This window comes from Lactuca saligna, chromosome 8 (assembly GCF_052625555.1).
Source record: "Lactuca saligna cultivar CGN05327 chromosome 8, ASM5262555v1, whole genome shotgun sequence".
Classification (NCBI taxonomy): domain Eukaryota; kingdom Viridiplantae; phylum Streptophyta; class Magnoliopsida; order Asterales; family Asteraceae; genus Lactuca; species Lactuca saligna.
This window is the reverse complement of record NC_136424.1, coordinates 88,465,242-88,537,330: the sequence shown is the minus strand read 5'-3', so window position 1 is coordinate 88,537,330 and position 72,089 is coordinate 88,465,242. Positions and strand designations below refer to the sequence as shown.

General features: G+C 38.4%; 3 protein-coding genes across 3 annotated transcripts; all 3 read right to left on the bottom strand.

Moving 5' to 3' along the window:
* Positions 1-34,576: 34,576 nt before the first annotated feature.
* LOC145009865 (uncharacterized) lies at positions 34,577-35,191 on the bottom strand. Its single transcript, XM_078968494.1, has one exon. The coding sequence runs from the start codon at positions 35,189-35,191 to the stop codon at positions 34,577-34,579; it is 615 nt and encodes a 204-aa protein (XP_078824620.1).
* Positions 35,192-42,874: 7,683 nt separating this feature from the next.
* On the bottom strand, positions 42,875-43,504 carry LOC145009864 (uncharacterized). Its single transcript, XM_078968493.1, has one exon. It carries the CDS (start codon positions 43,502-43,504, stop codon positions 42,875-42,877), a length of 630 nt encoding a protein of 209 aa, XP_078824619.1.
* Positions 43,505-68,102: 24,598 nt separating this feature from the next.
* On the bottom strand, positions 68,103-68,966 carry LOC145009863 (uncharacterized). Its single transcript, XM_078968492.1, has one exon. The coding sequence runs from the start codon at positions 68,964-68,966 to the stop codon at positions 68,103-68,105; it is 864 nt and encodes a 287-aa protein (XP_078824618.1).
* Positions 68,967-72,089: the final 3,123 nt, after the last annotated feature.

Below are 72,089 nucleotides of genomic sequence, written 5' to 3'. Positions count from 1 at the left end.
CGGGTTGGGGAGTAAGTGACCGACTCGGCGAGTCGACCAAGGAGACTCGGCGAGTTTGGTCTGTGCGAGGAAAACCCTAATTCTGGGAGTTGTATCCTATATAAAAGGGAGTTATGTCCCTCCCTTAGCCTCCATATCATCCTAGAGAAACTGTAAACCCTAGATTCATGGGAGCCTCCATCATTTGAGAGAAATAGCTTTGGGGGAAGGAAATCTTGGAAGGGACTTGAAGATTAGGAAGGTGGCTTCATAGGAGAGGTGTAGATCCGAGATCTACTTCAGTTTGTGTTCTTCTTGGAGGTATTAAGCTGCCATTTTCCCTTCCTTGCATCTAGATCTATTTTATTATGAGTTTTGGGGGTTTTATGGTTGATTAAGACCCATTTCGAGTTGGAAGCTTAGATCTGAAGTTGCTACTTCAGATCTAAGTGTATCTTGGCCTAGAGACTCATAAAGCATCAGTTGTTGGGTTGATTGTTGAGCCCCTTTGTCTTAAACCCTAGTTTATAGTGTTTTGAACCTAGATCTCCTCAGCCACACGTAAAGTTTGCCACTTTACGTAAGGAATAGACCTTAGAAGAGTGGATCTACAGTTTGGAGTCCATGCATGACTCAAAAGTCCTCTGCATGTATGTAGAACCGAATGGACTCGACGAGTCCTTCGAGTGGACTCGGCGAGTAGCTTGAAGATGAGGAGGAACTCGACGAGTGGGATGAACAGCTCGTCGAGTCGGATGAAGATGGGCATGAACTCGGCGAGTTGGATGAACAACTCAGCGAATTGGTTGGAGATTGCCTTGTGCTCGGCGAGTCTGTTCTTGGACTCGACGAGTCAGGTCGCGTGGTCCCCAAACCCTTCGAGTTAAGACTCGAGTCAGCGAGTCGAGCCAGGACTCAGTGAGTTGGACAGGACAAGACTCGGGAATCAGTAGACTCGGCGAGTCAGTGGCTGACTCGGCGAGTCAAGTCGCGAACAGGAATAACTCTAAGTATATGAACTCGGTGAGTCAATATGGTGACTCGGTGAGTAGGGTTGGCCTGGAAGGTTGACTGTGACCAGGACTTTGGCATTGGCAAGAGTTGACTTAGTTGACCATTGGAGGTCAGTTAGACTAAGTGTTATATTGATATTGGTAGCTCGAGGAACTAGTGGAGCAGCAGTTCGAAGACAGAGGTCAGGTAGCGGTCAAAGGGATTAGTAGCAACAGTTCAGCAGTATCAGATGAGTTTCCTTCCAGTAGGAACGGGTCTAAGGCTACAATACCGGCCCGTTCAGTTATCAGTAGTTTCCGGACTTCGGTCCGATGAAGTAGTTAGTATGTTTGATGCCTTCGTGGCTCAAACAGGATTTATGTGCTATGTGTTATGTGTTATGTGTTCCGGGCTATGGCCCAATGCAGTATGCAGTATATGTATTTATGCTAGTTGATATGTTATGCTATGCTATGTTCAGTCAGTTAGTCCGGACTTCGATCCGATGCAGGGGACAAGGTCCCAGTCAGTTTCCGGACTTTGGTCCAATGCAGGGGGCAAGGCCCCAGTTAGTCCGAACTTCGGTCCGATGCAGGGGACAAGGTCCCAGTCAGTTCCGGACTTCGGTCCGATGCAGGGGGCAAGGCCCCAGTTAGTCTGGACTTCGGTCCGATGCAGGGGACAAGGTCCCAGTCAGTCCGGACCTTGGTCCGATGCAGTAGGGCAAGGCCCAATAGGTGCTTTATATGTTATTGTATGGTATGGGGTAGTTTGGGGGAGCTCACTAAGCTTCGTGCTTACAGTTTCAGTTTGTGGTTTTAGGTACTCAGTTTTCAAAAGAGGAGCTCGGGAAGATTGCAGTGCACACACCATAGTCACCTAGCCTGGGATGTTTTACTCTGATAATAAGTTTGTATTTCGAATTAATGCTACAGAATTATGTTATGATTTATGATACGGTTTTTATGAATATGGTTTTGGTAATGTTTTAAAAGAAAATTTTAGTCATGATTTTTGGGACGTTACAATATTTTAGGAAAAATTACGCATGAATAATCTTTTCAAAAGAATACTCTGAATTATATAAGCATAATTAAATTGGTCTTTTCTGGCCGTGAAAATTGGGATGTCAAAATCCTCGCTAAGAAAGACACAATACTCGGATGTAGAATGCCTGGTAGTGGGGCATCCCCCCTCTAGTCAGCATCAAGTTGTCAGAAAGGTTACTGAGGAGGAGTACAATTGTAACCTGCGATCTATAGAGCTACGAATGTATCGAAGAATACGTTTGAGGGATTGTAAATGAGTCTCTTTGGGTCATGCACATAGAGACATATATGTTGAACAACATATTATGTGAACGATTGCGTAAATGTGAGATATTGTAATGTCCCTGCAAGGCTGCGTTATAAGGATGGGTCGTCAACTGGGGGTCCGCCAACACTAAGTTAGATGAAGTGTCGACAAGGGTATGATTGGGATTACACCCAAACATATTGGCACGTTTGAGGAGTTCAGTTGTGTACTTATTTTGAGAGAGAAACGTGCCTTTTGAGAGTGCAGGTGATAGATATGCCCAGATAATAATTTAACGGGCCAAGATCCATCATCACAAACTCGAGATTGAGTTTACTGATGAGGTGTTGTAGTGGATTCGGTGTCGATCCTGTAAGGATAATATGCTTGACATATAATAGAATTTAAGTTGTTTCTATCCCTTTTTCAGGATGAATAAAGATGAGTCAGTCTTGCTATGATGAAACCTGAGAGTGACTGCATACGTGGCAAATCGTTGAAACCAGACCCTCGAAGCCTGTTTGAGGCCATAAATAGATTTATGAAGATGACATGTAACTCCTGCAACTTTAAGCTAGGGAATTAAGATATAATAGGTAATAATTATTATAATTTGTGCCCTCAAAATAGGGAGACATCTAGTCTTGCGCATCGCATACTACATATTATATGTCTCATAAGGAATTTTATTGATAAACAATAAAACGACATTTTTATTGAAGATTAGTTAGGATAAATAATCTTAAACAAAGTTATAGTAGATGTAACTGATGGGTTTTGAGCTCTACAACATTCCTGTGGTGTGCATGCAACCCTAATGTTTTGGATCTAGGTTTTTCTCAAGTTATACTTGCATTTCCAATCATCCAAAGCATGAAACCTATCTAGCATACAATTTTTGAGATTTATAACATAAAACAAAGTTAGATGAATACCTTTTCCATTGTAGCTTGTAGATCTTGACCTTCAAGAGCTTAGTGCCTCAATTGTTTCACCTTTAGTGAGTCATAAACACCAAGTAGCAATTGGAAGAATATGAGAGAGGTTGGGAGGCTCTAAAAATCAGGTAAGGTTCTTTTCTTGGAAGCATTGGCCGATTTTAGGGATCCAAGGGGTTCCTTATATAGCTGAGCTACTAGGGTTTCCGGTAAAACCGTAATCTTATTGCTTATGCCTTAAGTAGTACAGTAGATCCATCCAGAAGGCCCCCTTGGACGAAATCTATGTGGACTACACATAGAATTTCGTCCAGCCCTTCCTAGGGATCCATAAGCCCAACTTGCAACTATCATATAATTGCAATATCAGTCCCCAAAATTTAATCAGTCTCTTTTGATCACCGAATTAATACCAAACTAATTTCTGATCAATACTAATTAAATAATATGATTTCTCAATTAATATATTATTCTTATAATATATTAATAAATCACAATTAACCTCTTTCTTCATAATTCATCCTATCAAATTGCTATGGTGAAGGCAACCCAAAAGGACCATGCTACTATCAGGTCAAATACATACCAATTATAGTTTTAGGCTTAAACACCTAATCCAACAGTCTCTCACTTGGATAAGTCTAATAAATATAATTGCAAGTATGACTTCAAAATCCGATTATCAATCGTAGCTCTCAAAAGCTGTTTTCGAACTCTGACCTAGTCAATGAAGCGTCCTTTAGATAAGGGATCATATAATCCTCTGTACTGTAAGATATCGTGTGGACAATAACATTGAACATAATAATTTTCAATGTCCATCAGTTTATTCTAGAATTTTGATTCGTTTGACATATAACTTAATTGAACACATCAATTGAGTCCTGATCGGGCCCGACACATAAGTTAACACAAAATCATCGAGGGGCCCAAGATATCACTTTTACTATCCTAGGATAAAAGGAACATATAAACTTTGACTTATATGCTTTTACTATTTACTCATCAAATCGTACACAATAATACGTTTTATAACATCAAGTTACTGATGCGCTTACGCATTATTAATGGACAACCAACTCACAAACAACAACTCATATATCTCAGTTTGAAGATTATAAGTTATTATCGTCTCACAATCACTCGTGATAAATCCTATGAAGTGATTCAAATGAGCATGGGTTTAACCCAATACTCAAATCTTATTTAAAGAGCACTCATGAACGTTGCGGTAAACCTTTGCTATCTCTAAACACTTAGACAATCTACAAACCAATTCATGAAAGTCTAACCTCATAACTTACTCCCAAAGTTTGATTGATTGTGTATAATTTGCACATTCTAATTATTCTTGAAGTGAAACATGAAAAAGTGAAACAATAGTAAACTATTGACACAATATAGTAACTTTACTCATAAATAAAACTCCTTTTATTTAATCATCAAGTGTCAATTACATTTTATCAATTATAAGTTTCTAAACAAGTATCTAATCACTAAAACTAATATCATCCTTCAGACCAATGCTCCTCGCATGTTGTAAGTGCTTAACCCTACTCACACCCTCTGTGAGGGGGTCTGCTGGGTTCTCCTCTGATGATACCCTTTTTACTATGAGGAGACCCTCTTTTACCTGATGTCTGATGAAGTGGTATTTTCCGTCGATGTTTCTGGATCTACCATGATCCCTCGGTTCCTTAGTTAAGGCAACCGCTCCTTCGTTATCACAAAAAATCTCCATAGGCTCCTTTATGGCTGGTACAACTCTGAGGTCTCCAATGAAGTTCTTCAACCGTATTTCCTCCTTCGATGCTTCTCTCGCTGCTATGTACTCTGATTCGCACGTTGAATCATCCATAATCTCCTGCTTGGAACTTTTCCAAGTGATTACCCCTCCATTCAGGGTAAATACCCAACTTGACTGATAGTGGAAGTTATCTCTATCGGTTTGAAAGTTGGTGTCACTATACCCTTTCATTCTCAAGTCATCACTCCCACCAAGGGTATGGACCCAGTCCTTAGTCCTTCGCAGTACTTAAGAATGTTCTTCACTGTGGTCTAATGAGCTCTACCCGGGTTCCCTTAAAATTGCCTAACCATGCTTAGCGCAAAAGCCACATCAGGGCGAGTACATGTCATAGCATACATGATCGAGCTAACTGCGGAAGAATGTGGCACTTGACTCATTTCCGCTATCTCGGCATCGGTACTCGGACTCTAATTCTTACTCAACTTGGTATTGCTTTAGATCGACAGTTTCCCTTTCTTGGAATTCTCCATGCTAAAACGTTTCAGCACCTTGTCTAAGTAAGTAATTTAACTAAGGCATATTAGTCTTATACTTCTTTTTCTCAATATCCTTATCCCTAGAATATAAGCAGCTTCTCCTAGATCCTTCATAACGAAATACTTTCCAAGCCAGGACTTAACCTCCTGTTAGGTCGGGATGTCGTTTCGTATGAGCAGTATGTCATCAACATACAAAACTAGAAAGCTAACTATACTCCCAGTAGCCTTGACATACACACAGGACTCATACTCACTTCTCAAAAATCCAAACTCTTTGAATTTCTCATCAAAACAAAGATTCCATCTACGAGACACTTGTTTTAATCCATAAATGGATTTCTCAAGCTTGCACACTCTATTAGGCTATTTGGCATCCACAAAACCTTTTGGCTGACACATGTCAACATCTTCAACCAACTTCCCATTAAGGAAAATAGTTTTGACATCCATCTGCCAAATTTCATAATCATGAAACGCAACGATGGCCAACATAACCCTAGTAGATTTGATTTTGGCCACTAGTGAGAAGGTCTCATCATAGTCACCTCAGGGGTTTGAGTAAAACCCTTAGCAACCAAACATGCCTTGAATGTATTCACTTTCCCATCCATGTCAGTCTTCTTCTTGAAGATCCACTTGCACCTGACCGTCTGACGACCTGGTACATTGTCAACCAAGTTCCAAACTTGATTGTCATACGTGGACTGAATCTCGCTGTCCATTGCCTCATTCCATTTTACAGACTTCGGGCCTACCATGGCTTCCTTGTAGTTGTTAGGTTCATCCAAATTTATCAGCGTACTATCGTCGATAAACGTATCACCTTCAACTGTTATATGGAAACCATACAACACAGGTGGACCACTAACTCTACGGGAACGTCTTAGAGGTAAGGACTCATTAACTGGTTCAACAAGAATCTCTTCCTCAAGTTCAGCTCTATTGTTAGAGTTCTCTCTCACGGAAAACCCTTCTTCAAGATCAATTTTCCTCCTACTGTCCTCTTGGCGATGAGTTCTCTCTCACGGAAAACCCTTCTCCTCGCAACAAAGACAACATTGTCACTCAGTCTGTGGCAGAGATATCCAAAAGACTTTTGTGGACAGTCGATGAAAATACATCGCTCACTACGAGGTTCAATCTTGTCGTGAGTCTTTCCTCTTATGAAAGCCTCGCAACCCCAAACCTTGATATGTGATAATGAGGGAATGTTTCCTGTCTATATATTGGGAGGTGTTTTGGCAACCGTCTTAGTTGGGACTAGATTAAGGATATAAGGGGCAATCTTTAAGGCATGCCCCCAAAATGAGATTGGTAGCGAAGCTTGACTCATCATGGAACGAACCATGTCCAATAAGGTTCGATTGTGCATCTCAGTTATACCATTCAGCTACGGTGTCCTAGGCGGCGTCAATTGTGAAACAATTCCACATTACTTAAGATAGTCGTGGAACTCGATACTAAGATACTTACCACCTCTATCGGATATGAGCATCTTTATCTTCCTATCTAATTGATTCTCCAATTCTTGTTTGAACTCTTTGAGAGTTTCAAAGGTATCCGACTTGTGATTGATTAAGTAGATTTACCCATATCTGCTATTATCGTCGGTGACGTAACATAGAAGCGTTTAGCATCCCTTGTAGTTGATCTGAAGGGCCCACACACATCAATGTGTATAAGATCCAATAATCCCTCACCTCTTTTACAAGTACCAGTGAAAGGTGATTTAGTCATCTTTCCAATCAGAAAAGATACGCATGTGTCATCCGACTTTAGGTCAAATGACTCCAAAACTCCATCCTTTTGGAGTTGGGTTATGTGCTTGTTGTTGACATGCCCAAGACAACAATGCCACAAGAATGCCTTGTCTAAACCATTGGACGAATCAATATGCAACACATTATTTCCTAAGTTGTCTAAAACCATCATAGTTTCATATATACCATTATAAGGCAATGCTTCAAAATAAAAAGTACCATTATAGAAAGCATTAATAGAATCAATTTCATTATTGAATGAAAATCTAATACCTTGTCAATACAAACCATGAAAGGAAATAATATTCCTCGTCATTTCTGTCGAGTAGAAAAAATCGTTCAAATCTAATCCTAACCCACTACTAAGCACTAAAGAATAAACTACAATCTTGGTGACAGGGGACACTCTCTTATTCCCCATGATCAATTTCATCTTCCCATGCTCCACATCCCTACTTCTTCTTAGCCCCTACAAATCCGGACAAGTGTGAAAACCACATCCTGTATCATGGACCCAAGAACTATCATGCGATGAGTTATTAGATTGAATAGTATAAATACCTACAATGGTGGGCTTTATCTTCCCATCCTTGATGTCTTGTAGATACTTCGGGCAACTTTGTTTCTAATGCCCTTTGTCGTGGCAGTGAAAGCACTTTGCATCTTTTGGATCGGATAAAGGAGCAGCAGAACCACCTTTTCCTTTGGACCCATTTGAAGAGGATCCATCATGAGACTTTCCCTTGTGATTCTTAGAGGGATATTTCTGATGGGTTTTGAGCATTCTAACACTTCCTAAGTGTACGTGCAACCCTAATAACCTTGGATCTATGTTTGTCTAATTATCATGCAAAGTTGAATACCAAGGTTATATTCCTATCTAGCATACATGGGGAACAATTTTTAACTTGAATGGAAGATAGAATAATATACCTTGTTGTTGCTTATGATCCTTGAAACCTTGTGAGCCTAGCACCCCAAGTGTGATGCCTCAAATGCTTCAAACAGCACCAAATGCAAATTAGTAAACTTTGAAAGAATCTTACACTTGCAAAAATTGGCCTAGTGCTCACTTGTTCATGTGTAGCCGATTTTGGTGGAGAATGGGTTCCTTATATAGTGTTGACACATCTAGGGTTACACCATGTAAACCCTAATGTGTCATGACTCTTCATTTCCATGAACCATGGGTTTGTAACTCCCATGGAGCATCCTATGAGTGGAACCCAACTTGATAATCCATGGAGCCTCTTAGCCCACTATACAAGTTATGGATGATTTACATAATCAACCCATATATTTAATTAGTTATCTTTTGATCACTTAATTAATTCTTGATCAAACTAATTAAATAATATTATTAATATATTAGAACTTATAATATATTAATAATCCACAAGTGTTATTTCTCTCATTTAGTATATCAAATTGCATGGTGCCATGCAACCCAAATGGACCATGCCGGGTCGGGTCAAGTACATACCAGAAATACTTATGGACTTAGACACCTTATCCAACAGTCTCCCACTTGGATAAGTCTAATAAATATAACTGCAAGTATGACTTCAGGAACCGATCAGCAATCGTAGCTCTTTCAAGGTTTCTTGGAACTGAGAAGATGATGAGACGCCATTTAAGATAAGTGATCATATAATCCTCTGTTAAAGATATCAGCCGGACAAATACATGGAACGATGTCTTACTTATTGTCCAATAGTGTGTTTCCCGATTTCCGATTTTTTTTGACAAAGAACTTAATTAAACACATCAACTTAGTTCTGACCGGGCCCGGTACATAGTTCAAAACAACTTACTTCGACTCATATGTTTGTTCTACCACTCATTGAATTATACACAAGAGCACGTTTTATAACATTGAGTTACCAATTCGTTTTCGTACAATCAATGCATAACCAACTCATAAGTAACAAATCATATCTCTAGGTTTGAAGACTTATATTATATTACCATCTCACGATCACTCGAGATAAATTCCATGAAGTGATTTTAGTGAGCGTGGGTTGAGTCCAATGCTCAAACCTTATGAGCACTCATGATTGTTGTAGCCATGTCCAACACCTTAGACCTCTGCAACCAATCATGACAGTCTTGATTCATACCTACTTCCGACATATGACCGACTGTGGAGGTTCGAATAATATGATATACCAAACATAATTATTCTGGAAGTCAAAACATGCAAAAGAAATATAGTAAACGATTAACAAGAGATAGAAACACTTTACTCATAAATAAAACACCTTTTATTCATCATCTAATGTCAATTACACTTTACAAATTTCAAGTTATCTATCTACTATATCTAATATCATCCTTCAGCCCTATGCTCTGAGCATGCTGGAGATGCTTAACCTGAGTCAGTCCTTTCATGAGGGGATCTGCTGGATTCTCATCCGATGATACTCTCTTTGCCACGAGGAGTCCTTCTTCTATTCGATGTCTGATGAAATGGTATTTTCTGTCGATGTGTCTGGATCTCTCGTGATCCCTTGGTTCCTTGGCTAAGGAAACAACACTTTCACTATCACAAAAACTTTCCATTGGCTCCTTAATATCTGGTACAACTCCAAGGTCTCCAATGAAATTCTTCAGCCATATCGCCTCCTTTGCTGCCTCGCTAGCTGCTGTATACTCTGATTCGCAAGTTGAATAAGCCACTGTCTCTTGCTTGGAACTCTTCCAAGAAATTGCTCCTCCGTTTAGGGTAAAGACCCAACCTAACTGAGAGCGGAAATTATCCCTATTAGTCTGAAAGCTAGCATCACTATACCCTACAACTGTCAAGTCTTCACTCCCACCGAGGGTAAGGACCCAGTCCTTGGTCCTCCGTAGGTACTTGACGATATTCTTTACCGCAGTCTAGTGTGCCTTGCCAGGGTTCCCCTGATACCTCCTAACCATTCTCAACGCAAAGGCTACATCAACTCGAGTACACGTCATAGTATACATGATCGATCCTACAGTCGAAGCATAAGGTATTTGACTCATTTCTGCTATCTTAGCCTCAGTACTAGGGCTTCGTGTCTTACTCAATCTGGCGTTATGGATGATTGACATAATCAACTCATATATTTAATTAGTTATCTTTTGATCACTTAATTAATTCTAAATTAATTCTTGATCAAACTAATTAAATAATATTTATTAATATATTATAACTTATTATATATTAATAATCTCCAAGTGTTATTTCTCTCATTTAGACTATCCAATTGCATGGTGTCATGCAACCCAAATGGACCATATTGGGTTGGGTCAAGTACATACCAAAAATATTTATGGACTTAGACACCTTATCCAAATATTTCCTTTTCTTCCCTTTCCCATGTCCAATAGCCAAGACTGGGGCAGCAGCAGTAGGAGTGGTTGTGACAACTTTTCCTTTCAACCCACTTTCAACAGTTCTTAACAACCCTTGAATCTTGCTCAAGGGGACTTCCTCCTTTTTCATATGATAAGGCATCTTGAACTGATCATAACAAGGAGGTAAAGAGTGGAGAATGATATCAATCACCAACTCTTCATCAAATTTGACATTCAACTTGAGCTAACAATCCACATACCTTTGCATTATTTGCAAGTGGCTAGTGATGGACTCTCCATCTTTCATCTTGATCGTTATTAACGAGGCAACAATTTCATACCTTTCCTTATGCGCACTTTTATGGTACTTTTCCATAAAATCTTGGCACATCTCGTACAGCCAGTAGTCCTCACAGAACCGCTGCAGCTCAGGAGTCATAGTGGCTACCATTATACACAACACCTTTGTCGTGTCTTTTTGTGAGCCCTATACTAAGCAATTTCTTCAGCGGAAGCTTTAATTTCATCTATCTCTTTGAGATTTTCATCGAGAGCATATTCTTTTTCCTCGTATCGGAGGGTCATGCAGATGTTGCAGATCCAATCATTAAAATTGGACCCATCGAAGGTGACCCTCCCACAATTGTTCAAAAGTGAAAAGGAGCTTGAGGGGTTCGAAATTGAAGCGTTGTTTGAGCCAGACGTCTGAAAAAGAAAAGGAAAAAAGTTTAGATTAGATAAGAAATGCTTAATATAACACCCAAATGAAATATTAAGGCTAGGACTCATCACTATAATTCACAATTTGGAAGAGGTATGTCGTAATCCAATTGCAATTATATGAAGGTAGGTAAATGATGATTTACTAATTTCCACCATGAAAAACAAAATGAATATATAGGTTTAAAATGAAATGAAATTCCTAGATTCTTTTGAGATTCATTGAACATTTCAATGACATGTTTAATCTTGATATGCCCTTCAAGTTTGTGACTGGGATACCGAGGATCACAAACATGGTGTGAATAACCATGCAAATTAGCTTGGTACTCTCGAGTCATTTACCACCTAATCAATGTACTGGTTAACTGTTGGATTAGTGTCTAAGTCCATAACTATTTTGGTATGTACTTGACCCGATGGTGCATGGTCCTTTTGGGTTGCCTTCACCAAAGCAACTTGATTGGAGAAAAAAATGAAGAGAGAGAGGTTATTATGATTTATTAATATGTTATAAGAATAATATATTAAAGGAGAAATCATATTTGCTTAATTAATATTGGTCAATAATTAATTAGGAATTAATTTTGTGATCAAGTGTAATTAATTAAACTAGAGGGGCTGAATTGTAATTATGTGATAGTTACATAATATGGTAATGGTTATCCTAAATATGGGTTGAACGAATTCAAGGAGATAAGGATCCTTGAAATCGTCCAAAGGATAAAGGATAAGGGTTTTCATGGCTTATCTTATGGTTGCTTTGTGGATAAGCAACTAGATAAGGATAATGACTGAAACCCAATCTCTACACCTATATAAAGACACTAAGGCCTTAGAATTCGTGTACTTGTTCCCAATGAGTCCTAAGGACGAATTCTAACCTCTCTCCTCTCTCTTTATACCTTCTCCATTTGCTCTTGGTGTTTGTAAGCCATTAGAGGAGTGACACTTGTGATTGTTATTGCTATATAACAATCAAGGTATGTTCTTAAACCCATTCATATGTTAATATCGATTTCATATACTAGAATTAGGGTTTATAGTCTTGGATTCAAAGCATGTACAATAAAGAAACCTAGATCCAAGAATTAGTGTTTGTATGAGCACATAGGATGTCTTATGACCAAAACCCATCAGTGGTATCAGAGCCATTGGTTTGGTTTCAATTGTATGAACTTGATATATTAGGGTTTATTGCCAATAAACCCTAGGAGGCTAGGGTTTTTTGAGATTAGGGTTTGCAAACCCTAATTTCCAAGAGTTTGAATAAGATCTTCAAATCCTTTCCTTAAACCCTTAAATTTCGAAATCTAGGGTTTGTTATAATCCCTTGATTTTTGAAGTTTGCCTCCTCCCCAAGATAAGATCCTAATTTTTAGGGATTTGGATTATCCCATATCTTGTAATTATCCTCTAATTGTTATATATGGTAATTCAAGATCTTGCATTATCCATTCATATTTTCGAAATCTATATAGATATTTAAGGGATTAGGATAACTTAAATGTCTAAATGGTAATTATCCTCATTATTTAGATAATCCCTTATGATTTAATAATTAAATTAATAGTCTAATTCAAGATAATTATTAAATCAAGAGTTTTAATATTTAAAATTTTAATGTCATAAATTCGAAATTTTAAGATAGAGTAAAACTAAATTGTTTTGAAATGTTTCAAAACTTGCCTTCAAGTTTTGGAATTTAAAAGTTGATTAAAAAGGTTTAATTAGGAGTGTTAAATTCTAAAACCCTAGTATTGTTTTGAAAAGTTCAAATCGCACCCTTATGGTTTTATTAATTAATTAAGGTGTACAATTAAAAGAGATTTAATAAATCCATAAAAGTTTTGGTTTGCAATTTAATTGAATTAAAGGTATAATTATTAAATTTGACCACATAGTATTTTAAAAAATATAAAATACACCCTATACTATATATAACATTAAAAGTCTAACATTATATATATGTATGAGTAAAAGTCAGTCTTACCGTTAGTAGGCCTCATTCACGAAGCTGGTCTATAAGGGGTGTTCAAGGAAATTGCCTATAAAATGGAGATTGAATGGGTATCCACTCTTACCCACCGCACTCATGACTAGTGGAGGGTCGTTAGCCGAACGGGTAGGATAGGACGAAACATTCCATTATAAGTATATTGAAATACAAAAGTAAATAAATGCTTTTACAAATTCCCAATCTTAGTTACTTAGGCAAAGTGAATTGATGCAATTCCATGAAATTACACTTTGTGCCCTTGCGAAGACGTTAGTGGAGCGTGTGTGGTTTACCAGCACACTAAATGGTTCTAAGCAAAGGTAGCAAATGGTGACTCAATGTTTGTCATAGTTCGGTGGAGTGTGTGTGGTTTACCGGCACATCAAATAGGTGACTGTAACATGTGAGGGCACCATGTAGTTTGCATGGTTATTCACACCCGCTTTGTGATCCTCAGCATCCCAGTCACAAACAAGAGGGGCATATCGAGATTTAAACATGCCATTGAAAGTTCAATGAATCTCAAAGGATCTAGGAGTTTTCATAGATTTAAAAACTTAAATTTCTTTTTCGTTTTTCATGGTGGAAATTAGTGAATCGTCATTCACTTACCTTAAAATATTTTGCAACTAGATTACGGCATCCCTTTTCTAGGTTGTAACATATTGTGTTGGGTCCTAGCCTTAGTATCTCATTTGGGTGATTTACTAAGGACTCAATCGATCAACTAACTTGAATTTGTTTTCTCCCGTTTTGTAGATGTCAAAGTTCGACAATCATGGTCTTCCCAAATCACGTGGAACAAGCATTCCACATGAAGATGATATTCCATGATTCGATTGAGGAACAAGAAATAATGCTTCACTTCCTCCTCCTCCTCCAATTGTTCTCCCTAACCCACAATATCAAAGAATTTAAAGGTTCAATATCACTAAAGCCCTATTGGAAATGAAACATGAAGATGGTAAATCCGTGTGTGCCCACATTCTAGGAATGAAATCACACATCGATAGGTTGATTATGTTGGGTGTGTCATTCCTGAATGAGTTGGCTGTAAATTGGGTTTTGCAGTTACTTCCTGAATCATATAATGAGTTCAAAAGAAAGTATTATATGATGGATCATGACGACAACCTCATTGACCTAACCTACATGCTCATTGCTGGTGAATCAGAAATGATTTGGCGAAGCAATGGAGCGTATTTGTTGGGAGAGTCAACCGACCATGCTTCCAAGGACGTTCTAGGAGAATCGACCTGCGTTTGCTGCCAAGAGAAAGGGCGTTGGATAGAAGTCTGCCCCAAGAGCCTGAAAATTCCAAAGATGGGAGAGTCAAATAGTATGACTGCGCTTCAGGTAAAATCCACTATCTAACTTCGTTAAGTTCCTATTCATTGATTCAAATACATGATGTGATAAGATTGCATTTGAATGTTTTGCAGGATCGGTGAAAAGAAAGGAAGCTTGATAAGAGAGCAAGATGAATCTAATCACAAGAGATGGATCTCGATCGCATGGACTTGAAGATTGGATTTTGAGCTTAGATAGTTATGATAGAGTTGTTAGAAATTTTCCTTTTACATAGTTTTCAGTAGATTTTGCATTGTAAGGACCAATGTTTTTCCGCTGCTTTTATAAATAAAATAAATTTTGACTTATTTATTTATTTGTTTACTTCCTTACAATGAAATCGTTATGAAAATTGATGTTTGCATATTTCTACAACGAATGGATACGATTCTTAGTTATGTTATTTGTGGAAATGTCGAGAATTTACCAAATAGGGAGAGTTTCTCATCGCCCAAAGTTTCAATTGGACAGAAATTTGGAATCACGCAACTTGGTTGCATGATGAATGAGAAATTTCATATTTGGAAATTAGACAAATTCGTTGACAAAGTGCCAAGTGAAGGACTAGGAGATCGAGTACACAAAATTGTGTGTTGATCAAGTTCACCATAAGAGTAACAAAGATATTTGTCATGATTTACTAATGGCTTAGTAAATATGATTACACTTACAAGATTAAGTGTAATTCTGAATTGATTAAAGGGTTTAGATCAATAGTAGAACGAATAAGAAGAATCAAGTAGGCAGAAAGATAAAAGTTTCTCCATTCTAAGAAGAAGGGAGAGTAGCTTTTATGCTTTATAATGGGTCTTAATGATTAAGAACCATGTCTCAATTGATCATCTAAGTAAGTCTTAGTACAATTATATGTTTAAGAAGAGGAATCAAGGATTGAAGAAATGGTTAAATCAAGAAGTCTATCATACTTCGTTCCAATAACAAGTCTTAAAGTTAAGATTGTGGCAATGAGTGAAAAGTATTAAAGGTTTATAACATTCATAAAATGTGGAAAGTTGTGATGTCTTGAATAAGACAAAGACCAACTTGGACCAATTTATGAAGTGTTTTGATAAAAGCTACACTAACTCTTGAATATTTGGTTGTCAACAAATGTTTATTGACAAGAGAATCTTATATGTCAAGGAGTCAGTGGGAGTCTTAATGGTCTTGAAAAGTTTCAAGAACAAATCAAATAAACCTTATCGATCATCACTAGCACACGAGTTGAGTTTTAAAACCTATCGTGTTGACGATATTTTGATTTTGTGTTGTTCCAATTGAGTTAATTATGCATGTGAGTCCTATGAGTACTCATTTTGAACGCATAAAAGGCAAAGCACCTTGATCAATGAAAGGTACATTGATAGGAAAAGGGTGAGATGCTTAACTACTTGGAAGACGTGGTGGACAGCTGTGCTACAATAAGGCAAGAAATCAAGATTAAAAAAAGGCTCGGTCCATATGAGTTTGAATTTGTCGTAAACTTTGGTTTTAACAAATTCACATGGATAGGAACAAATACACCATTTAAATCTAAGTGTCATAAGATTTCCTCCTTCATGAAAATGATTGTGAGGAAATGCTTTCACTGAGAAAGATTTTAAGAAGATAATGATTGTAAAATTGCATTCTCGAATTCGATCATGGTTACGGTATCCCTTTCCATAATTTGAATTGTGAGGTTTGGCAATTAGTCTTAATTGTTGAGACACACACATGAACTATCTAAAGGCAAAGGTGTATAAGTTCAAGAAGCCTTGATAAAAGATTATCAAAGCACTAAGTATTAGAAACATGGACTTAAGAAATTCAATAGGTATTGTCTCTCTGAAAGTTAAGATGTTTATGAATACATGTCGAAGCTAGTGGGAGCATAAGTGTTATGTTTTATAGTAATCATCATGATAGTGGGAGCATAAAAGTTATGATTGTATGATTATTATAGAAAGTATTGCAAGTTGGCAATATTAATTATAGAAAAACAAGAGTTATACCTTGCAAAGTCGTAAGGGTTGTAAAGTTGTTTTGCTATAATTAAGGGAGAGAATATTATGCTTCATTTCAAATCTAAAGGATTAGGTTGAGAAATGTTGGTAAATTTAGTCAAAGGTACATAGTGTGTTCTTAAAATTTCAATTATGATTACGGCATTCCTCTTCACAATTCGAATTTTGAGAACATAGCAAATAAAACATTATGCGTCGTGTCCCATACACTTCGGGTATAGGATCGATTGCAAATGCTTTAATGTTTGACCATTCTAAAATTTTCCAAATGTTTAGCGCATTTAGAGGGAAAAAGGGACTAGAATTGGTTTTGACTAAAATAATTAAACAACTATCAAAGGACAATCCACAGTTCGACGACGATGAGTAGTTGGAAGTATAGTATTGGAAAATATGGAAATGTTTCCATATTGGATGGACCATATCGTCATCATTAAAAATAGAAAAGATTCTATTAAGAATGAGTTGTCATGAGGAAAATATGGAAGCGTGTTCATATTAGGAAGTAAATATTGAAAATCTATGTCTAGATTACAAACTTTAATGCAAAAGGATGTTCAAAGGAATGTACTTTGAGTGAGAGACATCATATCTAAGGAATTGTCTTGTAACAATCTCCGATAGAGGACTTTGTAATATCATTGACAATAGTCTTTGTGACTTTGGTGCAGTGACATTACGAAAGAATCATTGCATAGGATGTTAGAATCTAGCATATTCTATAAGTAGCAAGAATTTGATATTCTTTCACTTATGAAAATGGATTTGGAGTTGTGAAATGAGAATGATTAGAAATGTGTGCAATTTGTCTATTTCACAAAAGTAAGAACCATAGGTAAACATTGTGTGCATGCTAGGTGCATGGGACAAGTGTAATAATTCAATTAAGAAGTTGATTACCCGAAACGACAAATAATGAGTAATCAATATGGTGATAAATAAAAGGCGTTTTATTTATACTCAAAGGTTTGAGGCCATATGAGATTAGTATTATTCTTGTGTTTCAGATTTGCATGTTTTTACTTCCAGAATAATTGAGTTTATTAAGAATAATCGAATTATTCGAACGGGCCACAGTCATTCATATGTTGGAAGTAGAGATGAATGAAGACTGTCGTGAATTGGTGTGTGGATTGTCTAGAAGAGTATTAGACATAAGCAAATGTTTTCTGCAACGTTCATGAGTGCTTATGAATATGATTTGAGCATTGGATTAAACCCACGCTCACTTGGATTACTCCATGAATTGTATCACGAGTGATTAGTGAGACGATAACATCTTATATTCTTGAAACTGAGATGTGTGAGTTGTATCTTGCGAATCGGTTGCACATTGATAATATGTAAACGCACTAGTAACTTGGTGTTATAAAACATATTGTTGTGTGTAATTCGGTGAATGAGTGCAAGAAAGCATTGTATCAAATTTTATCCGTTCCTTTTATCCAAAGAAGGATAAAAGCGATATCTTTGGGCCCCTCGATGGTTTAGTGATGACAAACGTAAATGCTCGGCCGGGCTAGGGCTAATTTGATTTGTTCAATTAGTCAGTCGTCATAAATCGGAAATCGAGATATAGTACAAAGAGAATGATTTAAAATCATATCTCATACGTTATCTAGAATGGAGTAATATATGATCCCTTATCTAAGGACACGCGTATCTGATAGGATCAAAGTTAACAACGGCTTTGGAAAGCTACGATTGTAGATTAGGATCTGAAGTCATACGCAAAATAGTTATTAGACTTATCCAAGTGGGAGACTGTTGGATTAGTGTCTAAGTCCATAACTATTTTGGTATGTACTTGACCCGAGGGTGCATGGTCCTTTTGGGTTGCCTTCACCAAAGTAACTTGATTGGAGAAATAAATAAAGAGAGAGAGGTTATTATGATTTATTAATATATTGTAAGAATAATATATTAAAGGAGAAATCATATTTTCTTAATTAATATTGGTCAATAATTAATTAGGAATTAATTTTGTGATCAAGTGTAATTAATTAAATTAGAAGGGATGAATTGTAATTATGTGATAGTTACAGAATATGGTAACGGTTATCCTAAATATGGGTTGAACGAATTCAAGGAGATAAGGATCCTTGAAATCGTCCAAAGGATAAAGGATAAGGGTTTTCAAGGCTTATCTTATGGTTGCTTTGTGGATAAGCAACTAGATAAGGATAATGACTGAAACCCTATCTCTACACCTATATAAAGACCCTAAGGCCTTAGAATTCGTGTACTTGTTCCCAAGGAGTCCTAAGGACGAATTCTAACCTCTCTCCTCTCTCTTTATACCTTCTTCATTTGCTCTTGGTGTTTGTAAGCCATTAGAGGAGTGACACTTGTGACTCTAAGCATTCCAAAGTCAATTCAAGGTGGAATTAGGATTGTTATTGCTATATAACAATCAAGGTATGTTCTTAAACCCATTCATATGTTAATATCGATTTCATATACTAGAATTAGGGTTTATAGTCTTGGATTCAAAGCATGTACAATAGAGAAACCTAGATCCAAGCATTAGGGTTTGTATGAGCACATAGGATGTCTTATGACCAAAACCCATCATTAACCACACATGCTCCATTGATCTATGATAATTCTCAAACCACCCTTTAACACCGTTGTTAGTCCAAGTTAGTGTGCTAGTTAACCACACACGCTCCACAAATGACTTTGACAAGGTACAAAGTGCAATTTCATGGAATAGCATCATTTTCACATTTTTCCTAAAGTAATTGTAACATCTGAATTCCCAGGTATATTATTTTATCATTTAATTTGAGATTTGGGGAGTAACTCGACGAGTTGGCGCCTCAACTCTTCGAGTAGAGTCGCGACTGGTGACATGGATTAATGAATGGACTTGACGAGCCTGTGAGGTAACTCGCCGAATCAGTGTTGCCCCTAATTTCTCGGGCATGTGGCCTATTTAAAGGCACTTATAGCCACCCCTTGCGGCCACCTTACCCAAAGAGACCCTAAACGATCCTTGAGCTATATATATGATGCGAACTTGTCTTGGCTCGATCGGTGCCGTTCACTTGGATTCTCGGCTGCCTCTGCAAGATCACAAAGAAAGAAGGCCGTCAGCCGCTTTCCGGGAGGAGTTCCCGAAAGAACGCTCCGACGGTCAAGTTATAGAGTGTTTAGGTTCTTTGGGTGTGAGCTCTTTGAAATTCCAGAGAGCTTACCTCGTAGGTCTGAGAGCGTATCCTTTTATACCTAGCTCCCTTGCCTGATCTGTACCAAACAAGATCGCTTTTTGGGGAGATAAGATTAGGGCGCTGATTGGAGAGTCATGCGCCTTCAACCGTTAGGGCGCTCTTATTGGCTCCATCGGTAATGGTCTGATCCTCCTGCTTATCTCATGACCGTATTTTTTTGTCTTGGAGATGGGAGCGTCTCTTGGCGGGTGCGAGCCTTTCGCCTGTGCCTTCCACTCCCGGGGGTTCCAACAGACGCTAAGATCATTGGGCTGGGCCCGGTTGGTGTGTCCAGCTCATGCTTCTGTCGTGCTGCCCTAGGCATGTCATCAAGTCCCCCAGTCCTGTAGTCGTAGCATTGCAGCGCTAGCTACGACGTTCTGGACTTAGTTAGCTTATGCATGTTGGTTTTTTCTTTACCTATCGTTCCATCTTTAATGGCGACGTGACTATGCGTGATGCCTGACAGTTACGTCACCGTGTCAGGTATTTAAATTTCCCGCTCTTCCTTTTCTTTATAAGGGCCTTTGAAGGGTTTCTCTTTATCTTTTCCTCCTTCCTTCTTCGTCTTCCTCTTTTCTGGTTTGTCTTCTTCTTCTCCTTTCCTTTCTCATGGAAAACCTTCCCGGTATCCTCCCTTCTGCCACTGAGTATCATCAACTGAAGGTCATGTATGGCTTATCTTCTTTGGAAGGTGTAGAGTTTCCTGCACCTGGTTCCAGTATCTCATCCCCTCCCCTAGAAAGATTGGGGTTTACTTGAAAATCCTGGATGCTGGTATCCGTTTCCCGCTGACTAACTTTCAGGAGGAGGTCTTCCAGAAAGATGGTTGCAGTCTTCAGATGCTGACCCCTAATGCAGTCAACCAAATGGCTGCGTTTGAGATGATCTGCAGGGCCAACGGGTATCTTCTGGATTACTTTGTTTTCAAGTTTTTCTTTCGATTTTGCATCACTGGGTACAAGTGCACTTTTTCAGTCCGACGAGGGGGGCACACCTTAGTTCTTGATAGGAGGACCCCTAAGAATTGGCAGGACAAGTGGCTATGGGTAAACCAAGAGTTAGTCGGAAGCGGCGGGTATCGTGTGAATGCTTTTGCCGATACCATCCCCAAGATCTTTCCTCACAACCAAAGTGTCATTAATGATCTGAAGTGTGTGCAAGTATCCGCTGAGGATTATTCTGAGGCTTTGCTTTCTGGTGTGGGGATGAGTCCTTCTTGGAGGCGTCGTGGCAAAATGGCGGTGTTTTTCTCCGTTGTCGATGGTGAGTGTTGCACCCCTCTTTTCCTCTCTCCCCTTTGTCACTAATATGATTGACTTTTCTTGTTCTAATATCTCTATGTGTTGAATCTTCTCTGTCCATGGATGAGGTATTATGGAAGCGTTATCGGTGCAACTTAGAGTATCGTGAGGTGGATATGGCTGATCGGCTTCCTCCACCCCGCCGACTGGACCAACTTGCCGTAACTGCTGCTCCTTCCGCCCCTCCTGCAAGTTCATCAGCACCGCAGGGTGATCCTTTATACGCCCGCCCAATCTCTGCTGTCATGCCCCTGGGTAGTACTTGTTTTTCCTCCGTGGAGGGTAGCGAAGACAACAAAGAAGGGATTATCACAGATGCCCGACGAACGCAAGCGAAAAGAAAAGCTATCTTGGCCATGGGTGAGCCGACTATCGGCGCACCAACCGCTGCCAAAAGAGTTCATACCCAACGCAGCTTCTCTCGTCTATTGAGCTCTATGAATTCCACACCGGACGGTGTGGTCGTGATCCCTGATGATGACACGCAACAATCCAAAGAGGTCGACGGGGTGACTGAACAACCCATTACTCCTACTTTCCCCTCTATTCCTGCTCCAGGTGTTTCATTGGTTTCCCCGAGGTTTTCTCCGATTCAGGTCTCTAGCAGCCCTAGGTCGGTTTCAGTTCCTTTAGGTGGTGTTTCTGGAGATAGCTCTGCTCAGTCTCCTGTTTTTGTTCCTTCCTGGGATCTCTGCAACGATTCCCGACTCTCTGTTCGGAACAATGCTTTGGAATTTTCCCGCCATGTTTTTCCTCCGGCTGCCATTGGTGATATGGAGGCTATGGGTAATCCTGCACTTGCTCATAACATGGCCTATGTTGCTGCATAGGCCATGTTTTACCTCGTCGTGGGTTCCCGTCATGTTCATGCTCTTGGCGAGATGCAGGCCGCCCACACTACTTATGGGTCACACGTGATGGGGTTGGAGCGTCGCCTTGGCGAGCTTGGCGAGGACCTCCGTCTGTCTGAGTAGAAATGTGAATTGCTATCCTCTAAGAAGACTGTCCTTGATGACACTAGAGCCGTCATGGAAGCTAAATTCGACTCCTTGACTCAGGTGAATGAAGGTTTGATGATCCAGGTGGAAAGTCTCGAATGCGATGCTGCTAACCGTGATAAGCTTATTTCATCATTGCAATCGGATTTGGATGCTTCTCATCAGGATTTGGATTGGCTGGTGCATGTTGGCTTTGTTCGTATTGTTGATAAATTTATTGAGCATCCGGACTTTACTAATGCGATAAGTTTCATCCAGCATGCTGCTTTTATGGTCGGGATTGACTTGGTTCAGAAGATTTCTGCTGGTGCTGGTGGTGGAGATATCAGTGTTGATGCCGCTTTTGTCGGTCTCGTGGTTTGTGTGAATGATGCTTTGTTATCTTTTGCCAATATGGATCATGCATCCTTGTTGGGTTTAGGTGAATTGGGTATTGGAGGTCTCCGAGAATTGTGCTCGTTTGGTGGTTCAGAGGGTACTCCTGAAAGTGCAATGGGTCAGGATATCATGCAGGCCGCTGAGGTTGATGGTGAAAAGTGGAACGAGGGTGGTGATGGTGGTCGTGGAGAAGGTCAGGTGGCTGTTGTGGGAAACGAAGTCGCATGTGGCGAGGATGATGTTGTTGAAGATGCTCTGGCATCGTGTGCTACCCCACTTGGGGCGTGAAAATTTCTTTTCATGTTTTAGTTTATATCTTGCATGTTTCTTTTGATGGCCATATGGTGCCTTTAGTTTACATGGGCTTTTGAACAATATTTTATTTTTTATGTGTGTAAACATGGACTCTAAATGTTACTTGTTTGTTGCTTACTTTTCCTTGTGTATTTTCTTTTCTTTTCTGAAAAGGATATAGTGCTCTGATGCGCTAGGCGTTCTGCTTCGCCTATGTCATCATCGACACGCTAAGTGTCGGCACTGGGTGCTCTTAGTACCCAATGAATGGATCTCTATGTGCGCATTTTCAATTGTTAAGAGTTAATACACTAAGTATTAAAGAAATACACTAAGTATTAGACACATATCACTAAGCATTTTCATCAATTAGCATTTGAATGATCCCATTACATTATCCATGGACTATAAATACACTAAGTATTAGACTCATGTCACTAAGCATGAACTTGTGTACACGAAGTACTTGGGATGTGCCGCACTAAGCAGCACATTGATTGACTTGGACTACACTTCTTTCTTCTTCAAATATAAAAACTTTCTCAAGTTGCTAGCGTTCCACATTCTTGGAATCTGCCTTCCTTCCATCGTTTCTAAGGCATATGCGTCATTCCGATTTACTTCCGTGACTTTGTCAGGGCCTTCCCACGTTGGACCCAGTTTTCCTTAGGGATGGGATCGACTCACTTCGTTTTTCCTCAGAACATACTCACCCACCTTGAATGCTTTCTCTTTTACCCTTTGGTTATAATATCTTTCTGTTGCGTGCTTGTATACAGCCTGGCGTATTTCTGATTTTTCACATTTTTCTTCTAGGATATCTAGGTTTATCCTTAGGTCCTATGCGTTGCTTTCTTCATCCATGTTAGCCACCCTTAGTGTATACTCCGTTAACTCCATGGGGAGCATGGCTTATGTCCGTATGTCAAGCTAAACGGGGTCTCTTGCGTGCTCGTTCGCGGCGTGGTCATGTATGACCATAGCATTGTCGGTATCTCCTCTGGCCAGTTCCCTTTTGCTTTGCCCAACCGTTTCTTTATTCCATTCACGATGGTTCGATTGGACACCTTCGTCTATCCGTTCACTTGTGGGTGCACTACTGATGTGAATCGTTGACTTATCCCTTTGGCGGCACACCACTCCTTGAATGGATTCTCAGCAAATTGTAGGTCGTTGTCACTGATGAGTACTTTAGGCATCCCAAATCTTGTCATAATATTCTTCCATACAAACTTTATCATGTGTCTCCCTGAGATGCATGCTAATGGCTCCGCTTCAATCCATTTTGTGAAGTAATCCACGACCACCACCATATATTTCAGCTTCCCTAGTGCTTCCGGGAATAGGCCCACTATATCTATACCCCATTGGTAAAATGACCACGGGCTGGATATGTTATGCAATGGTGTTGGGGGGTTTGTTTGGGCTGCAGCATACGACTGGCATTCCCTGCATCTCCTCGCTATCTTTAGCGCATCTTGTTGTATTGTGGGCCAGTATACAACCATTCGAAGTACTTTGCCTGTTAAGGCCCGTGCCCCCTCGTGTGCACCCACTTGGCCTGTGTGTGCTTCTAGTAGCATCTCTCCCCCTTTGTCTCAGTCTTCACACTTCATCCATGGCGTTGTGAACCCTTTTCTATATAGTTCTCCATTTATTAATGCATATGAGGGCATTTTTATACGTATCTTCCTAGCCTCGCTGTGATTATCCGGGGGCACCCCTCTCTGTAGGTATTCCCTGAATGGTGTCATCCACATTGGTTCATTGGTCGTCAGGGTATTCACCTATCGTTCGTCTATACTTCTTTCTCGGAGCACCTCTACCAAGACTTTCTTCGATAGGTGATCGAAACACGTGGATACCAACTTGCTTAGGGAATCCGCCCTCTTGTTTTTGCTCCTAGGTATATGCCTAATTGTGAACTGCTTAAACGATTCGATTAATTGTTTCCCCATCTTCGCATACCTTTCCATTCTCTAATCTCTCACTTCGAAACTTCCATTGACCTGGTTTGCTGCTAGCCTTGAGTCAGTCATGGCTGTTACAGACTTTGCACCCATTTGCTTGGCTAGTCGCAATCCTGCGAGCAAAGCCTCGTACTCCGCTTCATTGTTTGATGTGTGAAAATCAAAACGGAGGGTGTAGGGCACTTCTTCCCCCTCAGGTCTGGTCAAGATTAACCACACCCTTGAGCCCTCCCTGTTGGATGCTCCGTCCGTATAGAATGTCCACGAACTATTGTTGAGTGGAGCTCCTTCAACTGCCCATACCTTCTCCTTAACAGGATCCCCTTCGTCTGGGATTTCTAACAGGAAGTCGGCCAATGCTTTCTCCTTAATACTTGTCCTCGGATGGTAACTTATGTCATGCTCCCCTAGCTCGACTGCCCATTTCGCTAGCCGACCTGACATCTCTGGTTTAAGAAGTATTTGTTTGATGGGCCAGTTCGTTAGCAGTTCGATTTGATGTGCTTGAAAATACCACCCTAGTTGTCGTGTCGCGTAGATGAGCGCCAGGACTAATTTTTCCAGGGCGGGGTAGTTGAGTTAGGGCCCTTGTAGTGCCCTGCTTACAAAATACACTGGCCTCTACTCTCCTTCTCTTTCTACAGTTAATATTGAGGATATCGCTTCGTTTGAAGTCGAAAGATACATTTGCAACGTTTCCCCTGGGACAGGACTGGCCAAAGTGGGTAGCTTGTGTAATGCCTCGATTTTCTGGAGCGCCACTTCTGCTTCGTTCATCCACTGGAAGTTGCACTTTTCAATGCAGCCTTTTAACGTGTGAAACAATGGCATGGCTTTGTCAACGGATTTTAAGATGAACCAGCTCAGAGCTGTAAGCTTCCCGTTTAGGCCTTGCGTGTCCCTGAGGGTGCCTGGGGTTGGTGTTTCAATAAACTCGCCCACCTTGGTCGGGCTGGGCCGGATGCCCTGCATGGTGACATAGTACCCCAAGAACTGCCCCTCTTCCACCCCAAACGTGCATTTAGTCGGGTTTAGCTTCATCTTTACCTTCTCTAGGGTTTAGAACGTCTATTCGATGTCTTGTAACATCTTGTCTTCGTGCGGACTCTTGATCACCATATCATCCACATATACCATAATGTTTCTCCTAATTTTTTTGGCAAAGATCAAGTCAACTAAGCACTGGTATGTAGCCCCGACTTTCTTTAGACCGAACGTCATCTTAGTGTAACAGAAAGTGTCGTGGTCCGTATAAAAAGCCGTTTTTTCCTCGTCCTCTTTGCTCATCAAGATCTAGTGATACCCTTTATATGCATCTAAGAAACACTTCAGCTTGAATGCTTGCAATGAATCTACCTTTTGGTCAATTTCTGGGAGGGGGTAGCAATCTTTAGGGCATGCTTTGTTTAAGTCGGAAAAGTCTATGCACATTCGGCATGACCCATCTTGCTTGCGAACCATAACTGGGTTGGCAATCCATGTTGGGAATATTTCTTCTCTTACTATTCCAGCTTCTGCTAGCTTGGCCACCTCGGCGTTGATTGCCTTATTACGGTCCCCACCCTGGACCCTCTTCTTTTGCTTAACCTCCTTTACTCCTGGTTTAATTACGAGCTTGTGCTTAATGCCTCTCCTTTCTACCCCCACCATGTCTGTGGGGGTCCATGAAAACATGTGTTTATACCGTTTGAGCAGGTCGACCAACGCTCTTCTTACGTGGCTTGGGAGGTCGCATCCAATACTAACCGGCTAATCAGGGTGTTCTTTTTTGATCACCTCCTTTCCCTTTGCGGGGTCGCGTCTCAGCTTCTTGGCCTCTTTAGTTATCTCTGATGGTTTCATAAATGCAAAGCATTGCAATTCTTTAGGTGGAGTGGCCAGTATTGTGGTTGCGCCCGTTGGGGTGTTGAACTTCATGACTCCATGCATAGTTGATGGAACCGCCCCTAGGTTTAAAAGAGCTGCTCTCCCTAGAATTATATTGTGTTCCGCCGCATGCCGAATGACCACAAAGTCGATCAGGGCGGTTTTCTTTTGCTGCTTATAGTGGCTGGTTATGGTCAAGGGAAGGTGAATCGTGCCTAGCGGCCATAGGCTATGGCCGGTGAACCCGACCAACCTCCCCATCATGGGCCGTAAGTTGTCCTTCCAGCGATCTGGGAGAAGCCGGAAGCAGTTCTCATAGATGATGTCCGCCGAACTTCCCGTGTCCACGTAGACCCTGTGTATGGTTACATCCCTAATGGAGGCTTGGATCACTAGTGGGTCATCGCCCCTCCATCCTCCGGGCGAGGGTCTTGAACGGAGAATGTGAGCGTGCGCATCGGGGCTCTGGCGGTCCCCTGTTCCGTTTGTTATTCTCCATTGCTTCTCTTACTCCGTATCATGAATATCTCCTTGGCACGCAAGTTTCGTGCTATTTCCACCAAGTCCCCTTTAAGCTGCTTCTCCTCCATTTCTTTTTTTTAACACTAAACAGTTAGTTGTGTCATGCGTCTTACTTTTGTGGTACTCACAGTACCGGTTCTTTGGCGACTTGGCTGGCTGCTGCTTCTCCGACACCATGTAAACCTCCGAGCAACGACCACAACTGTCATCCTTAGCAAACGGTCGGAACCGAGCTTGTGGTCTTCTCGTTTGGTCGTAGTGCCAACTTCCACCTCGGAAGTCCATGTGACCTGGGTTGTGGTGTCTGGCAGTCTCTGCTTTCAAGTAGGCCTGTTTTGCTGCTTCGCCATCCTCCTGCCTCAAATATCTCTCCACCCTTTCCTTCAATTCAGCCCGTGTTAGGGGCTTCTTTCCCATGAGTTTTTGCGATAAGGGGCCTGGCAAAATCCCCCACGTGAAGGCGCCGGCTATGAACCCCTCGTCATGCCCCGATACATCTAACGTGGTGTTTATGAATCTTGTGAAGTATTCCTATACAGTTTCACCCTCCTTTTGCTTATAGCCTATGATTGAATGAGAGTCTCCCTTGTACTTGCGTAATTGCATGAAGTTGGTAAGGAAAAGATACTTAAGCTGGGCAAAATTGGAGATGCTACCCGGTTGTAACGTCTTGAACCACATGCCGGCGTTGCCATCGAGTGTAGTTGGGAAATACATGCACCAAAACCTCTCATGAAGATTCAATGACGTCATGGTCTAATCATATGTGTCGATGTGGCTATCTAGGTCAGTGATTCCGCTATATGTTTTGAGCGTCGGTAGTTTGGCTGTGTTTGGTATTTCGTAGTCCAACAATTCTTTGATAAACGGAGACGTCACACTATGGGAAAGGCATTCGTGGGCAAGGATGGTGGACGATCCCGGCTACTGGTATTGTCTGTTTAAGCCACATCTATCACACGGCTTGGTCTGTAAAAGGGGTACGGCTGGAATGGTAGTTGGAGGGTGTAACTGGAGGGGAAAGGGTGTATGGGGGGTCACAGGGCTAACCGTTGTTGTCTGTTGTAAGTTACTGTTGAGCGTCGGTAGTTTGGCTGTGTTTGGTATTTCGTAGTCCAACAATTCTTTGACAAACAGAGACGTCACACTATGGGAAAGGCATTCGTGGCCAAGGATGGTGGACGATCCCGACTGCTGGTATTATGTGTTTAAGCCACATCTATCACACGGCTTGGTCCGTAAAAGGGGTACGGCTAGAATGGTAGTTGGAGGGTGTAACTAGAAGGGAAAGGGTGTATGGGGGGTCACAGGGCTAACCGTTGTTGTCTGTTGTAAGTTCCTGTTGGCGGCGATGCTTTGTCCAGTCCATGTATCGGTCAATGAATAGACAGGTGGTGTATGAGCTATCATGGTTTGCGCCAATGGTGGTACTGAAAGCATTGAACTCTGTCCACTTGTCACCTAATACGGCAGTGGGATGTTGAAAACGTGGCCTGGTGGAATCATCGTTGAGTGAACCGCTATTGTTTATTGCAATGATGGCAAGAAGAACAGTGGCATCTGAAAAGGCGTTGTTGGAAATGCCCCCTAAAGTTGTTCTTGGCTGGTGAACTAGCGGTTGTGGGGCAACTTCAGTGGTTACCGTTGAGCTTCCTTTGCTTGTAGTGGCCCTACTGATCACTGTATGCGGCGGTGTTTCGTCCAACGCTGCCATGGGACGTATGGGACTATCTTGTTGTCCCTCACTGCCGTTGGACGCCATTTACTTGCCACTTTCGTGCTTTTGGTTTATGTTCTTGATCTCACAAACGGATGGCGCCAAATGATGCGACCTTGTCTTAGCTCGATCGGTGCCGTTCACTTGGATTCTCGGCTGCCTCTGCAAGATCATAAAGAAAGAAGGCCGTCAGTCTCTTTCCGGGAGGAGTTCCCGGAAGAACGCTCCGACGGTCAAGTTAGAGAGTGTTTAGGTTCTTTGGGTGTGCACTCTTCGAAATTCCAGAGAGCTTACCTCGTAGGTCTGAGAGCATATCCTTTTATACCTAGCTCCCTTGTCTGATCCGTACCAGACAAGATCACTTTTTGGGGAGACATGATCAGGGGCGCTGATTGGAGAGTCATGCGCCTTCAACCGTTAGGGCGCTCTTATTGGCTCCGTCGGTAATGGTTTGATCCTCCTGCTTCTCTCCTGAATGTATCTTTTGTCTTGGAGCTGGGAGCGTCTCTTGGCGGGCACGAGCCTTTCGCCTGTGCCTTCCACTCCCGGTTGGCGTGTCCGGCTCGTGCTTCGTTTGTGCTGCCCTAGGCACACACACACACACACACATATATATATATATATATATATATATATATATATATATATATATATAGAGAGAGAGAGAGAGAGAGAGCTAACCTTGAGCATTTTGGTGTATCTTTGCAAGGAAGGAGAAGGTTTTCAAGCAAGGAGCAAAAGAAGGCTATTAGATCTATCAATATTCATCTAAGGGCTTCTGTTAGAGGTATCAAGTTCAAACCTTTCTCTCTTGTTTGAGTAGATTTCTCATTTTGAAGATTATGGCTTCTTTTCTTTATATTTTGGGACTTTGAGGATTTGGGGTTCATGAGGAGGCTTGAACTCCAGATCTGGACCATAGGAGGTCCCTAGCATCTAAAGGTTCCTGCTTTATTCAGCCTTGAGGGAAATTTATGAGTGAAAAACCCATTTAGATCATGATCTTGGCATTTCTTGCCCAAATGTCATGCATGAACGTAAAGTCAATGACTTTACATAATAAGTGAGCCCTGAGAGTGTGGATCTAGAGTTTGGGAAAGTATCCTGCCTTAAAATCGTCTGAATACAAGTTGATTCTGAATGGACTCGCCGAGTTGATGAGCCGACTCGGTGAGTAGATTAGGGTTGTCCCGATTAGCTGGATCATGCGAGAGCTCGGCGAGTTAGGGGTTAACTCGACAAGCTGGACCTTCATGAGATGATCGAGAATCGACAGGACACGACGAATCGCACGAGTGCACTCGGCGAGTCTGGTCAATTTCAGACTATTGACTAGAGTTTGACTTTTGTTGACTTTAAGGTTTGGTCAAAATGAGTAATGGAGGTTAGGGAAGGGTAAAATGGTCTTTTACCCATTCCTAGGACTAAGAGTTTAAGAGAGATCAATGAATGTTGTAGTTGAGTGTGAGGAGAGTATTAATTAGAGATATTATCCTTGTGATAAGCGTAGACTAGATCAAGGATTCCGAGCACAAGATTTTACTAGCTAGCTTACGAGGTGAGTCTTATCACTATACTATACCTAGTGTGGTATTTATGTGTGACCATAGGGTCTTATGTGTTTACTTGAGTTATGCATGTTATGTGTGATATGAACTGTGTGCTATATTATGTGATACTTAGATCAGGCCGAGGGTCCAACGAACTATGAGGTCGGAGGGTTCTCACTTAGACCGGACCAGAGGGTCCAACGAGCTGTGGGACTGGAGGGTCCCACTGAGACACATTGACCATAGGGTCTTCCAGAGCTATAGCCTCGAGTGGCTAATTATTTGTGTGTGGTATTTTGGGGAACTCACTAACCTTTATGCTTACAATGTTATGTGTTATGTGTTTCAGGTACTTCCAAGGATCGCGGGAAGGCACCGACGTGATTGTACACACTTGTTCGAGATTATGTTGAGGATTTTGGGATTTGACTTTTGTTATGTGATGTTACCTTGCTCTTTCTCTATCCACAAACTTCTCTCAAACGTCTAGCTATCACTGCAAGATCACAAAGAATAGAGGCCGTCAGCGGCTTTCCGGGAGGAGCTCCCAGAAGAACGCTCTGACGGTCAAGTTAGAGGGTGTTTTAGGGTTTGTGTGTATTCTCTCTAGAAAGCCCAGAGAACTTACCTCACAAGCCTTAGAGCACATCCTTTTATACCCAGCGCTCCTGCTTGAGCCGTACCAAACAGGATCGCTTTTGGGGAGACAGGATCAGAGGCGCTGATTGGAGGGTTATGCGCCTTCAACCGCTAGAGCACTCTCATTGGCTCCGACGGTAATGATCTAATCCTTATATTTGTCTCCTGATCGTATCTTTTGGCTTGGAACAAGGAGCGCCTCTTGGCAGGTGCGAGCCTTCCGCCTACGCGCTTCGCTCACGGGGACGCTCAGCGGGTGTTAAGCCTGCTGGGCTGAGCCTAGTTGGCGTGCACGGCTCTTGGGCTAGACGTGGTTCTGTTGTGCTGCCCTAGGCACGCCATCAAGTCCCCCAGTCCAGTAGTCTTAGTGTTGCAGCGCTAGTTACGGCGTTCTGGGCTTAATTAGCTGACGCGTGTCGGTTTTTCTTTATCCGCCACTCCGCCCTTAATGGCGACGTGACTGCGCATGATGATTGGCAGTTACGTCACTATGTCGGACATTTAAATGTCCCGGCTCCTCCACATCTTTATAATGGTATTTGCACGGTTTCTCTTGCCTCATTTGTTCCTCCTTCTCCTCTTTGTGTTTATCTTTCATTTTTCTTTCATGGTAAACCTTCCCGTAGTCATTCCATCCCCCGTCGAGTATCGTCAGTTGGAGATGACTTATGGCTTGTCTTCCTTAGAGGGTGTGGAGTTTCCCTCTCCTGGCTCTAGCATCTCTTCCCCTCCCCCTGATAAGATTGGGGTTTACTTGAAAACCCTAGACGCTGGTATATGCTTTCCTCTAACAGATTTTCAGGAGGAGGTCCTCCAGAAAGATGGTTGCAGCCTTCTGATGTTGACTCCCAATGCAGTTAACAAAGTGGTTGCGTTTGAAATGATCTGCAGGGCCAACGGGTATCTTCCGGATTACTTCGTCTTCAAATTTTTCTAACAATTCTGTATTACCGGAGATAAATGCACCTTCTCGGTCCGGCGAGGGGGATACGCCTTAGTTCCCGACGGGCGTACCCCCAAAAACTGGCAGGATAAATAGTCGTGGGTGAATCAGGAGCTGGTTGGGAGTGGTCGCTATCGTGCAATTGCTTTCACTGATACCATCCCTAAGCTCTTCCCCCACAACCAGGGTGTCGCCAACTACTTGAAGAGTGTGCAGGTATCCGCTGAAGATTACTCCGAGGTGCTCCTTTCTGAGTAGGGATGAGCCCCTCTTGGAGGCGGCGTGGCAAAATGGCGGTGTTCTTCTCCGTCTTTGATGGTGAGTGTTGTATCCCTCTTTTCCTTTTCATCCCCTTATTACTCCTGTGGTATTTATATTTCCGTTCTGCTTTCCCTAGGTGCTGAGTCTTCTCTGTCCATGGATGAGGTGCTGCGAAAACGTTATCGGGGCAAGTTGGAGTTTCACGAGGTGGATCTGGTCGATCGGCTTCCTCCACCTCGTCGGATGGATCAGCTTTCTCTAACCGCTTCCCCTCCTGTTCCTCCGACAAGTTCATCGGTGTCCGAGGAGAATCCACTGCATGCTTGCCCCATTTCTGATGTCATCCCCTGGGTGGCGTTCCTTATTCCTCCAAGGAGGATAGTGAGGACAACAAGGAGGGAATCATCGCCGATGTCCGGCGGATGCAGGCAAAACGAAAAGCTATACAAGCCATGGGTGAGCCAGTTACCGGTGCGCCAACTGCTACCAAGAGGGTACATACTAGGCATAACTTTTCTCGCTTGTTGAGTTCTATGAGTTCCACACCAACTGGTGTGGTAGTGATCCCTGATGACGACACGCAATAGTCCGAAGGGATCAACAGGGAGACTGAACAGCACGCTATTTCAGACTTCACTTCTATTCCTTCTCCAAGTGTCCCGTTTGTTCCTTCAAAGCTCTCTCCAGAAAAAGGTTTTGGTGTCCCTGGACAAGCTGCAGTCTCCAAGGATGGTGGTTCTGGAGATGGTGCTTATGAGTTTACTATTTTTGTTCCATCCTGGGATCTTCGCAATGACTTCTATGAGCGCCCATGCTTTGGAATTTTCGCACCATGCCTTTCCTCCGGTTGCAGTTGGAGATATGGAGGCGATGGGTAACCCTTCCCTTGCTCACAATATGGCCTACGCTGCCGTGCATGCCATGTTTTATCTTGTTACAGGTTCCCGGCGCGTCCATACCCTTGGCGATATGGAGACCGCGCATGCCGCCTGTGGATCACGTGTGGCAAGTTTGGAGCGTCGTCTTAGCGAGCTTGGTGATGATATTTGTTTATCTGAGAATAAGTACAAGTTGCTAGCATCTGAGAAAAACGTCCTTGATGAAGCCAGAGTAGTGTTGGAGGCCAAGGTTGACTCCCTCACATAGATGAATGAGGGTTTGATGATTCAGGTGGAGAGTCTTGAGCGTGATGTCGTTGATCGTGACAATCTTGTGTCGTCGCTACAGTCGGATGTGGGCGCTTCTCGTCGAGACCTGGATTGGTTGGTGCGTGTTGGTGTTGTTCGTATTGTTGATAAGTTGATTGATCATCCCGATTTTACCAATGCCATAAGCCTCATCCGCCATGCTGCGTTTGTGGCTGGAGTTGAGTCCCTTTAGAAGACTTATGTTGGTGTTGGTGGTGGGTAGGTAGTTGCTGGTGCTTCTTCGGTTAGTCCTGCGGTTAGTGTAAACGATGTTCTTTTGTCTTTTTCCAGTATGGATCATGCATCTCTGTTGGGTTTGGGGGAGTTAGGTATTGAAGGTCTTCGGGAGTTATGTTCTTTTGGTGGTTCTGAAGGTACTCCAGAAAGTGTGTTGGGTTAGGAAATTGTACCGGTAGTTGAGGTTGATGCGGGGGGGGGGGGGAATGGTAAGGATGGTGAGGCTAGTGGTGAAGGTGATCACGGTGTTGGAGCAGGTATTGGTGATGTTAATGTTGGTGTGGTGGTTGTGGGTGATGGAGAGGATGTTGGGGAGGGTGCCCCGACATCGTGTGCTACACCTCCTGGGGTGTAAAAATTTATCTTCTTAGTTGATTTAGGTTTTGATGCTTCTGTCTTGTGTAATGTTTGGACTTTTAAAAACAATGTTTTATTTTCCTGGATGCGTATTTTGTAAGCTCTAAGCATTGTCTGTTTTTTGCTCGCTTTAGTTATCGTTTGCTTGCTTGTTTATTATACATTATTTAAGAGATACAACGCCCTGATGTGCTAGGAATTTCGTTTTTCCCATGCTATCGTTGAGACACTAAGTGTCGGTATTGGGCGCTCTTAGCACCCAACGATCGAGTTTTGCATGTGAACATTCAATCGTTATAAATTAATACACTAAGTATCAAAGATCAGCAATTGCATTATCATTCTACATTGACCGCGGACTTTTAAATACACTAAGTATTAAACTCATGTCACTAAGCATGGACATATGTACTCTAAGTACTTGGGATGTGCTACACTAAGCAACACATCGATCAGCTGGGATTGCGTCTCTTTCCCTCCTTCTTGTTTAAAAGAAATACTTCTTCAAGTTCCTAGCGCTCCACGTTCTTGGAATCTGCCTTCCTTCCATTGTTTCTAACACATATGCACCATTCCTGTTTGCTTGTGTGACTCTATAAGAGCCTTCCCATGTTGGGCCCAACTTACCTTGGGGATGGGCTCGACTTGCTTCATTTTTCCTCAAAACGTATTCACCAACTCTGAACGCTTTTTCCTTTACTCTTTGATTGTAGTACCTTTCTGTTGCATGCTTGTATGCAGCTTGGCGCATTCCACATTTTTCACGCTTTTCCTCTAGGATATCCAGGTTTATCCTTAGTTCTTGTGTGTTGCTTTCCTCATCCTTGTTGGCCACCCTCAGTGTGTTCACTGCCACCTCCATGGAGAGCATGGCCTCTATCCTATACGTCAGGCTGAAAGGGGTTTCCTTCGTGCTTGTTCGTGGTGTAGTTTTGTACGACCACAGCACCATCGATATCTCCTCCGCCCAATTCCCTTTTGCTTTGCCCAACCTCTTCTTGATTCCATTCACAATGGTTCGATTGGATACCTCTGTCTGTGTGTTCGCTTGCGGTGTGCTACCGATGTGAAACGTTGGCTTATCCCTTTGGTGGTGCACCATTCTCTGAACAGGCTCTCAGCAAACTGTAGGTGGTTATCGCTGACAAGAACTTTAGGTGTCCCAAATCTTGTCATGATGCTCTTCCATACGAATTTTATCATGTGTCTACCCGATATGCACGCCAGTGGCTCCGCTTCGATCCATTTTGTGAAGTTGTCCACGGTTACTGATATGTGTATTTTTATATATATTTTTATGCACTTTATTTTAATATTTTGGTCTTATTTATTCTATTTTAGAGCTAAAAAGTACTCATAATACTTTGAATTATGTTTTGCAGCTATTCGTTGTCGATAAAGCACAAAAGAAAAGACTGAAGCGGAAACCGGACTTAGGAGCTAAAAGAAATTAAAAATGCTGAAGGAGTGGGTTATGCCCCGCGTAACTTCGCATTACGCCCAACGTAGTGCCCAAAAGCGACGTACGCTGCGCGTAATTAAAGGGTACGCCCCGCGTACTGGTTGGCTTCAGATAACTTCAATCGCGTAGTGATCCTTTGTACGCCCCGCGTAATCCTATGTACGCCCAACGTACTTAAGTCGGCTACAAAGGCTTTAAAAGTCGATTTTCAGCTAACCAGGAGGGGGGATTCGACTTCTAACCTAATTTAGTCGATAATTAACCTCTGTTAAGCCGTTTTGAGGGTCTAGAAGGCGGCCGGAAGGCCGTTAAGCTAACGGGAGCGGAGATCGGTAGGGTTGGAGAGTGGATACGTGTCGGTAATCCTATGGGCTGTTAACGTAACCATGATTAGCATTCCATTGTGTTACTATTTTGTATTTAGTTTCTGACTTGGGTGTAAAAACCTTTTACTTTGTGTTTATGATTGAATGAAGCTTTGATTATTAGACTAATTGCTATATTGAATAGTTTGTTTGTGTTTAATTTATCTTGCCAAGCTTGTGAAAAGATCCTTATGTATTAATGATGATTATTTTCTGTTAATTGTTAAGTGAATGAGTTGTATGAACATATGCTTGATTGCTTGTCTCTTATGATTTTGATGACCGTCGAGATTATAAGTCTAGGAATAACGAATGTGAAACTAGGATTAACATGGGAATAAGTAAGTTAATGTGTGAGCCTTGTTTGATGACCATCAACAAGAGGTTAATTGAATGTCTAATTTGGTTAACTATATTTGCAAGTCTTGCTTGATACGAACTGAACACTAGGAAGCATGTTAGTTTAAGCAATTGATCACTGTTTGAATTGACTTGTTTGCTAAAGGATTAGTTATAGTGAACGCGAATCTAATCATTTTAGGAATCGGTGAACATGAATAAATAACTTTGTGTATGCAATTGTCTATGTTTTTAAGGTGTAACTTGTCTAAACCAAAGTACCTGAAGAGATTTGTTTTCCTGTTAGTTTATCGAGAATTGTTAATTAATTATTAGTTTGAGATTTATTAAACTATTTCTTTTATTCTTTTCGTGTGACCTATAACCTATAATCAAATATATTAAATTAATCCACCATTCCCTGTGATCGACACCCGACTTACCTAAGCTATACTGTAATCTGACTAGGTACACTGCCTATAAGTGCATAGTTAGTCTAAGTTTGTTAGGTTATAAATATTAAAATTAATGGGTACTTTCGTGCACATCAAGTTTTTGGCGCCGTTTCCGAGGAACGGCTTGTCATTAGTTTAGTTTATTTGATTATTCGTTATTAGTTTTTAGTTAGTTTTTATTTTTAGTTTGATTTTCGATGATATCATTTCGCTTGTCGGGAAGGTTCTTGTTTTTATTTGCAGGAATTTGGGATTGTACACATTGCTTGACTTTACTTTTTGCATGGGTTTCGAGAATGAAAGCGATTAGGGAATTCTTGACCTGCTTAGCCTACTACTTTGTTGATTTGTCCAACTCAATCCATGAGGCGTATTATAGCGAGGCGTATTGTGGTGGTTAAGTGGAAGACCGAGCTCTAGCTATTCTTGACTAGTTAGGTCACTTATTGTTCCGCTTTTAGTTAAAGGTGCAAGGAAAACAAAGGAAATATTCTAACGGGTCCCGAAAGAGGGTATTTTCGTAAACCAATTCTTGCATGCAAAGGTTTTTGATCAACCGTTTATGTTTGATCTCGACAAAGATAAGTGATTATGACGTCTCATATTTTTTTTTATTTTTTTTTTCTCTTCACTCATCGGAAAGTCATTTGCTGAAGAAATTAAAAAGAAAAAAAATAATAATTAAGTTTAAGTCCCTTAATTAAATAATTAAAAGAAAAGGAAGTTAAATTAAAGAAAGAAAGAAAATTTTCATTTAAACTTACGCCCCGCGTAAGTTATATTACGCCAAGCGTAATTCAACATCTGATCGCGTATGGATTTTCAAGGAGGTGGGGTTACGCCCCACGTAACTTCGCATTACGCCCTGCGTAAAGCAGCGACCAGGTATATCTCTTGACCCTTTGACTTCTTTGTTATTCTTTTCACAACTCCCCTTCGCACACGAACTGTGACAGCAACTCCCTCCAAGCTTTTCGATTCTTCTTCATTTCTTGTCAAATTTGATACACAAGTAAGTTTATCGGGTACTCAATATACTGGATTTGGGTTTAAATCGACGAAATTGGCTGCATTTAGCCTTTGTTTGAAATCTAGGGTTTATGGTTTCTTGAATTACGGCCGATTTTGCCAAGATTTGTTCTGATTACCACTTGAATGGACCGATTTCGGTTAATAAACTAAACCCTAGGACCTAATTTGGTCTTAATACCATTCCACACCCATCAATTTGACCTCAGGGACGAACGCCAAGCGTAGCCCTGTAAACTTCGAATCTTGACTATACAGTTTCCCTGATTAAGTGGTTGTTAATTTTGAATAGACACGAGATTATGGGGATTGATTTTTAAGGGTGGTCCCGATTTTTTCCTACTGCCTTTGGACCACGCGATGTCAAAAATTAATTGTGTTGTTGCCCCTGCTGTGTTTATTTGGGTATGGATTAGGACTGGAACACGGATTCGTGTATTTGGACGTACGCCCAGCGTACGCTGGATGTACGCCCAACGTACAGACCTTACCCAACCCCAATTCCTTTGGTTTAAAAAGTTGTTAATTCTGTGAAATTGTGTTTGGTTTTGTGTTTGTGTGTATTTGTGCAGATTATGGCTCGAAGGACGCAAAGGACCAACCCACCCGAGGATGTGACCGACCATCGTTTTTTACAATTTCCGCAAACGCTGAACGATGCTACCCGGGCGCGTTATGTCACCAACTTGAGCTTGCTTCTCACCAAAGAGATTGATATAGCATCATCATTCGATTGGGAATTGGCTACCAGGACTGGGCTTGCTGCATTGATCCAAGGATTTTTGCAATACACACACTTGGATGCGAGTGGTGTGGACTTGTTTGTGTGTCAGGGATGGGCACGTTTGTTCCGGATCCAGGAGCCTGTTTATCGGGAGTTTTTGCTGGAGTTCTACGCTACAGTTTCCTATGATCCTAGGAAGGCACCCGATGACAAGACAGCTTTTGCCTTCAGACTGGGGGGAGTGAGCCGGGAATGCAGCGTGGTAGAGCTTGCGACTCGAGTGGGTATTTACACAGCCGATGAGATGAGGAGTGTCCACTTCCCAGTATTCCTTGCTGATTGTTTTACGGAGCGGCCAGATGACTATAACGAGAACACTTTTTGGGTCGAGATTACAGGGGCAGTTTATACACCATCTACCGCACGAGGGGGGATGATTCGGTCTACTACCTACCGAATGTTGCACCGGTTGATTTCTATGTCTCTCACGCATCACAAGAATAGTGAGAGAGTACCTTCGACGGACTTGTATTTCCTATGGGCGCTTGTTACTCTAGGGAGGCACCTGAACCTTCCAGTTGCTTTAGTTGTATATTTGGGATGGAGGGCCAGGGGACTTCGGGGGGACAACCCGATTTGCGGAGGGCATTTTATCACGCGTTTAGCCCGGTCATATCAGTTGCTGACCCGTGAGATCACGAGATCGATGGTGTTCCACGACATGAGGCCGATGAGTCTTCAGCTGTTAGAGTCGATGCGTGTATTGGAGCGGGGTGGAGATGGTGTCTTGAGAGTACGAGCAGATGATGTGGCGGATGAGGAGGGTGCCACCGAGCCACAGCCGAGACGGGTCCCGCGGCGTAGACCTGCTCCTCGGGGAGCGCAGCAGGGACCTGAGCCGGAGATTGATATGCGCTTCCTAGCTCAGGGCATTGATCGTCTTGACATGAGGGTCCAGAACCTTAGTGAGTATGTTGCACATGTGGATAGGCAGCAGCAGTGGCAAAGGAATGTGTTGAACGCATTATTTTCCCACCAGGGGTTTCAGTATTCGGTTCCCTACCCACCACCATTTCAGTCACGATATGATGGGGCCGGTACTTCTGGGACACTGCAGCAAGATGATGGAGATGATGAGTGATTTAGTTATCCTTTTTATTTTTATTTTTATTTTCTGTTATTTTTAGTTTAGTTAAGTATTTTTATTTGGTGTGTAATTTATCTTTAATTTAGTTTGTTTTACTTTTGTTTTCCATGTTGATGCTCTTTGGTTGTTTAGATCTCTGCAGAATTTTCGCCCTTAGGATGCTGGCAGTAAGTTCAGCAGCTAGGTCCGACTGTTGCTAGAGAGAGCCGTGTGAGAGTTCGAAGATTATAGTCAAGACCCACAATTTGTCATAAGTGTGGGGTGCATATTTATTAGAGTTGTATTTCGACGCGAGGAAGAAGTATCATCCCGGCTGCCACGACATGGTTGACACTTTCCTATGTTGTGGGGGATTTTTCCTCGCGAGAAGAGGATGTCATTCTTGACGAGACGATGTGGTCGACACTTTCCCACGTCATGGTTATGATACATTGCATTTGTTTACGATCTTTTGCACCACATTTTTTGAAGATGGCGGTCTTGATTTTATTTTTCGGCAAATTCAGAAGCAGCAGTTCCAGTTTTCAGTTTTTCAGCAATATTTGAAGCAACCTGTAGCAGCCCCATTCGATCTTGCCACAACTACCCAGGGGAGTCTATTCCTTTTTCTCTCTTTTTATGTTCTTAATTTGTTTTAGCATACAATGAGGGCATTGTATGAAATAAGTGTGGGGTAGGGGGTCGGTAAAAGTAAATTATTAAAATGAAATAATAATTGGAAATTGCTAGATTTAGGGAAATTTAAAAAAAAAAAAGAAAAAAAAAGAAGAAAACTTGAAATAATAGTTTAATTTAGAAAAATCTAGTGATAATTTAAGATTTTGCTAATATTGTATGGAATGATCCGATGAGAACTCAAATGTTTAGTTGTGTCAATATACGTTATAGTACATTTGTGGCTTCCTTTATTTTAGTGAAATCATGGAGCAAAAACATAACCCCGCTCGATTTGAAGGATGCAATATGTTTAGCAGCCTAAACCTAAAATGTATCCAGGAAAATTATTATCATTAACCAATAAAGGTTGAGGTTGAGCGCCTCTGCTTAAGCACGTAGGTTTTGAGTGAAAAAAGAGAGGTACATGTAAAAAAGAGAGAGAGAGAGAGAGAGAGAGAGAGAGAGAGAGAGAGAGAATTACGAAAAAGTTTGAAGAATTTTGAAGAAAATAAAGTGAAGATCAAAAGATCAAAATTCCAAGAAATTCAAAAAGTTGAAGATACCAAGAAATCAAATCAAATAAGGTGGTGAATTCAAAGAAATCAAAGATCAAATTGTCAAGAAAGTGAAGAATTCCTAAAAAGCTCCATAGTGGTATCATAAATTGTAATTCTAGATTATGTATGCTTAGGTTGCTCAACTAAAAATACCTTGAGGTTAGGAGGTTTTATGTAGATGGATTCGGAGGGTTGCATAAAATGAGCATTGTTCAGAAAAAGTGGGCAAGTGTTTATAAAGATTGTGAGTATTAAAAGTATGGGGGGTACTTTAGGAAAATTTTAGACATAAATGCATACGTTGAGGTCTTGGTATAATGGCTGAGTTTTAAATGGATTGTTTAGTGCAATATTGGTAAAATAAAAGTAAATTTGCTTGGGGGCAAGCAAAGGCTAAGTGTGGGGTATTTTGATATGTGTATTTTTATATATATTTTTATGCACTTTATTTTAATATTTTGGCCTTATTTATTCTATTTTAGAACTAAAAAGTACTCATAATACTTTGAATTATGTTTTGCAGTTGTTCGTTGTCGATAAAGCACAAAAGAAAAGACTGAAGCGGAAACCGGACTTAGGAGCTAAAAGAAATTAAAAATGCTGAAGGAGTGGGTTACGCCCTGCGTAACTTCGCATTATGCCCAGCGTAGTGCCCAAAAGTGACGTACGCTGCGCGTAATTAAAGAGTACGCCCCGCGTACTGGTTGGCTTCGGATAACTTCAATCGCGTAGTGATCCTTTGTACGCCCCGCGTAATCCTATGTACGCCCAGCGTACTTAAGTCGGCTACAAAGGCTTTAAAAGTCGATTTTCAGCTAACCAGGAGGGGGGATTCGACTTCTAACCTAATTTAGTCGATAATTAACCTCTGTTAAGCCGTTTTGAGGGTCTAGAAGGCGGCCGGAAGGCCGTTAAGCTAACAGGAGCAGAGATCGGAAGGGTTGGAGAGCGGATACGTGTCGGTAATCCTATGGGCTGTTAACGTGACCATGATTAGCATTCCATTGTGTTACTATTTTGTATTTAGTTTCTGACTTGGGTGTAAAAACCTTTTACTTTGTGTTTATGATTGAATAAAGCTTTGATTATTAGACTAATTGCTATATTGAATAGTTTGTTTGTGTTTAATTTATCTTGCCAAGCTTGTTAAAAGATCCTTATGTATTAATGATGATTATTTTCCATTAATTGTTAAGTGAATTGAGTTGTATGAACATATGCTTGATTGCTTGTCTCTTATGATTTTGATGACTGTCGAGAATATAAGTCTAGGAATAACGAATGTGAAACTAGGATTAACATGGGAATAAGTAAGTTAATGTGTGAGCATTGTTTGATGACCATCAACAAGAGGTTAATTGAATGTCTAATTTGGTTAACTATATTTGCAAGTCTTGCTTGATACGAACTGAACACTAGGAAGCATGTTAGTTTAAGCAATTGATCACTGTTTGAATTAACTTATTTGCTAAAGCATTAGTTATAGTGAATGCGAATCTAATCATTTTAGGAATCGGTGAACATGAATAAATAACTTTGTGTATGCAATTGTCTATGTTTTTAAGGTGTAACTTGTCTAAACCAAAGTACCTGAAGAGATTTGTTTTCCTGTTAGTTTATCGAGAATTGTTAATTAATTATTAGTTTGAGATTTATTAAACTATTTCTTTTATTCTTTTCGTGTGACCTATAACCTATAATCAAATATATTAAATTAATCCACCGATCCCTGTGATCGACACCCGACTTACCTAAGCGATACTGTAATCTGACTAGGTACACTGCCTATAAGTGCATAGTTAGTCTAAGTTTGTTAGGTTATAAATATTAAAATTAATGGGTACTTTCGTGCACATCAGTCACCACCATATACTTTAGCTTTCCTGGCGCTTCTGGGAATGGACCTACTATATCTATGCCCCATTGGTAGAATGGCCACCGGCTGGATATGTTATGCATTGGCACCGGGGGGGTTCGCTTGGAATGGGATGTAAGACTAACACTCCCCACATTTCCTGGTCATTTCTATCGCATCTTGCTGTATCGTCAGCTAGTATGCCCCCATTCGCAACACCTTGCCCGTTAAATCCCGTGCCCCTTCATGTGCACCTACCTGTCCTGAGTGTGCTTCTTGTAACAACTCTCTCCCTTTGGATTGATCCATACACTTTAGCCATGGGGTCGTGAACCCTTTCTTGTATAATTCTCCGTTAACCATTGCATACGAAGGCGATTTTATACGTATCTTCCTAGCCTCGCCATCGTCGTCTGGAAACACCCCCCTCTGTAGGTATTCTCGGAACGATGTCATCCACGTGGGCCCGGCTGGGGCTAGGGCGTTCACCTGCTGCTCATCTATACTTCTTTCACGGAGTACCTCTACCAGGACCTTCTTCGACAGGTGGTCGAAGCACGTGGATGCCAACTTACTTAAAGCATCTGCCCTCTTGTTTTCACTCCTAGGTATCTGCTTGATTGTAAACTTCCCGAATGATCCTACCAATTGTTTCACCATCTTTACATACTTTCCCATCCTATGATCTCTTACCTCGAAACTCCCATTAACCTGGTTTACTGCTAGCCTCGAGTCGGTTAGGGTCGTTACAACTTTCGCACCCATCTGCTTAGCTAAACGCAATCCTGCGAGCACTGCTTCGTACTCCGCTTCATTGTTTGACATGTGGAAATAAAAACGGAGGGTGTAGGTTACCTCTTCTCCTTCCGGGCTGGTCAGGATCAGCCCCGCCCCTGAGCCTTCCCTGCTAGATGCCCCATCCGTATAAAAGTCCATGAAGTGTTATCAGCCGAGGCCCCTTCAACTCCCCACACTTTCTCTTTGGTCGGGTCCCCACCGTCTGGAATTTCTAGTAAGAAATCGGCTAGCGCTTGTCCCTTAATACTTGTCCTTGGGTTCTAACTTATGTCGTGCTCTCCCAGTTCGATCGCCCACTTCGCTAGCCGGCCCGACGTCTCCGGCTTGAGCAGTATCTGTTTGATGGGGTAACTCGTGAGCACCTTGATCTGGTGTGCTTGAAAGTACCGCCTTAGTCGTCGCACCACATAGATGAGCGCCAGGACCAGCATCTCCATCATGGGATAGTTGAGTTCTGGTCCTTGCAACGCTCTACTAACAAAGTATGCCGGTCTCTATTCCCTTTCCCTTTCTACAGTCAATACTGAAGATATCGCTTCGCCTGATGTCGAGAGGTACACTTGTAACGTCTCTCTAGGGACTGGGCTGGCCAGCGTGGATAATTCATGTAGCGCTTCCTTGATTCTTTGGAGCGCTTTTTCTGCTTCATACGTCCATTGGAATTTGTTGTTCTCTGTGCATCCCTTCAATGTGTGGAATAACGGCATGTCCTTGTCAGCGGATTTCGAAATGAACTTGCTTAGAGCTGTAAGTTTCCCATTCAGACCCTGTACATCCCTGAGGGAGTTCGGGGTTGGTGTTTCGATGAATTCATCGACTTTGGTCGGGCTGGGCTGGATACCTTGCCTGGTGACGTAGTATCCCAGGAATTGTCCCTCTTCCACCCCAAACGTACATTTGGCTGGGTTGAGTTTCATCTTTACCACCTCTAGGGTTCAGAAAGTCTCCTCAATACCTTACAACATCTTGTCTTCATGCCGACTCTTAATCACCATGTCGTCTACATATACCTCGATGTTTCTCCCGATTTGTTTAGCAAATATCGAGTCGACCAGGCGCTGATATGTGGCCCCAACATTTTTAAACCAAAAGGTATCTTGGTGTAGCAGAAAGTGCCATGATCCGTGTAGAAGGCTGTTTTCTCCACATCTTCTTTGCTCATCAAAATTTGATGATACCCTTTGTATGCATCCAAAAAACACTTTAGCTTAAACCCTTGTAACGATTTCACTTTCTGATCAACCTCCAGGAGGGGGTAACAATCTTTAGGGCATGCCTTATTTATGTCGGAAAAGTCTATGCACATACGCCATGACCCGTCTTGCTTGCGGACCATAACTGGGTTTGCGATCCATGTCGGGAATATTGCCTCCCACACTATGTCGGCTGCTGCCAGCTTGGCCACTTCTGCATTAATTGCCCTATTACGGTCTCCTCCCTGGACTCTCTTTTTCTGCTTAACCTCTTTTGCGCCTGGTTTAATTGCATGTTTATGCTCGATAACCTTCCTTTCTACCCCTACCATGTCTGTAGGAGTCCATGCGAACACACGTTTGTATTGTTTGAGCAAGTCAACCAGCGCTCTTCTTGTGTGACTTGGGAGATCGCATCCAATGCTGACTGGCTGGTCGGGGTATCTTTCATTTATTACTTCCTTCCCTTTCACGGGGTTGTGTTTGGGCCTCTTGGTCTCTTTGGTTATCTCTGTCGGCTTCCTGACTGTATAGCATTGCAATTCTTTAGGTAGGGTGGCCAGCACCATAGCCGTGCCCATTGGGGTGTCGAACTTCATGATCCCATGCATAGTTGATGGTACTGCCTCCAGCTTCAAGAGGGCTGTTCTTCCCAGAATGATATTGTATTCCGCCGAATGCCGAATGACCACGAAGTCTATCAAGGCGGTTTTCTTTCATTGTATGTCGTGGCTACTAATGGTCAGGGGGGGTGGATTGTGCCTAGCGGCCATATGTTATGACCGGTGAATCCTACTAGCCTCCCGGTCATGGCCCGTAAGTTATCCTTCCAGCGGTCTGGGAGGAGACGGAAGCAGTGTGCATAGATGATGTCCGCTGAACTCCCGGTGTCGACATAGACCCTATGTATAGTTACATCCCTGATGGAGGCTTGCATCACCAGCGGGTTGTCACCCCTCCATCCTTCCGGTCGGGGGTCTTGTACGGAGAACGTGAGTGTGCGTGCTGAAAGTTTGGCGGTCTCCTGCTCCTCCCGTTGTTCTTCCCTGCTTCTCTTACTTCGTATCATTAATATCTCCTTGGGCTAGATCCCCTCACGAGGTGTGCCCTTGGCGTTTTCAGCATCGAACTTGGCGTGCAAGCTTCATGCTACTTCCACCAGATCTCTTTTTAGTTGCTTCTCTTCCACATCTTTCTTTAATACCGAACAGTTGGTCGTATCGTGTGTCTTACTCTTGTGATATTCACAATATCGGTTCTTGGGCGACTTGGCCGGCTGCTGTTTCTCGGACACCGTGTACACTTCTGGGCGGCGACCACGTCTGTCGCCCTTGACAAACAGTCAAAAATGCATCGGTGGTCTTCTTGCCAGGCCATAGTGCCTATTCCCCCCCCCCCCCCAAAAATCCATGTGACCCGGGTTGTGATGTCTGGTCGCCATGAAATTCAAGTAGGCCTGCTTGCCTGCCTCGCTGTCTTCATGCCGCAGATACCGCTCTACTCTTTCCTTCAATTTGGCCCGTGTTTAGGGCCTCTTTCCCATGAGTTTTTGCGACAAAGGGCCTGGCAAGAGCCCCCATGTAAAGGTGCCAGCTATGAGCCCTTCATCGTGCCCCGATACATCCACTGTAGCATTTATGAACCTTATGAAATATTCTCGTACAGTTTCCCCCTCTTTCTGTTTACAACCTATGATTGAATGAGAGTCTCCCATGTACTTTCATAAATGCATGAAGTTGGTAAGGAAGAGGTACTTAAGCTGAGAAAAGTTTGAAATGTTGCCTGGTTCCAACGTCTTGAACCACGTTCCGGTGTTGCCATCAATGGTCGTCGAGAAGTACGTGCACCTGAACTTCTCGTTAAGTTTCAACGACATCATCGTCCATTCATACGTGTCGATGTGGGTATCCGGGTTGGTGGTTCCGCAGTGTTCGGTATTTCATAATCGAACAGCTCTTTAACAAACAGAGACATCACACTACGGGAAAACCCATCTTAGCCTGGGACAGTCGACGCTCCCTGTTGGTATTGAGGATTCATGCCATGCGATGGCGGTGTGAGGTAGCCAGGACTTGGTCCATAAAAGGGTTATGGCTGGAATGGTAGCTGGATGGGATAACTGGCAGAGAAAGGATGCACAGGGGCTACATGGTTGATCATTACGGGTTGTTGCAGGCTGCCGTTGGCGGAGATAGTCGATCCAGTCCATACGTCGGCCATCAGGTAGATGGGTGGTGAGTGGTTTATCATGGTTTGCGCCAGTGGCGGTAACGAAGTTGTTAAACTCTGTCCACCCTTCATTTGGAATGATGATATCGTTACAAATGATGGTGAGATATTGAAAACGCGACTCGACGGAAGTGTTGTTGAGTGGACCGGTTGTGCCTGCTGCAGCGGTGGTGCAAAGAATGGTGGCATCTGAAGGTGTGTAGATGGAAGTGGCCCCACCGGAGTCGTTCCTTGCTGAGAAAGCGGCGGTTGTGGAACGTTTCCGGTGATTGTTGTAGAACTTCCTTCGCCGAAAATGGATCTGTTGACCATTGTAGGCGGTGGTGTTTCGTCCAACGCCATCATGGGATGTATGAGACTGGTCGGTCGTCCCTCACTGCCGTTGGACGCCATTGACGTTTGCTTTTTTTCTTTTCGCTTGTGTTCTTCGTCTCACAAACGGATGGCGCCAAATGATGTGACCTTGCTCTTTCTCTATCCACAAACTTCTCTCGAACGACTAGCTATCAATGCAAGATCACAAAGAACAAAGGTTGTCAGCCGCTTTTCGGGAGGAGCTCCCGGAAGAACGCTCTGACGGTCAAGTTAGAGGGTGTTTTAGGGTTTGTGTGTATTCTCTCTAGAAAGCCCAGAGACCATACCTCTCAGGCCTGAGAGAACATCCTTTTATACCTAGCACTCATGCCTAAGTTGTACCAGACAGGATCAGAGGTGCTAATTGGAGTGTCATGCGCCTTCAACCGCTAGAGCACTCGCATTGGCTTCGACGGTAATGCTCTGACCCATCTGTTTTTCTCCTGACCGTAGCTTTTTTTTCTTGGAACAAGGAGCTCCTCTTGGCGGGCGCGAGCCTTCCGCCTGCACGCTTCGCTCCCGGGGAGCCAGCGGGCGCTAAGCCTGCTGGGCTGAGCCTAGTTGGCGTGCCCGACTCTTGGGCTAGACGCGGTTCTGCTGTGCTGCCCTAGGCACGCCATCATTGTGCATTGATGTTGACATTAAGACACTTATGTTTTTTTATGAAATATAATCTATGAGTTTTATGTGTTTTAACAAAGAAAAATTGGTTTGAAAACTTACATCGTTACAAGTTGGTATCAGAGCCTTGGTTTGAGGGATTCGGATGTACCTTTGGGTATGTATGGACTCAAACTAAGGATTTGAGAAATTTTTCAAGAGAAACGATTTTTATAAAATAAGTAAGAGTTTCTAAGAGAAAAACGAGAAAGAGCAGTGTGTACAATCAGCCAGCACCCGAACGGTGATTTTCCCAAAATACCCTTACTTTCAGTGTTATGAGATATTTATGAGATATGTAATGTATGCTAGAGAGTTGGCTAGGTACTTCATATTTTAGGACTAGATTCGTCTGATTTGTGATGCCTTAGCCTAGGAGTTACTGCTACCTGTGATTTGCTTTGAGTACGAGTATGTAGCAGAAATGAGCTTATAAGAGTAGTCGGTGTTCGGCGAGATATAGAGTACTTGCGATCTAGAATCCTAGTAGGAGGACTTGGGGTGATTACAGATGTGGTGTGGAAGGTAGTATCGGGCCCGTACTACTGGAAGCACCGGGTTAGTGAGCAATCCAAGTAAGAACCCTTGGGATGCTAAGGAACAAGTAGGGGGAGTGATCGAGTGTGATTATACTCGAGCAAGTCTCTGATTATTTTTGAGTTGTGTTTCAAAGACATCATGGTGGGTACGTGCCACAACCCTGAGAGTAGTGGAGTGAGCGATGATGAGATTCGCAGGATGATTCACGAGGAGGTGGCTGCAACTATCCGAGAGGCCATCCCGGAGATGTTTGGGTCTATCAAGACCACCTTGATCGAGACGTTTGATGAGTGTTACACTGCGGTTACCGAGGCGGCTGCTGCTACAGCCACCGCAGCTATTGCTGCTGCCAGGCCCCAGGGGGTGACTCGTTGTTGTACCGGGAGTTCAGTAACACGAAGCCACCAGAGTTTATCGAGACTCGGGATCCGATTGCTGCGATGAGATGGATCTCTAACATAGAGGGGTGTTTCTACAATTGTTTCTGTCCGGAACATTTGAGGGTATGGTTTGCGCTGAACCAGCTTCGCTTGTGAGAGAAGGACTGGTGGAAGTTTGTGACAGCCAGTTTCACTTTTGCAGAGCTCACTGCAGTGTCATGGGAGAGGTTTACTGCTATGTTTCGAGATGAGTATGTTCCCCCGGTGGAGAGGGAATGGTTTTCCCAGGAGTTTCTGCCACTCTAGCAGAGGACAGAGTCAGTGATAGTGATTACGAGGATGTTCCATGAGAGGGCAATGTTTCGCCCTAAGCACGTGTCCACCGAGCAGGCACGTATGAGTTGATATTTGAGCATTCTCAGGAGGGATATTCGAGAGTTCGTGGCGAACTCGACTTATCGGTCATTTATTGAGCTTCAGGTAAATGCCCGAAAGAGGGAGATTGAGCTGGAGACTCAAGCCAGAGAGGAGACTGAGTCTCAGGGGAGGGATTGGCGACCGGTACATTCTCAGTCGGCAGCTAAGAGGGCAAAGCCCGTTGATTCAAGATATGGAGGCCAGAATGGACGCACTTGTGGAAAGTGCGGTAAAAGTCATGAAGGGGCATGCCGATCTGGTGTTTGCTACAAGTGTGACAAGGAGGGGCATATCGCGAGGGATTGCCCTAAGGGGTTTGTAGTTTGTTTCCACTGCAACCAGACCGGCCATCAGAAGGCCAAGTGCCCACAACTGCTACAGGGATCAGCATAGGGATCTGTCCCGGCTGCTACAGGAATCAGCACAGGGATCGGCCTCTACCAACTTCCACCTTGTTTATTATCTTTTGTGTTGTTTTACTAATTCAAGACTCGGGTTTTTGGTGTTGTTTGGTAGGTTTAAATCAAGTCCAAAACAACCAAGTACAAATTTGTTGCTAGATCACGCTAACAAATCCTATTCATATCTAGTCCGAGTTCACGCATCTAAGGTGAGTGCTTACGACCCCTTTTTATATCTTTTATATATTTTGGGCATGGGGTGGGGGTGGGGGGAATACATGTGCTCACATATTTTGTTTATGCAAAACATGCTTCAACAAGTTATCATTTTATGCATCAAAACTAGTTTATAAAGGTTATTTTATCAAGTGACATATTATTTACAAATAAACTAGTTATAAACTTTATACACACATGATATAGTTGTTTGATCATGAAACAACTAGTCAAAATAACAAATGTTACATGATACAAAAAGTTATATGATTCTATGTGACAATGTATGTTATAAATAGTAAGTCATAAATCATTACCACCTTTGTAGTAGTCAACTTATATCATGCATGTATATATACTAGAAAAGTTTGAGGCCCGTGCTAAGCATGACCTACGGAGGGTAATTGAGTTTTTCTTTTACTGTTGTCTAAAGTATACTATGCACATAACCAAAAAGGCTGAAAACGTTGTACTAGATGGGTGGATTTTCAAGAGTTAGGAGTCAAATTAATGCAAACATGTTTTATGATGGAATGTTGATTATAATACTTATTAATATTATCTAGAGCGTTGATAGTAAAATAGTGCCACAACTACACCACAACCAATAAATCAAGGTGAAATATGGGGAATTCCATTTGTATGTAGGCGTATTTAGGATAATCGTCATGATATATGACATTTGCGGAAGGCAACATTGATCAAGTTCTCATGATACATCTTACGGCTAAACAATAGATTTATGACATTGGGTGACCCCATATAATAGAGATTTTTGACCGATATCCAATCATTTTGCACAATCCAACTTATAGCCTCAAAACTTTTTTTTTACTTAAAAAACCTCAATCAAACCTTACAAAAACACTCTACAGTGTAATCCTATAGACACTTTGAATGCCTAAATATACATATCCTAAAATGCGATAAATGTTAAATAGTAACAAATATAACATGAATGTACATTACAGTAAGAACAATGTTCATTAAAAAGATCAAATACTTCAAATACATGTGTATAAGAGTTATGCCCTCATCAAAATATTGACGAAGTGTGTAGATGAATCTTTGTCCTCCTATGTGAACTTAAAATTTATCAACTACATTTGAATAATTTCATAATAGATGGATCCCTACAGTCCTGTATGCATTTAAAATTCATCGATTATATATAAGTCCTTATAACTTTGTCAAAAATAACCTAACATAATAGAAAAGGCAGAGTATTTGGTAAAATGTGACAAAATAATTTATAAACAATTGTAGCTTTCACTTGGTCACTAGGTTTTGAAGAACATATGATGTTTAATAACACATTCTCCTGTACTTCCGATTTCAGTTGATTAACTTTGTTAGTGTGGGGATAAATAAATTATTATGTTGGTGTTTTTTTCCTTCATAAAAACGAATCGAAACAATTTTTGTTTGGGTTAGTAATTTATCAAACACTTTGTGGTCATCCCATATTGACGAGCACAGGTCAAGATTTTAATCCTTCTTTCTTCCTTAGTAGTTGACCCGAAAGTCGTAATCACTTGCTATGAATAGGGCTTATTCTCTAAGTTTTTTGTAATTTGTATGTTGAGAATCTAAGAAACTTAAGAATAGTGATGGATATTCAAAAACATACTGAAGAAAAAAATATGTATCAAAAAACAGATACTCTAGCCGAGTGAAAAATTGAAGAAAAACTCAAAACAAGAGTTTTCTTTTGATGTTTTTGAGCCTTATGGAGCTTTCAATGGCTTTTTTTACCATAAATTTGTATGTTTCCAACGATATACCTTACAAAACCCAACTAAACTAGAAAAAAGCTAAAAATTGAATAATTGTCTTTGTTTTACATTGAAATAGAACTAACTTGGCTTCAAAGCTCTATATAAAGCATTGTGGTGGTTGAGATCAAGAGAAGCTTACATGCATAAATGTGCCAACAGAATTATCAACCTTCAAATTTAGAACCACTCTCTCAACATCCTTTCATGTTTCCATCACAAGCCACCCACATATATGCTTCATATTAAAGTCACATGTTACCATTCTAATAAGCCAACAATGAATGATTTCCGCACAGAATTTTCTTCAGACATTTTGTTAAGTACGAAATAAACATCCAACAAGAGCTCCTATTTATGTACAAATTAAATAGAGTGACTTCTACATAAGCGATCTTTAATGTTCCTTTTTTGATGAAATTTAATCACTATTCATTAACTTTTTTTAGTAGGATGCATCCATATTGTTTCATAAACGAAAATTTTGTTTGTCTGGTAATTTAATAGGAGGCCCAATGAAGGAAAATTATTTCCACAAAAATACTATCAAATCATGAAGGTATATTTAGCAACGTAAACTTCAAATACCATATTTAGGTTTTGTTTGGAACGCCATAGTTAGCTGATAAGCTAGTTTATTTTTTGAGCTTTTTTATGTTGTCGTGTTTGGTAAGCTAAAAAGTAGCTTATAAGCTAGCTTTTTGAAAAGCTACTTAGACTAGCGTTTTAGGAGGTTTTTTAAAAATTTTCAAATACACCCCTTAATTAATTATAGAAACATATACTTTCACACGTCCTTTTATTTAATTTTATATATTTCAGCTAGTTTTTCAGTTAATTTTACCAAACATCATTTTTTATCAGCTAACTTTTCAGCTATCAACTAACTTTTTATTTAACAACTAGTTTTTCAGCTAACAACTAGCTTTTCAGCTAGTACGCCAAACTTAACCTTAAGAAAAAAACTTTTATCTTCACTCGATCAGAAATTTTTTTAGATAAAATTTTAACACATTTCATATTACTAAATTCTAAATCAGTAATCAATTCACCACCCGTTTGAAACCAAACCAAACAAATTTATTGACATATTGCTCCTAATCAGATCGACGACGGTTTCGATATTCATTAATTACCAAGAAAATCACATAAAAAGACATTTTAAAATGAAAATTCAAAAACTCAATTCTTTGTTTCATTGATTTTCTTTAAATCATCCTCAGGGGTCAACTAAGCAAGGTATATCTAGAAATAGTCTTGCTAAACTTTTCTTGATTTAAATCCTTACGCAATATTTCAAAATTCACCAAAAGATTCACAAATTGAGATAAACCTCTTTATAATAAGTTCCAAAAGTATGGTTTTTAATTGAAAAAAAAAAGTTTTTTTTTTCAATTAAATACCTTGTATTTATACAAAACTATGGCTTTTAATTGAAAAAAAAATGTATTTATACGGTTTAAATGTATTAAAAAGATATTTATACGGTTTCAAATAAAAAATTGTCAACATTGAACAAAATTGGAAAAAATGATGTTCGATTTGGAAAAAAAAAACATAGTTTTAAAATTGAAAGAGAAAAATTTAACTTAGTGTCAAAATCGGAAAAAAAAAATGAAAACTTAGTGTTTTTTGTGGAAAAAAATTCAATTTTCACAGGTCAGCATGTCACGTCATCAAAACTGATACGTTATTATGTCACGTCAGCATGTAATTTGGTTGACCAATCAAGTGATCAAAATTGTAATAAATTGGAAAACACAGTATTAAATTTAAGACAAAAAAATACAGTATCAAATTAGAATTTTAGTGTAAACTGAGTATATTTTGTGCTATTTACCCTTAAAAAAACATTTAAAAAAAATGATTATGCAGGTTCTATTAAAAGCACAAGAAAATTCAAAACGACCAAAATCAACAAATAAAAAGCATCCTCACCTAATTTACGATCTAAAAGAGATAGACTAGATTATATGAAACCCTACCACCCACAATACTTAAAATTTGGATGACTTTCAAACAAATAAAAAATCCAGCAAAGCTACGGTTTAAAAAGAACCGTAAAATGAAATTTTAAAGATTAAGAATGGAATGAACTCTTAGTTGACAGTCTATTCCTTCAATGATTTCAACAAATCAAATCAGACAAAATGTAATAAAAAACAATAACATGATAAAAAAACGATCAACTGCTCCCGCTTGAAACAAACAAAAAAAAGACATATCAAAAATTGAAAATCAATTGAAATGGACTTATCTTGAATGGTGAGAAGAGGTATATATATATATATATATATATATATATATATATATATATATATATATATATATATATATATATATATATATATATATATATATATATATATATATATATATATATATATATATATATATATATATATATATATATACACCTCTTCTCACCATTCAAGATAAGTCCATTTCAATTGATTTTCAATTTTTCATATACCTTTTTTTGTTTGTTTCAAGCGGGAGCAGTTGATCGTTTTTTTATCATGTTATTGTTTTTTTATTACATTTTGTTAGTTTTATATATATATATATATATATATATATATATATATATATATATATATATATATATATATATATATATATATATATATATATATATATATATAACCATAAAACCCATAAAAATACATAAAAAAAGAACTTTGAGATCATAATTTTTTTGTGACTTAAATTACTAAAAATCGCAACTTTCTTTATAAATTCGTTGATTTTTTTTTTTTTTGAAAAAAACAAAAAAATTTGTTTTTTATTTTCAGCAAATTTATAAAAGAAGAAGAAGATTATTTGTAATCTCAAAGTGTTTGTTTATGCATTTTTAAGGTTTTATATATATATATATATATATATATATATATATATATATATATATATATATATATATATATATATATACACACAGAGGTAAGTTCAATTGAGAAAATAAAAAAAATGATAGAGAATGACAATCATTTATTTTTGCCGTAAAAGTCTCACATAAGATCTTTCAGTGACACATCATTTTTGACTATTTAACATTTGATCTTAACATTTGGTAAGGAGTGGTAACACTTTAGCATTTTATTTTTTTATTTTCTTTTTCTAATTTAATTAAATTACTTTATTTTAATATATAAATATTTTTTGTGCATAAATATTAAACAACTTTTATTTTTTTTAAAAAAAACAATTAATATAATATAAATAATATTTATAGAGCTTGGATTAAATAATTTGATTCTTATTTTATAAAAGCGTTTTTTTAATACAAGTTGGTATAACTAGAGGAAACAAAATATCTTTTATAAAAATTTAATATAAAGAATATGTTAGCAAATCTTTTTAATCTAACTCATTTTAATTATTAAAAAAATTTAGCTCACTCTTGAAGCCCAATCCACCCCATATGAATACCTCAAAACCCCAATTGATTCCTCCGCCTCCACTAAAAAATCGATCATCTCTCAACATCAACCAAACCCCAAATCTCAATTCTAGTTTCCACTGATTCCAAAGCTCAATTCTAGTTTCCACTGATTTAATCACATTTTCTCGATGGTTAAGTTGCAGGTTTGTAGTTGTTGTTGATATGTTTTTAACTTTTTTTTTCATCTTTGGAACCTGAGTTTTATACCACCATGACTCGACGAGATGCGACCAATCACAATGCTGCTTTGTTTTTCTCTCTTCTCGCCAAACACCCAACGAGTGCCTGTTAGCAACCCTCCTAACGAGTTGTAGGGGGCCGTGTTTGAAGATTGCTAGCGAGTTTAGCGAGGCTGGTGGCGACCTCTACTTCGCTTAGCCTTAAACTATATTAAATATTAATTTAATATATATACAAAAACATAGTTTTTCGTTTTTTTTTTTAAATTTTTAAGGAACTATTGTTATCGAAAAATGATTTTAAATACATCAAAATTTGTAATTTTTCATTCTCTATAAGCAGATATCCATATTAATATAGTTTTTAAGATAAAATAAAAAATTTATTATTTTTATAGTTTCAGCTTTTGTTATTTATAAGTGAATAAAAAATTTCATATTTTTACTACAGTACATTCGTTATTTATTTATGAATAAAAAGTATGATTAATTTTTTTTTAGAGTTTAAATATCATTCATATAGAAATATAAAATATATACACTTTTTATAGTTTACATCAACTCTCATCACATGTTATAATCAAATATGAATAAAACATGTATTAGTCTTCCTCACAAGTTATATTCATATATCAAAAACACATTTATCATAATTTTATTACAGTTCATTTTTGTTATTCATATATGAATAAGTAGTTCAAAATTTTAAAATAATTCGTCTGTATTAACATATTAAATGAACTACAACAAAAATCTGATAAATTTTTTATTCATATATAAATATAACATATGACGACCATTAATACACATTTTATTCATATATAAATATAACGCTTGACGAAAGATGATGTAAAAAAATATATTTTAGGTAAAAAAATATTATTACGCGTTATATTTATATATGAATGATACTTAAACTGCAAAAAAGTTAAACATACGTTTTATTCATAAATGAATAACGAATGTACTGTAATAAAAATCTGATCGATTTTTATTCACTTATGAATAACGAGAGCTGAAACTCTAAAATAAATTATTTTATCTTAAAACTATATCAATATGGATATCTGTTTATAGAGAATAAAAAATTATGAATTTTGATATATTTAAAATAACTTTTTAAATGTTAAGGTAATGATTAACATGGTTTAAGGAAACATGTTTATTGGAAAACACATGTGTATCCGTTATCCATTTACGTCGGTACGCCTATGTGTTTTGTGGCAAAACAAATGTGTGGCTGAGAATGATTCCCTCATTCTCAACCTTTTTTTTTTTAGTTGAACCCTATATATATATATATATATATATATATATATATATATATATATATATATATATATATATATATATATATATATATATAATTTGAATTTTTGTTAAAGTTCTATACATTTATATGTAAGTGTGGTGAAAATGGATTGAAATTCAGACATGCTTATGGCGTGTGGATTAGAACATCCAAAATAAATGAGGTGTTCACATAGTAAAAAAAGAGCTACGTGTTGATAAAGGAAATTTGTACATCAATGCTCGATATATATGAAGGTAATCTGTCTAATTTTGGGCTTTAAGCGATATGAATGATTTGTTAGGAAGGCGGTTCAAATTAGAGTATAAATAAATGATCTAAACAAAACATTCTGTATCATAGTTAGATTAACATCAACTATTTAGTTTGATCATCAAGACTGAGATTATAAATTAAGAAATCATAGCGGAACATATCACAACCATGTATAAATAGCCCAAAGTGTTGTATTTCTTCGATTAAAATTACGACTGTTCAAGAGGTGACTCGTAGATAAAGGAAGCGCGACACGATGTTGATTACAAAAATGCGCTTACAAAATAAGGCTTTGACAAGATAATATGTTGGCAAACAGCATTGAGGTTGGAGCCACAATATTAGTTAGTTTCCACTACCTAGTCACGTGAGTGCATAATTACTTTCATGAACATAATTTTAATACAATTATTAATTAAAATATAATATATTTGTTGATAGTTTATATGTCAATTATATGCTTATTGCTTCAAATATGTTTTAGATATATATTTGATGATGTATACGATGTACGAATCAGATACGGTTTTATATGTGTTAAGATGTGTGTGTGTGTGTGTGTGTGTATATATATATATATATATATATATATATATATATATATATATGTGATATTGTAAGGTGATAATAATACTAACAGAAGTATTATTTCTAAAAAGGTAAATCAATAGTTAGAGTTGTCTAAACGGAGTTGGTATTGAAAATTGATTATAAGCATTATAATTTTGCTTAGTGATGGAATAAGACTTAAAAAGGGATGTTTGGTTCAATTAAGTTTGGACATTAGGTAGCCTCTTATTGAGAGTGTGTGTGCTGAGATTGATGATCAGCGGAGTACGTCCTACGTACAGAAGTACATCTTATGTACGAAGTCTTTTTCAAAGCTTTGTGTCTCAGGTGCTACTTGTGTCGGGGTATTACTATGTTTTAGGGTACGAGTCTTATTCATACCAGAGTACTATAATGTGCTAGAAGTACTATTATGTACAAAGTCCTTTTTGACACTATTATGTGTCTGAGTACGGGAGCGTACATGAGTAGTTTATTAGTATTTCCACATACTTTTGATGAGCTTTGTGTGTCAACGTTTCCTTTCACGAAGTAATTGAGGGAACTTCGTAGATTGCTTAATAAAGTTTGACGGTAATAGACCACTACTAGGTATGTCTAGTGTTATATTGTCGGATAGGGTGAGTCTGGGGGTAAATATCTCACGATATCAGACGACTGCTAGACACAATTATCTAGATAACTATCCTTGACTTAACTATCTTGTGGTTTTTACGAACAGAGGTTTGTAATGAAACTAATTCCATTCCCTTCATTTAATGTCTTTATTGATCCTCGTTTGCTGCCAAGGAATTTCCGGAGCAGCATCATCATTTTGTTGTTCATATTGATCCTTTAGGGAAGATCTCGTAAGATCATTGTATATGATAAGTATGTAGGGATCGACAGGATGGGATAGATTGTTTTAGAGATATGATTATATGTGTTAATGATAATAGTGGTTTTGCAGGTTTGAGATATACGTTATTATCACATTATGGGATTGAAAACCCTATGTATCTTACCAAGTTTTCCAACCTGACCCATTCAATTTATTTGGATCATTGGTAGCAGTGTAAGACTACTGAAGACTCGAGTATGATGCTTAGAGAAGACATGCAATAAAGATCAGGACCGCTAGGTCTTTACGTTGTAATATATGTTGTGTATCGGTTATGACATCCCTAGACTTGTATTATTTTGAGACAATATTTTGTACTCAAATTGTTTTAATATACTGAGAAATTCACCAGTAAAAGATATTATGATTTTTAAAGCGTAAAGAATTTTTTTTTCGGTTTTGAAAATTGGGGATGTCACATAGTATTTGAGATTCATAAGACTTAAAGGGTTTCCAAATTTCTATTGTCTGTTATGGCGAAATTTTGGCAACATAACGACTGCTTTTATAATATTTTTCAGGTTTCAACCAACATAAAACCAACAATTCTCATAATATTTGATAAGTTGCATAATTAATACGATACATGATCTATTTGGTAACGATTCTTAAAATTCGGAAATCAATTATGCTATCATATGTGACAATTCTCATTATCTAATAAAAATGATTTATATTTTTATAATAAATATAAAAATGAAATATATCGTTTGTTTAAAACTAGTTTTACATAATTTCAAAGAGTACAATAATAACAATAATAAATTTTTGGTATTTTTCAATTAGTTATTATGTACTTGTTTTAGCTTCGTTTTTCAATCGTTAAAGATAATGTACATTCTTTTTATACCTAAATATGTAGGATATCATTTTTGATTATATATGATAATCTTTTTATGTATTTTTAACGTGCTCAAATTTATTAATGATGGTTACGATAATCTTTATAAACCATCAAATACATTTGTATCATTATAGAAATCTAGTATTACTTTTGTAATTTTCTTAATAGTTATTTTCATATTTCACATAAAATATAAATATATTCTCTTTTAACAATCTACTTTAACTTAATAGTTTTATTGGTGATTTATTACATTTTAGATTGTTATTTCACAACTTTTAACCAATAACAAAATATAATGCCTTTTTATGTATAAAAACTTGTAAAACATCAAGACTTTGATAATTACGTATGTATTCTCTACCAAACATGAAAATCGTAAAAGAGGGTCGTAGAAGCTCACCCTTGAAACGTGTGTTCGATTTTGTTCAGAGTTGGTTCATTTTTGCAAAGCTTTGTGTTAGAAACTGCATCTTGACGCCTTTTTGAGCTAAAACAAACCTGAAGACTTTTTTCATAATATTTAAACTAAAGTGACTTGTTTAATTTAAATTTAAAAAGTGTTGTTTTGTAATTAACTAACATAAGGGACTTTTTGTGATAAATTATATCTAAAAGGGACTATTTTTGTAATGACTTTAGGCTTGGTAATCGTGTCGTGTTCGAGTTAGCGTGTTGCAGGTTGGCGGGTTGACGGGTCAAAATATGTCAACCCAGACACGATCCATTTATATATACAGGTCACGGGTTGGCGGATCACGTGTTGGCGGGTTTGGAACATAAACTCATATATGACTCGCCAACCCATTTATTTATAAGGGTTCACAGGTTGGTTGGTTTGTGGTCAGATTTGGGTTCGTGGGTCCGAATTTTAGACATTTAAGTCTTAAACATCCAAATGAAAATTAAAAACATTCATAGAAACATGTTACAGACTTAGCTTTATAGGTTACGACTTACGATCATAGACCATCCACCACAAATCAAAATGTCAAAACAGTCAAATGGTCTATGAATCAATGGTATATATTATATAATACTTATTAAATATTCATACTTGATACATAAATACATTTAAAAATAAAATAATTTTTTTTATTAAGAATATAAACGGGTTGGCGAGTTAACCCGTTTATTTTTTGAGAAACTCATATATGATCCGTTTAATAAACAAGTTGGCGGGTTGAAAAACTTAACTCATACCCATTTAATTCGTATCGTCTCGCGTGTTGTGTCAAGAATTGACAGCCCTAAATGACTTAATCAAATAGGACCTGATTTGATTAAATATCTCAACAAGAGCTAATTTTGATTAACTAATACATTTTGGAGGGTTGTTTTTTATTACTTAGTACAAATAAGGGTTGTTGATTAAACAATTACAAATGAGGGGTGGTTTTTTATCCTTTAAATAACTGGAGGGACTGGTATCGTCAATAATACAAACAAGGGGGTTTATTTTAAGTCAACTGATTCAAGGTCTTCGATCCTCATCTGATCAAAGAAGAAAAGGAACGACTAGAAGCAGAAATCAAGGGAGGTCCGGCGGTGGTTGAGCCAATTGCAAGTAGGGGAGCCAGCAGAAGACGTCGTCGGCTACAGTGACAGCGAAAGGAAAGGGACTCCGGTCCTCGTCTTCAACAGATCGAGAAAGGAAGTCGAATGGAAGCAGCGACAGGGTGGATCGGAAAGCACCTTCGGTGCTCGCCTGCTTCGAAGAAGAAGAAAAATGAAGGGAGCAATAGCGGGGCTGTCGTCGGTTGCTTCGTCGACGAGGGCTGAACCGGAAGCTCTCGTTTGTCACTTTTTCGTCAGGAAGAAAACACGAAAGGGACAAGGGGTGTTTGGATTGCTTCTTCAATAGGAGGAGGAGGAATGTTGGAGGCTGGAACGGAGGGTGGCAGCCCTCCACTCCTCCTTTGTTTTCCCGGCGACTCCAGTGAGAAAAGAGGGAGAGATAAGAGAGATCGAGGATTCGAGGTTGGAAGATGGGGGAAATGTTTGGAGGAACTTCTTGTGTTTTGCACGCCTAATCCCTCCAATGAACCTATATAATACCAACTCCAACCATGAACATTAAAACCACAAAAATAATGATTTTTTATATTTAATAGAGTTTTTATTACGAGCACACAAAAAAAAATTACACAATAAAGATATTTTAATATAAATTGCAATAGTTATAAAATACAGATCTAATAAACTATAATATAATATTGATAAAGTAACAAATCACAATTAATTTAAATGATATTTAAAGTATAAAGAACATTTGATATTTGATGTGATGTACAGTTCCCGGTATATATATATATATATATATATATATATATATATATATATATATATATATATATATATATATATATATATATATATATATATATATATATATATTGTGAGACCGTAAGATACATTTTTTTATTTTTTTTATATTTTTAGTTAATTCATGTTCCGAAAATAATATTTAAAAGAAGAATTTTTTTGATTTTTCCATTTATTTTGCATTTTAAAATTATTTTTAGAATATGTACAGTGTAATATTCTATTTAGAATATTTCACGTATTTTTCAAGAAAAATAGAATTTTTTTTATTTTATTTTTATTTTTTTTAGTTAATTCAAGTTCCGAAAATAATATTTAAAAAAAGAATTTTTAGATTTTTCCATTTATTTTGCATTTTAAAATTATTTTTTAGAATATATCAGTGTAATATTCTATTTAGCATATTTCACGTATTTTTCAAAAAAAAAATGTAATTTTTTTTTATATATTTTTATATTTTTTTTAGTTAATTGAAGTTCCGAAAATAATATTTAAAAAAAGAATTTTTGGATTTTTCCATTTATTTTGCATTTTAAAATTATTTTTAGATTTGATCTCACGATCTTATAAAATTAGAATGGTCTCAAATGAAGCTGAACCTCTATATATATATATATATATATATATATATATATATATATATATATATATATATATATATATATATATATATATATATATATATATGCCAGCGAAAAATTTTTCACATAAAAATGTCTACCACTTTACGGTTCCATTAGAGTAAAATTTTGTGTAATAACAGAAAAATAGTAGTCTATTGGAGAAACCGGCGGCAATTTGGTGTAATGCTACAGTGTAACAACAAAATGGTGTGGAACTATTTATCAACGCTAAACATATATAAATATTATGATATTACATATATTCACTTTATTAATGTTATCGTTATTAGTAATTTATATATTATAATAATTAAGTTAAATGAAATCATATAATATTCAAAAAAGTATTATTTTATAATTATAATATTAAAATATGTTTTTAGTGTTATTTTTTAGTGTGCGGTTCGAATTGAAAATCCTTTTTGTGAGAATTTTACATAAAAATAGTATTATTTATAGTGACTAATCTGGTTTAGTGGTACAAATGAGAGGCGAGATTCTAGTAAAATACATTAGTACTCATTTAGCTTTTTTAGTTGAAGCAATGGTTGATAACTAAAAAATCTTCTTTTGATTTTTTAGGTAATAAATATATATAATATATTTTATGATATAACTAAGGTTTTTTTTATTCTTGTGTTCTTATATGGTTTCATGATTTTTTTTTAAAGTGTCTGTTTATTGTATTGGTTGTGGTGATTCTTAAATTACAGAAGAAATTGAATTTCGATACATAAAACTTCGTGAAATTGTGTTTAAAGTTTTGCGATTAATTGAATTTGATTTCTCAGATTTTATGAATATGATTTTGCTCGAGGTTAAAAATATCATAAAAATGAAATAAAATAATAAACCATAGTCTGATTTTAAAAACATGCTCAAAAATAATTTACGAGGTTCGTAGTTATTCCAAATAAAGCACTATATGGTTCGTTTTAGGAAATCAGTTAATACTTATTTTATAACTAAAAATGAGCATACCTTCCTCATACGATCTTTGTTTTGGACGTTTTTTGTATCTACATAATCAAGAGAACATAATCTTTTCAAAATGATAATAAATATGTCCTAGATACACTTGATGCAAAAATTTATTTATAACGTCACAAATAGAATTAATTTTTAGTGATTTTCAATTCGATCATCAGTGATAGACGGTTTGTTGAGCAGTTTGAGACGTTCTAAGAGTAATTATAGATATAATGTCTTTAATATACATCATAAACATAAACTTACACACAATTGGTCATTAAGACATAACGGTTTAAGATGGTTTGATCGTCGTACTCTGGCTAATTTGTACCAGTTGTTACAAATTGGGATGTTACAAATGATGTGGCAATAACTGGTGTGCGGTAACACCACACCATGAAGTGTATTTTCTACGGCAAGGTCCACCGCAAGAAGCAAATCCATTGCATCCATTTCTCTCACATGTCTCTTCTTTTCATGCTTCAACACTAGTACATTACAACATATCATTGATGTGTGTGTATATATATATATATATATATATATGTGTGTGTGTGTGTGTGTGTGTGTATATAAAGTAAGGAGAAATAAGGGGTGACCATTTCCTAGGCAAAGGAGAGTGTGGGGAAAATAATGTGGTGTTAAATTGGCAAGGTAAAAATGAAGGAAATGTGAGGAGTATACCCTTAGTCTAAGTGTGTGTATGTGTTGAAGAACAAACCCAATGGAGAGAGAGAGAGAGAGAGAGAGAGAGAGAGAGAGAGAGAGAAAGAAAGAAAAAAAAGGAAATATATATATATATATATATATATATATATATATATATATGTTATAAATTTGATGTAATTAAAAGAAGATTAGTAAAACTAAACTAAGAACCTTTAAGAAAGAAGAAAGAAGAAAGGAGATTTGGAGAGAATTTGATAACTTATATAAAGTATTCAAATTGGTGTATCTTTTACATATGTGATAGTGCTATTTATACTAGTTAATCACTAGACATAATTAATGAGTTCTTACACATATTTGACATATTTATCATAAGAGTTGAAAATAACTCTTACACATTTGACATTAGGAAATGTTGTCATTCAATAATTTACAACACTCCCCTTTGGATGACATCATTTCAAATTAGAGTTCAACCTTGAAGTACTGCCTCATTAAAAACCTTGCTAAAGAAAACCCAGTGGGAAAAAACTTTAGCGAAGGGAAAAACAGTGCAGTGTATAGTTTACTCCCCCTTATTTAGACATCTGTCACATTATATTCTATGCACATGTCGCATTCCGATGCCATGAACATGTTTCCTGAATATTGCAGTAGGAAGTGCCTTCGTAAAAAGGTCTGTTGCATTGTTACTGGATTGAACATATTTGATTTCAACTTGATGGTTCTTTATAAGCTCTTGAGTGTACTCAAAAAACTTTGGAGGTATATGTTTTGTCCTGTCGCTCTTGATATATCTTTCTTTCATTTGAGCGACACATGCTGAGTTATCTTCATATATTAAAGTTGGACATATATCCTTTTCAAGTCCACATGAAGTTAAAACTAGTTGTGTCATTGATCTTAACCATGTGCATTCTCTACTAGCTTCATTTAGTGCAATTACTTCAGCATGATTTGAGGATGTGGCAACAAGTGTTTGCTTTTGAGAACGCCAGGAAATTGCAGTACCTCCATTCATGAATACGTATCCAGTTTGAGATCTAGCTTTATGAGGATCGGACAAATAACCTGCATCTGCATAACCAATCAAACCTTGTTTTGAATCGTTAGGGTAAAATAACCCTAAATCACTAGTTCCTCGAAGGTATCAAAAAATATGTTTGATTCCATTCCAATGCCTTTTTGTTGGGGATGAACTAAATCTTGCTAGCAAGTTTACTGCGAAAGAAATGTCAGGTCTAGTACAATTGGTAAGATACATAAGAGCTCCAATTGCATTTAGATATGGCACTTCTGAACCAATGACTTCTTCATTTTCTTCGCATGGACGAAATGGATCCTTGTCAATATTTAATGATCTAACAACCATTGGAGTGCTTAAAGGATTTGCATTGTCCATATTGAAACGTTTCAAGATTCATTCTGTGTAATTTGATTGATGCACAAGTATTCCGTTAGGCATATGCTCAATCTGTAAACCAAGACAATATTTTGTTTTTCCAAGATCTTTCATTTCAAATTCTTTCTTTAAAAGTTCAATCACTTCAAGGATTTCTTTATTCGTTCCAATGATGTTCAGATCATCAACGTAGACTGCTATGATCACATATCCAGATGTTGTTTTCTTAATAAATACACATGGACAAATAGTGTTATTTTTATAACCTTTACTTGTCAAATAATCGCTTAAACGATTGTACCACATGCGCCCAGATTGCTTTAAACCATTCAAAGATCTTTGTAATTTTATAGAATACATTTCTTTGAGTTTTGTACTTAACGCTTTAGGCATTTTAAATCCTTCAGGGATTTTCATATAGATATCACTATCAAGTGATCCATACAGGTAAGCTGTAACAACATCCATAAGATGCATCTCTAAATTTTTAGATACTGCCAAGCTGATTAAATATCTGAAAGTGGTTGCATCCATTACTGGTGAATAAGTTTCTTCATAATCAATTCCAGGTCTTTGAGAGAAACCTTGAGCAACAAGCCTGGCATTGTATCTTACAATTTTGTCTTTCTCATTTCTTTTTCGTACGAAGATCCATCTATATCCTAATGGTTTCACAACTTCAGGTGTGAGGATAATGTTCCCAAAAACCTTTCTCTTGTTAAGAGAATTTAATTCAACTTGCATAACTTCCTTCCATTTAGCCCAATCATTTCTTCTTTGACATTCAATGACAGATTGTGGTTCAGGATCATCATTCATAATATCACATGCAGCTGAATAAGAAAGTATTGCATTTATACTGTCAGTTTCATTTTGGTCACATATTCTATTTGGTTGACCATAATTTTGTGCATCATCCTCTTTTCCTGGGGGAATTTGAATAATTCGTGTTTCTCCAGGAACACTTTCCTCATGATCTAGTGCATTTTCTGCTCCTCTTCTTTTTCGTGGGTTCTTATCCTTAGAACCAAATGGCCTTCCACGCTTCAGGCGTGTTTTAGACTCTTGAGTGACTTTATCATCAGATTGTCCATGTGGAATGTCAATTCGAGCTGGAACATTGACAGCAGGTATATATGATTTAGTCACCCTTTTTGTGTCAGTAAATGCATCAGGTAATTGATTTTCCATTTCTTGGAAATGCATTATCTTTTGAACTTCTATATCACATTGCCTTGTTCGAGGGTCAAGATATGATAAAGAAGGCTCATGCCATGACACATCCTTTTCCATGATCTTCTTTTCCACCTAATGATGGGAAATTTGCCTCATCAAATTGACAATCTACTAGGCGTGCTGTGAAAACATCACCTATTAATGGTTCAAGATATCTTATAATAGAGACTGACTCATAACCAACATATATTCCCAACCTTCTTTGATTTTGTCCGTTGAGGTGGTGCAATAGGGACATATACTGCACACCCAAAAATTCTCAAATGGGATATATTTGGTTCTTGACCGAAAGCAAGTTGTAGTGGAGAATATACATGATATGAACTTGGTCTTATGCGTATCAATGATCCAGCATGTAAGATTGCATGGCCCCAAATAGACACAGGAAGTTTGGTCCTCATTATCAATGGTCTAGCTATTAGCTGGAGACGTTTAATCAGTGATTCAGCTAAACCATTTTATGTGTGTACATGAGCAACTGGATGCTCAACAATAATTCCGACAGACATACAATAGTCATTAAATGCTTGTGAAGTAAATTCACCAGCATTATCAAGTCTCACTCTTTTGATAGTATAATCAGGGAAATGTGCCCTTAATTTAATAATTTGGGCAAGAAGCTTTGCAAATGCCATATTACGAGTTGATAATAGGCAAACATGAGACCATTTGCTGGATGCATCTATTAAGACCATAAAGTATCTAAATGGTCCAGATGGAGGGTGAATCGGTCCACATATATCACCTTGAATTCTTTCTAGAAATCTAGGTGATTCCCTTTCAACTTTCATTGGAGAGTGTTTTATAATTAACTTTCCAAGGGAACAAGATATACATGGTTTTATGCTATTGGATTGAGGGAACTTTTGGTCCTTCAATGGATGCCCATGTGTATTCTCAATTATCCTTCGCATCATTGTTAATCCTGGGTGGCCCAACCTATCATGCCATAAACTGAATGTCCTAGGATCACAATGTTTTCCTTCGATTACCATATTTGATTCAATCATATGTATATATGTATAATGCAGATCGGAATCAAGTGTTGGTAGTTTTTCAAGCACATGATTTTTGTCTATAATATACATATATTTCTTATTTTCAATGGTCACATTCTTTGTGTCATATCCTTTGAAATATATGTCATTGAAACTTAATAAGTTTCTATTAGACTTTGGAGAAAATAAGGCATTTTCTATACAAAAGTTTGTACCATTTGGTAATATAAAATGGGCTTTCCCGGTTCCCTCTATCAACTCTGCAGGACCTGATATTGTATGTATAATTGTTTTTGTTGGTACTAATTTTGAAAAATATTTCTTTGATTTCAGAATAGTATGTGTACTACCACTATCTGCTATACAAAGATCTCCAATCTTTTCTTGGTGTTGTGCTCCAGTTGGACTCATATTAAACTTCACATATGAAATGAATAATAAGTGAATAAACATAATCATAATTATTATTAAAAGAAAGTTCATTTATTGAAGGAAAGGCATTACATGCAAAATAAATGAAGGAAAAACAGTTTTACTAGCACAATAATAGTTTTTTTTTTGTTTTTTTTTTTTAATTTTTTAGTTAATGTCTTCCATGTCATTGCAGAAATCGGCAACATTTAGCGGAGTGAATTCAACATTATCAATGAGGTTTGCTTTCTTTCCTTTTCCTTTAATGGACTCTTGATAAAGTTGACAAAGATGTGCAGGTGTGCGACAGGTCCTTGACCAATGGCCTGTGCTACCACATCTTTAACATGAACCATCAGATTTTTGTGATGTCCCAGTGTCATTCCTTGCCACTTTGGCCTTATCTTGTGTGTGGACATTGTTTCTTTGTGAATGTTGGTAATTATTCCTTTTCTGGCCACGACCACGATTATTACCTTGTCCACGACCAGAATTATGGTTCTGATTATGGCTTTGGTTTCGATTAAAATAGCCACGGCCTCGTCCTCGACCACGACCACGCCCTCGTCCACGTGTATTGTTTCGATGACTATCAATATTTGTAGCATTTGCTTCAGGAAGTGCTACTGATCCTGTTGGACGAGATTCATGGTTTTTCATCAAGAGTTCATTGTTTTGCTCTGCAACGAGCAGACATGCATTCAGTTTAGAATATCTTGTGAGCTTTTGCATCCGATATTGTTGCATCAAGGTAATGTTTGTTGCATGAAATGTGGAGTAAGTTTTCTCCAACATATCTTCATCAGTAACTTCTTGTCCACAATATTTGAGTTGTGAACATATTCTGAACAAAGTTGAGTTGTATTCATTTACTTTCTTGAAGTCTTGAAACCTCAGTGTTCTCCATTCATCTCTAGCATTTGGAAGTATAACTTCCTTTTGATGATCAAATCTTTCTTTCAAAAGATTCCAGAGAATAATTGGATCAGTAACATCAAGATATTCAAATCTTAACATTTCATCAATATGCTTACGAAGAAAAACTTGTGCTTTTGCTTTGTCTTGTGCCAAGCAATTATTAAATTCATTTATAGCATTTGAGATTCCCATGGACTCAAGATGCATTTTTACATCTATCATCCATGGCACATAGTTTTTCCCGCTAACTTCAAGTACTGCAAACTCGAGCTTTGCAATGTTGGACATAATGTAACTATAAATTTTAAACAAAATAAAAATTAAAATCCATTTATTAACATTGCATACAAGCCTAAAAGTAGATGAAATTCCATATTATCTTCGATGTTAAAGATTGGGATAAAAAGTAATATGACTATTATAGTCATGATTATCACAAACGGGTGAATCATCATGAACCTTGATTTCTTGAAATTGATTTGTTTGATAGAAGAGAGAAATATTTATTGTGGGTAAAATAACCAGGGTAAATATGTTTATTTATAGTAAAAAAAAAATATAGCCGTTGTTTTTACTGTTTATAACCGTTGCATATATATATATATATATATATATATATATATATATATATATATATATATATATATATATATATATCCGTTTTGTATATTTATAAATCATTTAATAAGATTTATAACTAATACATAACTTTACTTTGTATAATTTTACTAATTAGATACATTAATAAATATTAATAAATGTTAAAATAAAATTATGAAGAGTAAAAAATAAACATTGACATGTATAAATAAATATAATTTAAATGTTAGTATGCATAAAGAAAAGTCAGTTGCATAATATAAATGTTACTATGCATAATTAAAAGTTAGTTGCATAATGTAAATGTTAGTATGCATAAATAAAAGTTAGTTGCATAATGTAAATGTTAGTATGCATAAAAAAAATTAGAATACATAAAGAAATGTTAGTATAAGAAATAAAAATCGTTAGTAGTCCATAATGTCCATAATGTATAAGTTTTATTAATTCATTAGTATTATTATTTATTTTAATATGATGAGGGTTTTTATAATTAATAATGTTTTTACTAAGTAATACATACCTTGATTAAGATAGATGTGATTTCCACTTCTAAATAACCTTTGTTTGAGCTTTCGTGCTGATAACGTGTAATAAATTTGATGTAATTAAAAGAAGATTAGTAAAACTAAACTAAGAACCTTTAAGAAAGAAGAAAGAAGAAAGGAGATTTGGAGAGAATTTGATAACTTATATAAAGTATTCAAATTGGTGTATCTTTTACATATGTGATAGTGCTATTTATACTAGTTAATCACTAGACATAATTAATGAGTTCTTACACATATTTGACATATTTATCATAAGAGTTGAAAATAACTCTTACACATTTGACATTAGGAAATGTTGTCATTCAATTATTTACAACAATATATATATATAGGGCTGACAAAAATGTCCTACGGAGAACCAACCAACATGTTACCAACCGAACAAATAAAATCGGTAGCCAACATGTTTGGTAGCCAATATGTTTGGTCGGTAACACCATGCAAATTAAGTAGTCTTGGTACGGTAACGGTACAAAATTTTGAATACCACGGTTGTACCATACCAACCAATATATATATATATATATATATATATATATATATATATATATATATCCTTACGTTTTTCAAGTCTTAGTTAGGAGTAACAACTAAAAAGTAATAATCGGAGTTACTAATATAATTCAATTGATATTGATTCTTTTTTGAACGAAACATTATAGTAAAAGAAATTACTAACACAAGGTTAAGGAAGGTACATCACACTAAAAGAATTTACTAAAACAAGCGACGACCACAACTTCAACTCATGTTCATATTTGAAAAACTTTCTAACCATTCAGTGATGATGATAATGTGAAGTCTTATATATATTATAGTCTTAAACTCTTCAAGTATAGATATTATTTAAATATTTTGGTATATACCAATATCAATATATACCAACAAAATTTGTTGGTAACCAACTAAGTTGGTACCAAGTATCATTGAAGAGAGAAGCACCTAGCTTGGAGGGGTGACTTTAGATCCAGAAACTCTTCATCAAAGCTACATCTTTGAAGTGTAAAGTCATCACCTTGTCATGTAGTTTATTAGATCTCTTTTCTTTAAGTTTTAACTTGAGTTTTGGGACCTTGGTTGAGTTGTCCAAAGAGAAGAGGTTTCCATGGGTTGATGGAGTAGATCTGACCCCTACATGAACTCTTGAGGCTGAAAGTTGCAAACTTTAATGGCCTCCATGTCCCATTCATGTAATATGTCCATTATGAAGCCAAAAATAAACCTTAGAGGGTGTTTCTATCATTCATGGACGTAAAGTTGGAAACTTTACGTGATTTGCCCACCCTGGGGCATCAGATCTATATTTTGGAACGTTATAGTAGGAGTATAGGGGCTTAATGGGTCAAGGCCCTCTTTCTAGAACTAGGGTTTGTGTGTTTAAGCCTTATGGTTGGTTTTTAAGGATAAAGTTGGAAACTTTACCCTTCTAGACAACATTATGGAAGGGATATGAGGTTTTGAGTCCTTTGATTTAAGGAAAATGGCTTAATGCATTAAATGGGTTGGCAGACTGGAGAACTCGACGAGTTCATAGGGAAACTCGGAGAGTTGGTTTGGGGTTGTTTGTTGTCACGATGTTGTTGGAAAAAGGGGGAAACTCGACGAGTTGTAAGGAGACTCGACGAGCTGGATCACAATATCGTGATTCTTCCTTTGAGGGAAACTCGACGAGTTGAAGTATAACTCGACGAGTTAGATCAACTCGGAGTGTTGACTTTGACTTTGACTTTGACCAAGGTTGATTCTTAGGGTTTTAAGTATTGTGTTGAATCTAAGTTATTACTTATGTTTTGGGATTGAGTGGAGTTGATACTTGGATCCAGGACCTATTCAGTTGTTGTTAGTATTTGAGGTGAGTTTCCTCACCATATCAATGGGTAGAAGGCACCAAGGCCAACCCATATTATTTAACTGTAATGATTATTTATGGATGTGGTATTTATGTGATATGTATTCATGTGAAGACCATGTGAGGGTTCCCATGGCAGTTGGTCAAGACCATATGGGGGTTCCCATGACAGTTGGTTAAAACCATGCGGGGGTTCCCATGACATTCAGAGTAAGACCAAGGAGGGTGTCCATGGCATCCTTATATGTTTGTTTGTATGCATGGTGTATGCAGACTTATATAATTGTATGTATGGTTTGTATAGGGACTCATTAATCATTAGTTTACAGTTTGTTGATTGTTTCAGGTACTTTAGGATTTAAAGGCAAGGGCCCGACATAATGGTGCAGCACACACTCTCCAACATTTTGT

Excerpts from the sequence above, each read along its gene's own strand:
- LOC145009863 (XM_078968492.1), bottom strand. The coding sequence starts at position 68,966 with ATGTCCAACATTGCAAAGCTCGAGTTTGCAGTACTTGAAGTTAGCGGG.
- LOC145009865 (XM_078968494.1), bottom strand. The coding sequence starts at position 35,191 with ATGGTGCACCACCAAAGGGATAAGCCAACGTTTCACATCGGTAGCACA.
- LOC145009864 (XM_078968493.1), bottom strand. The coding sequence starts at position 43,504 with ATGTCAAACAATGAAGCGGAGTACGAAGCAGTGCTCGCAGGATTGCGT.